The sequence below is a fragment of the Enhydra lutris genome, unplaced genomic scaffold (assembly GCF_002288905.1).
Source record: "Enhydra lutris kenyoni isolate GAN:26980312 unplaced genomic scaffold, ASM228890v2 scaffoldscaffold20, whole genome shotgun sequence".
Lineage (NCBI taxonomy): Eukaryota > Metazoa > Chordata > Mammalia > Carnivora > Mustelidae > Enhydra > Enhydra lutris.
The window spans coordinates 26,421,800-26,493,888 of record NW_019154104.1 but is presented as its reverse complement, the minus strand read 5'-3'; positions in this window follow the sequence as shown (position 1 = coordinate 26,493,888).

Below are 72,089 nucleotides of genomic sequence, written 5' to 3'. Positions count from 1 at the left end.
TTTATAGATGGTTCATATGAGTTCTCTCATTTAATTTGGTCTCCCCATCAGCCCTGTCTGTGCTGGTTATGATTTTACCCACATTTTTCAAATGATCAAAGTGAGGTTCAGAGAGTTGAAGGGACCTGCTCAGGGTGACCCAGCCATCAATGCCCCTTCCTGGGTTGTCGACGTGAACCCCTCTACGGTCATCCTAAAGGGCCCTTCTGCTTCCATGACTCTAAGGACCCCACACTCTTAGACTGAGGGTGACGCCACCATTTCCTCAATTTCTCATCAGGTACAATCTTTGCCCTTAAAAGCCGCTGGCCTGGAAAGGAAAGAGCAGGTACTGAACAGCCAGCTCCAGAGCCTTCCAAGCAGAGCAGCACTGACTGCACAGGCAGCTGTGATTGTGGGGCCGACCTTGGCTCCTGCCAAGTCTTTGTGTTGGAAGCCCACATCTCTCCGTCTCCTGGATGCTCATTCGCATGAAGTCCCAAACACTGGGTGTGGCTCCAGGTCCAGTGTCAAGGGTTTGAGACGTGGGCACCACCCCCCGGTTTTTTGATGGAAGGGGAGCTGCCAAGCCACCGCCTCCTCTCTGGGCACGAGGGCCCCCGCTGGGTTTCCACTCTGAGCAGCCCTTACCTTCTTCGTCCTACGAGCTCACCCCGCCAGCGCCAAGGCAGGGCTGGACTTCGACCTGCAGATGAGAACAACACAGTGGAAGCCCCGCGGCTGCACAGTGGGGACTGGGGTTGACCTGTAGGGTTTTCTTTGGGGCCAGGGGTTTTTAGGAACCCTTTACTATATGACCTGCATTAATTTCCTGGGGCTGTCCTAACAAAGGTCCACAAATCAGGCTCATTTCCAGCTTCCTAACAAATTATATTCACAAAGACCCTACTTCCATAGAAGTCACATTCTAAGGTTCCAGATGAACAGGAATTTGGGGACAATAGTCAAACCACTGCACAATCTCCATAACGGTTCCCCGTGGAAGAGATTTTCAGTGGGCAAGAGCAGCAGCCTTATGACCCCGGGGGACCCTAGGGCCCAGAAAAATCCCCCCACCTAGGCAATTGTCTATACCGCCAAAATGTGTGCTAGGTACCAGCACTAGCTACTGGCCTCCAATGGCCCCTACCCCCACCAGAGGCTGGAGGAACACCCAGCCCCTTGGGGGATCAGAACACCAGCCCATTTCTATGCAAAGAGCACTAGGGAGCCGTTCAACCCTGATTCTTTCAGGTGATTCTGTGCTTGCCAAACGCCACCCGGAATTTTTCCACGGGAGAGATTCCCCAAGATATCAAACAAGATCTGATGGTACACCCATCTCTCTTCTGCACTGAGCGCCTTCCTTACGCAGGGCGTTTGCACGGCGCGATATTATTTCAGATAAATTCTCCAAATTTGCAGCCTCCATCTAGATGGAGGAAAAAAACTCAGCAGGCAGGGAGGAGGGTTGGGTGCTGAAGGGGCCCGATCAGCTAGAGCTCATGGAACTCCAGCGCGCACAGACTGCGAGCCCCAGAGCCGCTCCCCGGGAAGGCGGCCACGTGCGTTTCCACCGGGGCTCCTGCACCCGCCCCCTGCCCCATGTCTAAGAGGCGTGTGGTGTCGCTGCAGCGGTAGAAGCCCAGAGCTCCCCCACTCCCCACACCGGAATTAATGCCTCGAAATAGAAACAAACCACGGAATCGCCCGCCTGTGTCCTCTCTCACAAAGGGGCCCTTTATATGGAAAGATGTAACCCTTGCTGGAAGCTGGGTAGTGCACCCCTGGGTAGAATCGAAATAAAGCCCCTGCCTACTGTCGCTATTAGTTCCGTACGGGGATGAGCCAGGTTATAAATCCAATATTCAGTTCACAAATAAGCTTTGGGGGGAAAAATTGGACATTAATGTCCAATTGACTAAAACTTTGCAGAAGAATATACATAAGTGTGTACACACACACACACAGACATACGAATCAACGCTCACACGTGCGTGTGCGTGTATGTGTGTATACAGTTATATACATATCTATGGGGGGATTCTAAATCCTCCACACCATACACCAATGTCACATTTTAATGTAATATCATGCCCAATGCATATTCATGAAATAGAATCTTGGCAGGGGCACAAGAAAAGTGGGATGAAGTGTGTTTGGCGGAGTGAGTCACGTTTCCAGGCCAGCGGATTTTTTGATTAAAGTCCCTTATCCGTTTTATCATGCATATCCACTCTCTGATTAAAGTGATCTGGGGCTGACACTCACGATGTCAGTATGCACTGAGACCCTTCACACAAAACATGGTTGGAATTTATATCCTTAAAAAAAAAAAAAAAGATCCTGTATACCCAACAACAAAACCAACACAGGGCAGTATTCATTTAACTGTAAGTCTACACAGGCAGGCTGGGAGGGTGGTCTGTTCCCCAGCTCCAAAAGATTTAACCCAGAAAATTCATCAGAGTCCGACTTCAGAGGCGAAATGATTTTCCTTTTTTTTTTTTTCCAAAGTGAAGTTTCTTGTTTCTGATTTGTTGGGCTTTTTATCAAATGTTTTCACTGGAGAAAAACATAACCACAGACTCTCTCGGCAGAATATAAATAATGAATTTCCCCCAGATGCCGGCCTTTCAAACACTGTGGGAGTCAAAATGCCCCATTTTTCCCCAAAGCACCTTCTAAAATGATTTTTCAGAAGGTGCCCCCTCCAACACACTGGGGAGGCAGTGGGGAGGAGAGCACTGGGACCACCAGGACGGCTGCCAACTGGGACCATTCAGGTGGCTGAAGAGAGGGCAGAGCCCCCAGAGAGAAGTCAGGGTCCCTTACAGTCATGGGACACTAGCTGACCCATCTTTCTAAAGCCAGCTGATGTCAGGGAGAGAAAACGGGAAAGGTGACTATGGCGTCCCAAGCGTTTGGGAGGAAGGGTTGGCGGACCAGACCTAAAGTCCGGGGTCCTGTTGCCACCAACCCGCCAGCTGGCCTTGAGCAAGACATCCCCTCTAAGTCCCTAGGTCTCCCTATGTGGTGGAGGTAATGGCACCCACCTTGCGGGCCTGTCCTGCCAGTCATAGGAAATCAACTCTGAGAAGGAACTCCACACCCTGAGAGGGACCTTCTGAATTCAGACCTTCTGTTACTGAGACTCTCCATGAGGCATGACCTCCCCATCCGTTCCGCTGCTCTAAAAAATGCCCCTCGTCCATCTGTTGTTCCAAGAAATCTCACATTCACATTGTCTCTGGGGTTTAAATTCCTGGTCTCCCCAGGAAACTGTCCCCGAGGCTCCTGAGCATCTCCCATTAGGACACAGAAGTCCTCCCCATTGGCTGGGCTGCACCCCTCCAGCACCCACACCCCAGGATGGGTGAGCTGCTCCTCCCCCACTCCAGCTCCCTGTGCTCTGGCGGCACCCCATGGGCCACCCTTCCCCCCCGAAGGCTCCCTCTTCACCCCACCCAGGGAGCAGATCGGCTCTGTGTTTATTGGGATCCCTGCTAGACTGAAAAGCTGAAGGCTGGACTGTTCGTATCTGCACCCTCATGTAGGCACTTGTCCATAGGAAATGGCCCATGGGCTTTGTTAAGTCTGCTGGTGAATGAATGAGTGAATGAGGTCAAGCCAGAGGGTTTGGTCAAGCCCAGAGTCAGGCCCGCTGGCTCTGACTCCAAGGCCTCACAGTGGCCATTCCACATCACCCTCAATGAGTCCAGCTGGAGGCTCTGAGAGGGGCAACCGCTTACACATGGTCACACAGCTTCAAAGGGGCAGAGCAGCAAGGCCTCAGGGACTGCCTGAGCTGTGCCTGATCAGTACCCCCTGGAGGGCACTGGAAGCTTCTAAGTCACAGAACTTCCTTGGGATGATATAGAGAGCAGTAGAGCCCAGATCTGTGGGTGTCCCAAAGCAGGACCTTTTAAAATTAAAGACAGACAGTTAAGGAGATAGATAGATATAGATAGATAGAAAGATAGATAGATAGATAGATAGATAATAGGTAGATGATTGACAGATGGATTAGATAGACAGACAGATAGAAGAATCAACAGAGTTGCCAGCTTTTGGCCAAAACTTTAAAACAAAACCCTAGTACCACCTACGATCTCTCTCCTTTCATAAAATAAAGGAGTTTGTGGACCAAATTCTAAGTCAGGCATGGATTGTCTCAGAATGAAGGCTTGTTCTTTAAAATGAAGACATTTGGCCTCCCGAAAGGAGGTTTTTCAACCTGTTTACTGTCCCTCATGTTGCAGGTGCCCTGAGGAGGCTTCGTCCCTCTTGCCGTGTCCCCAGACTATCCCTGGGGACACACAGATGTGCAGCTCTGGCCAGCCCGACAGAGTGAATCTCCAGCACCTCTTGGCCATTTTCTTGTTCAGGATGTACCCATTCCATGGGTTGGGGTTGAAGGTAGAGGTTTCCCCTCTGAAATCAAAGTAGAGGTGGGGCTGGGTCAGCTGAGCTGCCAGGCTGGCCTCCTAGTTCTGATTGTCCTGCCAACCTGTGTGTCCATCCACTGGTGGTGTGACCTCAGGCACATTATTTGCCCATCTCAGCCCACTAAGATTCCTTATCTGGCACAACAAAGGGAAGGGCCCTTCAGGCTGCTGGGAGATAACGTGCGTGGGGTTCGTCTCTGAACACCCCACCACTGTAGAGAATAGCCCCCACACAAACCCCTCCTGAGGGGCTCGCTGGCCGCCCCACCCCACGGCTGTGCATGCCCCCCAGGCAGCCATCACACACTTCACCCCAAAGCCACATCTGGCCTCTGGTGGAATGAGGCAGCCCAGGAAACCTGGGCTTCGGGAAAAACGAGAAGGTTCTCCACAGGATCTCATCTCTAACTTCCAAGGACCAGGGCCAGTGCAGTCCTGCTCTGTTTTTGGCCAGGAAATCTATGCAAATAACCCTTTGGTGATGAAGTCCTGCCTTCCAGAGCTTTGCAGCTTCATGAGGAGAGGTTCCCATCCAATCACCAGGGAAGCAATTGCGGAAAGTGACTTGGGGATGACATTTAACAACTTTGCAAGGCAGGTTCCATCAGCCCTAGTTTACAGATAACAAATCTGCCTCTAAATGATGAGGTGACTTGCCCAGAAAAGTAGTACCTAGAAGATAGAATTCATCCCCAAGTCTATACGACCTCATTAACTCTATACCAGTAACTGCTTGTCCCTGTTCCTCTTGAGTGCTGACGGATGGACAGACAGACGGATGGATGGATGGACGAATGGACAGACAGATGGACAGATGGGAGGATAGAAAGACAATCTATAGATAGATAGATAGATAGATAGATAGATAGATAATAGATAACAGAGCATTCTTGTTGCCTTTAAGCCAAATCTGGGAGAAATCAGATGCTTGCCGGCTGAGTGCTGGAATTTATACTTGTGTCACAGCCATCCCAAGGCAGCAACAGAAATAAAGCAGGAGATGGGTGATGGTTAGGACAAAACATCCTGTCTTTTGTCCTTTACAGACTCACACTTAGTTTCAGGATTTGGAAAATGTACTGATATTTTAATCCTTTTCTGATTTGACCTCTTCTATTTCCCACAGCCACATAGAACCCCACTGAGATCTGTCTTTTCTATCCTCCAACTTCAGCCTTAGCTTACTCTCTGTCTTTCTGAAATTGGTAAGGGGAGAGAGAGAATTAGAGAAGACAGAGAAAGGAAGCGCAGACAGCAGGGAGGAAGGAAAGACGTCATGACAATTTCTTGGCCACGTGCTACTCAGCAGGGTGTGCCCTCCACCTCCTCTTCTCGGGCACAGCCCCTGGTCCTGTGCACTGTCTACTGAAGACCCCCACATGTGCCTTGCATCTTCTCCTTGGGGCCCCCCCACATGTCATCTGTTTCCCCATCCCTATTAATGACCTTTTCCTTTTCTGCCCATGGAGTCCCCAGCCATTCCCGGCTGAGTTAAACCCCAGCTAGAAGGGGTGTCACTGTCCCATGAACTCCAAGAGCACCTGTCATTTGTCCCAATCCTGCAGCATTGAGCAGGGGCCCCAGGCATGGCAATGCAACAAGTCAGATGTTCAATAAATGTTTGTCGATGCTGCCGCAGATGGTAACAGACAAAGATTTGGGGTTGGAAAATGGGCTAACAGTGCCTGAACTGTCCAAGTGGGAACATTGAACTCTAGCTCATAAATTACAAAGGGAGGAAGAGAAGACTGATTCAAGTTGGGTTCTCCATGACACAGTCATGGTCCTGACCACACACAGCCCCATTTTACATTGTCCCCATTTCACAGATGCAGAAACTGAGGCCCAGTAACTTGATGAACGTTTCGGGACCAGCAGACAACTGAGGAGGACCAGGCACAGAGTTTTGGGAGCCATGGGAGATCTCGGAGCTTCCTTTACATCTGACCCCTTTGTTATCGGCGTGCAGCATTTATTCTTCCTCTCACTCACTCACCATGGATTTATCAAGCATCTGTCTGTGCCAGGTGTCACGCTAGGTGTCCTGCCAGGGATACAAGGGTGGGTAGATTCCGCCCACCGCAAAGGATTCGGTACATGGTTGGATCAATGACCACTACACAAAAAGTTTGAATATAACATGACAGGTGTGGGGAGAGAGGGCTAAACCAGGAAGCCTGGAGGCCACAGAGCCCTAGGTTTGACACCTGTGACCTTGAAGGTTTGGGGCCTCGGACAAATCCATCTCTGTGGGCCTCAGTTTTCCCATGCATAAAATGGGGAAGAGGACTCCCTTTGCAAGGCCTTAGGAGAGCCCCACGAGACAAAGTACAGAAGCTGCAAACACTTGGGAGAGGATCCACGGAGGAGGCCACAATGGCTGGAGGGTGGGGGATGGCTACTCACTAGTCCACCAGCTACCAATTCTGTCCACTCACAGTAATGCATTGCACAAGGGTCAAATATCCGTGAAGAATGGATTCCATAGAGCCAGGTGCAGAAGGGGCTGGGATGGTCCAAGTTAAGGGGGCAGGAGTAGGTGGAGGGCATAATGGAGAATTAACATAATGATAACGGTAAGAACTATCAGACCATAGCTCTCAGCTCTTACACCGACGTTGTGCTGAGTGCTTTCTGTGTATCACATGTTGGACTGACTAACCACCCAGGAGGTAAGTTCTGTTCCAAATCCCATTACACAGATGTGGAAACTGAGACACTGAGAGCTGCAGAGTCAGGAGGCAGCGCATGCATTGGACGCCAGGACAAGGGAGTGACTGGGTTCCACAACTCCTCAGGACCCTCGTGTGCCCACAGGCTTTACTGCTTTAACATCTTAAGACAATCATTTCATCACAGCCCAAAAAAGGGGGTAGGGGGCATTCACATTGCAACGTAAGATTTGTTCTTGATCTCCTGAGCTAGATTATGCACATGGAGTCCTGCCTTCACACCTTTTTGACATTTGTGCTGCTTAATTAAGGAAGAGACTGGCTGCCACAGCAGATTTCTCATTTGTTCTACAGCAGCAGAGGTGGAAGAAAAGGTCCTTGAAAGGCACAGCCATAGTCCCAAGGGCTCAGAGAGGGGTTCAAACCAGGAGCTTCGCTGCTAGAGGCCAGCTCCCCTTCAGTGAACCAAGCACCTGGCTGCAGGGCCCCGTGGCTCACCCAGCCCAGAACCTCCAATCTCAGGGCCGGGGGCAGAGGAAGAGGGCGGTCTCGAGTCTGGGCAACCTGGAGCAAGAGCTGTGAACGGTGCCCACTAGTTAAGAGCTCTTCCCGCGGCACTTGCTGTGCTGAGGAAGCCCTCGGAGGGCATTGTCTCCTGCTGGAAACCGCTCGGCTGCTCTAAGCAGTGGGTACCACTGTTGTTCACCCCACTGAAAGACAGAGAGCCTGCAACTGTGGCTAAGCGGTCATGCCAAGACCCCATAGTTAACAAAGGATAGAGCCAAGCTGCAGACCCAGAGGTCCTTCTCGGAGCCTCTCCCCTTAACCGCTGCTCTGCGCAGGCGTGGCCTCGTCCCAGCTGTGCACCTGTGGGCAGGCCATTCATCTCCTCTCTGCCTCATGGTCTACATCTTGCAAGTGGGGATGATAAGGGACGCCTTTTAAGTTGCTGGGACATGCCAGGACATCTTTGCTATAATGCACTTCTCGTGGTGCCTGGAATGAGGTCAGGTTTCCATCAACCCAAGCTGTGTTTCTGTTGGAAAGGGGCTGTCTGGGGCCGCCATATGAAGCTTCACCGATTGGGGGCGCTCACACAGCCAAAACTTATTCTCAAGGTTCTAGAGCCTGGACCTCAGGGATCAAGGGGAAGCCAAGACTGGTGTCTTCTGAAGCCTTCCTCCTTGGTTTACAGCTGACTGCCTTCTCCTCCTCTCCAAGGACACCGACCAGACAGATTAAGGCCTGCCCCATATGAATCACCCACTAAGGGCCCTGTCTCCAAACACAGTCCCATTCTTGAGGTAATAGGGGCTAGCACCTCAGCATCTGAATTTTGTGGGGACACAATTCAGTCTACAACACTGGGAAAGCTGGACAATCTCTCTTTTAGCAATTGATTCTTTCATTCTCAATTCCTTTGTGTTGGCTTAGATGGGCCCACACCCTCTTTCTAGTCAATAGTGACTATGGAAAGTGAACAGGGATTATGCCATGTGGTACAGGGACAAAGCTGAGTCTCCCTCCGTCCCTGCCTTCGAGGAGCTAGTGGTGTCCCCAGTGACTGAGATGTGTACCCTGACTGGTAGTTCAAAACCTTTGTAACAGTTAACTGTCCCAGTTCTCCTAAAGGGAAAGGTTTCAGCACAGTCCTTGTTCCTCAGCCATAGAGGTCAATACCCAAAAGCTGAGTGACTGGCCCCAGACCACAGTGACCATGTCTTGAATCCCAGAGCTCTGATCACCATTCCAGGGCAGTTCCCAGACTGAGATGTTCATTCTGCAGTCACACATTCCAGTCAACTGGTCAACGAGGGTTTATTGAGCTTCTACTTTGTACCAAGCTTCTATGGATTTTACACAAAAGCAGAGGGCAATGGGATGCAGAGGACAGGACAAACCAAAGAATCAGAAATTGTACAAAGAAACAGGACCATGTGATTAGAGGGAGAATGCCTTGAGACAGCATGACCTGAGCAGGTCTCTCAGAAGAGGTGACCTTTAAGGGAAGACCAAAGGAGGCAAAGAAGACAGTGCAAAGGCCCTGGAATATCTTTGCATGAGCTGGTGCTGACAGGGAGGGGGGACCAACTCTCACATGACCTTGGAAAATACTATTCTAAATATTATAGAAGTAAAAATAAGCGGGACTTGCGCTAAGAGATTGAGAACTCTTTGTTCGGTTGTAATCGGTACTCTTTCTGATGTTCACTTTAATCTGTGGTAGGAAACAGGAGTGGGTTTAAATGGTATTTAAAGCTTAGACTTTCTGAATCCACAGCCTACTTCTTCTTTGCGGGGAGCACGAGGGGAGGCTGCTTGGAACATAAGGGATCCCAGTGGAAGCCTCATTTGGGTCAAACCAAGGACACTCTACTATTCGAGCTGCATCTGTGGGGGACCCAGGGTGACCTTGGCTTCCCAGGACCCCCCCCGGGGGGTGCAGATCAGGTTTTGGACTTCACGGGGAGGCGGCGGTGCCCCCTGGCTGCGGTTGGGGCTGGACGAGGCAGAGCTGAGAGCAGCGGAGGAGCCGGAGCGTGGGAACCCGTGCCCTCCGAGCCAGCGTCTGAGAGAGCTAGAAGGAGAGAAATGGGAGCCGCAGTCCCGTCTCGCGGCGCCTGCTGACAACACGAGGCACATCACGCCACCGTAAAACAGCGGGACTCATTTCTGAGTCCTAATTGACGAACAGCTGTGCTATAATAGACTACACCGCCTAGTTCGCTGGTCTCTCCTCAGGCCACCCCCGAAATGAAGGCTCCCCAGGGAACCAGGAAAAACAAAGTTTGCCTCTGTGCATGTTGCGGGGGTGGAAGTGTAAAATTGTTAATAAATTAATAAACGGTAAGTGAGTGACTCAACCAAATGGGTTTTAAATCACTGTTTTTTTCCCTTATTATTGGCTATCCATGATCGTTGCCACAAAGAACGTCAGCAGGTCCCCTTAAAGAACCCAGAGGTGACAAAAGCTGGAAGCAGTGAGCAGCCAGTGCTGACCCTGTGTCATGATGTGGCCTCGGTGGCGTCACCCCCCACACACCTGAGGGATAGAGAGATCAAGGATTGTAATCTCCATTCCACAGTAGATATTTTGTTTGCTGCATAGATGCTCTGCACAGGAAATGTGCTGGGGATCCTGGTGAGAACCAGATATTCCTGGTTCCTGCCCTCAAGGGCCTCAGAGTCCAGTAGAGGGCTTGGCAAACCATGGCCCACGAACCCCATCTGGGCTCCTGTTACTTGGGTATAGCCTGCAAGCCAAGAATTGTTGCATGTTTTTTAATGGTTGAAAAAAAAAATCAAAAGAACAGGATCTTATGATTCATAAAAATTATATGAAGTTCACATTTCAGTCACCGCCAGAAAGTTTTGTTGATGCATGGCCACGCCCACTTGTCCAGGTCTTGTCATTGGTTGCTTCCACGCTGCGAAGACACAGTTGAACAGTTGGGGTGGAGGCCATAATGGCCCACAAAGCCTACAGTATTTACCCTCCGGCCTTTACAGATGAAGCTGGCCAACACCTACTGTTGGGGAAATTGTGATTCCAGGAGGGAAGTGGGAGGCAGCCTGTGTTTACTGAGTGTGGGGCATCTCACAAGCATGGATCATTGGACTGTCACTGCTGGGCAGTGGGGTTGATGCTTCTTTCCCCACTTTATGAAGGAGGAGACCAATATTCAGAAAAAAAACATATGGGATGGTTAGTTTTACATGTTAATTTTATGGCTTGGCCATGGTACCCAGAGATCTGGCCCACTACCAGTCTAGCTGTTGCTGTGAAGGTACTTTTTTAGATGGGATCAGTACTTGAGTCGGTAGACTTTGAGTGAAGCAGAATTATCCTTCATGACATGGGTGGGCCACATCTAATCAGTTAAGGCCTTAAGAGCTAAAAGACTGAGCTCCCCTGAGCAAGAAGGAATTCTGCTAGCAGATGGCCCTCAGACTTGAACTGCAACATGATTTCTTCCCTGGGCTTGCAGCCTGCTTGCCTACCTGGTATGTATGTTGGTTCGTCCTACTGTTTCTGTTTCTCTGGAGAACCCTGACTAACTTAGATTTTGGTAAATAGGACCTGGGAATTGGAGGCAAGTCCATCAGTGAAGCCACAGCCAGAATAGAGTTTCTTGTTTCCTGGTCCAGAGCGCTTCTGATCCCAGACTGGTCTTAAGCAGGTCTGGCCACGGTTGAGTTCTGCCACCTGTAAGACATGGGGATCATTAAAGCAAAGCCATCATGGTGATGTCGTGAGGATTTAATGAAATGGGTCATATAATGATCCACCAAAAGCCCTCAGTGAATGTCAGTGAGCATGGTCATTAACATCACTAACTCTGGACCCCAGTCTTCCCCAATGGCCAGGGCCAATCAAGTCCACACCTCCAATGGCCCCCGAGCACTCTCCCAGATAGCATCTTGCTTCTGCAAGTCCCAGGATCCAAGTCCCAGGCAACCTCTCATCTGTGTGGGTCTGAGCCTTAAACACACGCATCCTTTGCTCTGAAAACCCATGTTCCACGTATAAAAGTATAAGAAATAGTTAAATGTTTTCTATTGTTGTATCAGTGAACCAGTTCTGAGATTGCCAACTCAATTCAATCAAAATTAGTGACAAGAGAGCAATTTCCCGTTCCGTTCAGCATGGAGAGCTTTCTGTTTTGCTTTGTTTTTATTGGAGGTGATTCACTGTATCTTTCCTGGAGGTAAGCTGAAGAGCCCCGGCTGCTGGGTGTCTCCTTTTGTCTAGATAAGTGTTATCCGGTAAAATGAACACAATAAGACTATGTTTACCTTAATGCTGTTTAAAAATCACATCGCAATAAGAGATCAATAGCTCTCCAACAACAATTTACCAAAGACTGGGCTGGGGAAGAGAAATTCAAATTGTATTGATTTTTTTCCTGAGTGTGTGTGTGCATGCGGCAATAGTAGTCCATGAGCGGGAGTGTTGACAATATGGCGCATGAGCACTGAATCTAAAACACAAGGCAAAGAGAGATAGGAGGAAGAGTGCTGAAGTATTGTGGCTATCACCCATTGTGCTGGGAACCGGTAGAAATTCAAGAAGGACAGGGGTAAGGCATGACGTTTTCACATACTTCCCATTTCTCTCCAGGTCATGGTGTTGGAGCATGTGGGTCTGGAAAAGAATGGAAAGTGGAGACCCATAGCCAGCCATAGGGCTCTTACGGTTGTGTGAATGGCAAAGAAGTTGGGTCTCTGAAAGCAGACACTGCATCTCACTCATTTTGGACCCTAGCACACAATAGGTGCTCAGAAAATGTCTATTGAATAACTAGACTGAAGCACAACAGGAAGAAAGGAAGGAAGGAAGGATGGGAGAGAGGGAAAGAGGAGGGAAGGAAGGGAGGGAGGCAGGAGGGAGGAGGAAGGAGGGAGAGAAGGAAGAAAAGAAGGGAGTGAGGGAAGGAGAGAGGAGGAAGGAGGGACGGAAAAGGTAGGAAGGAAGGAAGGGAAGGAGGGAAGAAGGAAAGAGAGTGAAAAAGAAGAAAAGAAAGGAGGGAGGAAAGGAGGGAATGAGAGAGGGAAAGAGGGAGGAAGAGAGGAAAAGGGAGGGAGGGAGGGAAGAAGGAAGGAAGGAAGGGAGGGAGAAAGAGAGGAAAGATGGAAGAAAGGGAGGGAGGGAGGGAGAAAAGGGAGAGAGGGAGGGGGGAAGGAAGGAAGGAGGACAGACAAAGGCAGGCAGGCAGCTGAGACATCAGATAGATGCAAGCTGGGCTCTGATCCGTGTTCACTCTTGACCTGGGGCACTCTGCTTCACCTCTGTGACCACATCAATACCAGTGTGGCGAGAACCATCACATACACACCTTCTGGTATGTAGGAGATACCCAAGTAATGACAAGACTGAGTTGAGACTAGATCGTACTCTTTCTGCTACAAACACTGGAGTCTAAATTCCCCAGAAGGAATGTGTTCTCGCACTTGGCTAGTGAACAGGGTCCCCCAGGAGCAGCAGGACTGCCCCCCTCTGTGGCCACAGCCAGCAAAACTAGAGGCAGGAGCTGTGTGTTTGCCTCCTGGTAACCCTGCATTCCCACTCCGGCCACTTGGAAATATGATTTGGAAGAAGGAGAATCTTTTAAAAGGGGGGAGGGGAAGGGGAAGGAATGTAAGTGGAGGGATTATTGGAACTGGAGAGGGGTTTTAATGGCAACGTTGGCATCCTGCAATTTCACACATTAAAACATATTTTTAAAGAAACGACTACAGGGCTGATTGTATAAGGGCAAAGCTTTCCACTCTTCAGACTATTAATAAGGGCTTCCCATAGAGAAGACAAATACATGCTTGATGCATTTTTAATCCTTTGCCAATACATTTGACTAAAGCTGTTTGCTGTTTCAATGACAGGATTTAACTTGCCCTTCTGTATTCAACGTTCCTGATTACTAATGACATTTAGGAAACACACAAGCTATAAAGTTACATTCTGGTCGAATTGCAGCATCTCCTCCACACCCTGGAGAAGGGATGCACACGCCTCCAGATGACAGGAGCCCGCTTCTGAAGGAACCTGCACTCTGGACGGGGCCAGGGCACTCCGGGACACCGTGCTGCCCCCACCTCTCAGCAGGGAGCCCGTTCAAGGTCTGCTGAGCAGCTGCTCCGGAGGCTCCCTCTCCCTTGATTACTTTTCCAGGTGCTGTAACCTTGACCATCATTTCCATGAGAACAACCCCACACTGCTTGCCCGGTGATAGGATCTCAGCAACATGAAACCAGATTCACGGAGGGCATTAGATTTCTCAGGAACCCCTCCCGCTCAAATGCCAAATAACGACGTCTTCCGAAAAGAAGCGGCAGCCAGGAACCTGAGTGATTTCAGAATAGGGGGTCAAGGGATCAAGAGAGAGCGCTTGGAACACAAGCAGAGGCAAAAATCCTTACCCAGACACAGCTGATTATTTTGCGCTTTCTTTACTATTATTTTAAAAGAGAAATTAATGCTCAGGTTGAAATGAAATTGCATATGCTGATACCCTCCAGGCCACCGCCTTTACTCAGCTTGTTGAGGGCACGTTAACAAGAGTACTAACCAGGCAAATACACTAGGACATGGTCAAGAACCCATGCAGATGAAAATCGGGGGGCTGCGGGGGACATTTTGCCTTGGTGTTGAACTGTTCCTGTCTTGGGTGGCGGGGACAGGTGGGGTACTCAGGGACTTGGGGGGAGCAGACAGGCCTGCAGGTAACAACCAGAAAGGACCCTTCCTTTCTGAGCTGACTTTATAGACAGAACCCGAAGAGAAACCCCCTTTTCCATCTGCAAAGAGTTATTCACACAAAAGCCTTTCAGCCTCCCTGTATTATATGCTCAGCTGTGACCCCCTATTGTAATGAAAAGCAGATCCCCCTATGAATCACAGAAAATCAATACTGCATTTTACTAAGTTTGCGTTAATTTTACACCTTTCAGCCTCCGGATAGGAATTATTGCCTCAGAGATGAGAAATCGTCTTCTGCCCCACTCCGCAGTTGTCTGAGTTTCGGGTTTGGAAAACCCTATCACTATTTAAAAGGGGGGGGAGAGGCCATGATGAAGAAGAAGAAGAAGAAAGAAGGCGTGTTGAGGGGGTGCCGTTTGAGAGATTTTAATAGCTAATAATAGGAGAGAGCATAAAAGCACAGATCCAATTTAAGCGAAAGAGTCCCTATGTAAGCATTGCTTGTCAGTCTCGGGGTTACTGTATGGGGGCCAGCTCCTGAGCCTGGCAGCCCAGAAATATAAAGTCCAGATTTAATTCTGATACAGAGAAATACAATTTCAAAACCGGACGTCTTATCATCGGCATGTCCCACTGGAGAACTCATTTCCCTAGCAAAAGGCTGTCAATGCCATTATGTTGTACAAGGAAGCAATTTACCACTACAGCTAAACAGGGCTACCAGGACTGTGGGAACTTAAGCATTTGAAGTTATCGCTCCGAAAAAAAAATAGCATTTCAAATGTCAGTGAAATGGGAAGGAATAATTGAAAAGTATCAATCAGAGAAGAACTGGGTTTTGAAGGCTGAGACCGCAGCCTGCCTACCCGGCTTTGCTCCTTCTCCTTTCTTTCTTGCCCTTCCCCTACATGCTTGCCTTGCAGACCAGCCCCTCCCCATTCCCTTCCCTCTCACCCCCCCCAAAAAACATCCATCCATCCTCCTCAACCAAGTTCAAATTCAACTCAGGGCAAGGAAAGATCACTGCTTGGTCTTCGTTCTGTGTCAGACATGAATTGCGACCTGATGACTTCCCCATGCTGACCGGTCATGATGCAAATGTGCTCCCTGACCAGGGTCCTGAACCACCACTAGGCTTAAGGTCTACAGGAGGCATGATCCTCCGGGTCCTGGGAACTCACCCACTATGTCCACAAAGCACGGCTGGCTGGCCTGAGTCCAGTGACTCCTTATGGCGACTGAGAACATTTCAATACGGCACAGGGTCTGAAGACCACGGAATTGGGTTTCTCTCCTGGACCCCGCACTGATTTGTCCTGCTTCACCCTGATGAGGTCATTCCCCCTCTACTCAATTTCCTTGTCAGCACATGAGGATAATGATGTTGCCGGAGGGGTACGACAGCATCCAGAGAGCAGCTAGAATCCCACCCAGCCTGGAGAAACAATCAGTGTCGCTATCCTTATTCCACTGCAAGAATAACATCAGACTTTGTACCTTCTGAAAGGTCCTGTGTAAGCAATGGGTTCACCTCTGGGAGCTCATTGCCACCTGACTCCCTTCTGTTCTTCCAACACTCCGAGCCCTTCCCCACCAAAGGACCTTTTCACTTGCTCTTCTTCCTTCTAGAATGTTCCCCCAGCTGGGTCCTCTTTTTGTTCTCAGCCATGTGTCATTTCCTCAAGAGGCTTTCCCTGACCAACCTTCTTGAGATGGTACCAGCAGCCAGTCATGGCTCTCCTCTCACTAGGCTTTGTTTTCTCTACGGCACTTTGGATGTCTGTCTCCCTGACTAAAATACAATATATGTGAGAGATAGAGGTACATATATGAAACAGAGAGAGAAAGAGAGAGAGATTTATTTGAAGAACTTGGCTCACATTCTGATAAATCCAAACTCCTCAGGCTGGAAATTCAGGTAAGAGTCGATATTAGGTTTGGCAGGGCAGGCCAAAAGATGAGAAACTCAGGTGGGGTTTCTATGTTGCAATCTTGAGGTAGAATTGCTTCTTTTTCAGGAAACCTCAGTCTTTGCTCTTAAGGCCTTCAACTAAGGCCTACCACATTAACATTAACTCAAAGGCCACTGACTGAAGTGTTAATCTCATCTAAAAAACACCTTCACAGCAACATCTAGGTGGGTGTTTGGCTAAACGACTGGTCCCATAACCTAGCCAGACTGACCCAGAAAACGAAACATCACACATAGCTAGGTTAATGAATTAGAAAATACTCTAGAAATCTCTATCCGATACGCAGCTCTGGACATTCTAGGTCTGCAAACCCAACTCCGCATTGTATCCCTTGATGCTGTGTGAGATGTTAAAGCACCTGATTTTGTGTTCTGCACCCTGGGCTTTCCAGAACTCCACTGCACACACTGAACCTTGAGAGGCGTCCCCACTCAGCCCTGTAGCTAGTGAGCTGCTTGTCATGTTCTCCCACCAAACCAACCCAGTTCCACCCTCCCAGTTACATCCCACTCTGGGCTCATCTGTCTCCAGAACCCAGAGACATTCCCCCTCCAATCAGCCTCATCCAATCTGCTTCCACTCACAGCCTCCAGAGCCCAGGAGTAAGGGAGCTGCAGGAGCCCTTCTGCGTTTGAGAGTCAAGGGAATCCAACCTCCTTTCACGTTCAGATGCCATGTTGTCTTCAGAGTCCCTCTTTCACTTTCCTTCACTTGCTCAGAGAATCCTCAGCTGTTCCCTTGAATCTTCCAAGGTCCCTGCAGCAAAGCCCTGAGTTGTCTCTTTGTTACATTTAAAATACTCCTCCCATGAGAGATGTTGACAAAGCCCTACCTAGACATAAGTAGCAGTGAGTGTGGGGATGTTCACCCAGCTCTGAACCTGCTCTGTTTCTCTTGGTGTCTCTCACTTGGCTCGAGGTCCAGATAAACAAACTGTGCTCAGAAACAGGTCTGTCAAGGACACCCCCGGCTCCCAGTCTCTTGACCGACACAGTGGAACATCTTCCCTCATCCTTCAGGCAGAACAAGGGAAACTTGTTGGTTCTTCACTCTGTTGTTGAATAGAGCAGTATTGAACCCAGTTCCCTTGGCCCACAGCTAGTACCGCGCCTGGCTGGGGTGGGGCCGACTTGTTGTATGGCCCCTCTTCTAAAAGGCAAACGGGGAAAAGGATTGTCCTTAGGGTTGAGGTCTTTTGTTCTGGGTGGCCATGGGCAAGCCATTTACCCAATCTGCATCTCATTTCTTCAACCATAAAATGAATGTGATCAGATTTACCTCCTTGCTTCGGATCGTACAGTGGTGAGGATCGAAAGGATGCTTGCGGAGGTAATGTGTACATTGCCATGCAAGTGAAAATTAGAGGGAGCGCACAGCATCTTCAAGAGTTTCAGCAGAATGGTAGAATCAGATGCTTAAATCTCACTACCATGCACCAGACTCTGGTCCAATAGCTTCACACACACTGACTCACCTAATCCTCACAACCATCCTTTATTGTGGGGTACTATTACCCACCCCCCATTCTAGAGGTAAAGAAACAGAGGACAAGGAGGTTAGGAGACATTTCCAGGGAACATTCCCACCAAGACTCAGAGCAGGTGAGGTTAAAATCCAGATAGCCTGGCTCCACAGTCTGGGTTCTCAGCCACGACCCTACACTGCTTCTCCATCATACCTTGCCATGCGCAGTATCTCACATGGGGCTGATAGCCCACAAATATTTGTCAAAGAGAGAAATCCTCAACATTAAAAAAAAAAAAGCCCAAATCCTGAAAAGATATAAAGAATTGTAGCTTTTGCCAGTGCCTTGCTTGTAACAAGCTCTCTGTAAATATTTGTTGTGTGAATGAGTGATCTACTCAGAGAACATTTCCTCAATCTCTTTATTAGTGAAAACTGTGACATATGAAATGTATCGCCATTGGAGTTTCTATGAAGAATTTCAGCAAGCCAGAGGCTTCTCGATAACATGCAAATCGCAGAGAATCAGTCTGCCTGGCCAACTGCTAGCTCTTTTTGATGCTATAGCAAGACCTATGAGTCTCCTTTTTCTCATTATATTATCTCTATCTAAGACATTACAGAGTGGTGAAAAACAAACAAACAAACAAATGAACTCCAGAGAGCTGAGCACCTGGCTCGTGTTTGGGAAGTTGTTCTTGAACTTTAGTATTCTACATCTCAATCTATGTTCACAGTGTGTCTTGTAACTCTTCCTAAATCCCTCAACACGAAGTTAATAAATTGATATAACCACATTTTTCAAAAGAATTTCAAACGGAAACCCCCAACGCCAGAACTGAACGCTTACCCTAGAACCCAGGCTGATGACTCTGGTTCTAATGCCGCTTGACTGGATGGGGAAGGGACTCAAATCCATTCAACATTGGATGAGATGTGCTAGATGTTTTGGACCAACAACAGAGGTCTGAAGCTTTTCTCAGATGGCCCGCACTGGGGCTGTCCGCTGTCTCTGGGAAGGGGCACTTCCTGGCCTGGCTGCCCATGTCATGGTTGACTTCTTTCAAGTGATGCAGTCTTGGGTCTAGGACACCACAATTGTGCTTATCTGTAGCTTCCTCCTTTGACACCTGGAGCCTAAAACGCAAGCTCTGTCTCTGTTCTGCTCCACAGCGTTTGAAGACTTTGGCTCTGACTCTCATGCCCCTCGCCCTACCCCTCCCTCCAAGAGAGCTCATGTCCATTGCTCTTCATATCTCCTCCTAGAAAAGAGTTGAGAGTTTCCTTTATCACCCATTCACACTAGCCTAGAGATGCTTTGTCAACCTCCTTTTTGAGAAGTGTAGGGGCTACCGTGAGTGCCTGCATGGGTCAGTATACAAAGTGGAGAAGGAAGCGTCCACTCTCCTCCTGTTCGGGCTGATACAGAATTATTAATGCCGTTCAACATACCACTAGGAGAACTCACAATGCGGACTCCAAAGGTCAGCCCAAAACCCACTTCCTCTGCATTAATTTGTACATGAAATGCACAATCAAAGACTTAACCCAAATCTGGCTGTAACAGTAGCTAATCTTAATATAAATGGTGAAGATGGGATCTAGCCATGAATGGGTAGCTTTGACTGAATTAGAGGAAGATGCTGACTATATCCATCCGTCCAGAGAATGAAGACACAAGTGCAGAGGAGCAGAGGTCGGCACAATTCTTCCATAAAGGATCTTGGGTTTTGTGAACCTTCGGTCTCAGTTCCCACCACAGTACTCTGCCCCGTAACACAAAAATAGGCACAGGTAATTTGCAAACAAATGGATGCAGTTGTGTGTACATACAACATTTTTTATGGGCACTGAAATTTGAATTCCATGGGATTTCATGTTCCTTTTGATCTCTCTTCCACCATTTAAAAATGCAAAAACTATGCTTAGCTTTCAGGCTGTACAAAAAAAGACGTGACAGGGATAACTTGGCCAGCTCAGTCGGCAGAGGTGGTGACTCTTGATCCCAGGGTTGTGAGTTCAAACCCTGCATTGGATGGTACAGCTCAAAAGGATGGAAGGAAGAAAGGAGGAAGGAAGGAAGGGAGGAGGAAGGAAGGAAGGAAGGGAGGGAGGGAGGGAAAAAAGAGAAGAGGAGAAGAGAAAGAAGAGAAGAGAAGAGAGAAAAAAACAAGTGCAGGTCAGATCTGACCCACAAGCTATAAGTCACAGACCCTCCCATCCCTGTAGGGTCTAAACAGACAGTCTTGGAGAATAATGTTAATGACACGGTTTCTTGTCTCATTTCAGCCTCTGACTCCCTGGAGACCTCAAGTGGGCCACTCTGCCCAGAGCCCTGCCTCTTCAGCAGTAAAGTGGAGGGTTGGAACACCTTGTCCTCACATCACATTTCTCCTCTAGGAAGGCTCTTGGGTTTCCAAGAAGGGAGAAATAATGGATAATAGAAGCTTATCATAAAACCTTAAACTTCACTACTTTGAAGCCTACTCAAAGGAGGGTACGGTGGGGGAGGGAATCACCCTGGAAACATTCCAACACAATGAAAGGTGAGACACGTTTCTGCATGGAGGATGCCAGGGTTCACCAAAAAAAATGTTTAAAAAATAAAAACAAAGGGCACAGACGACACGCTGAAAAACACAGTGTCCCACTTGCCGCTTCCAATAAAGAAACAGAAAACCCACGCTTCTCTTCAGAGGGAACTAAAAACAGCAGGATTAATATTGATGCAGCGATGGGAAAAGCAAACAGACAGGCAGGGACAAGACTGCATCCAGCCTCCAAAACACATGTGAAGTTGGAGCTAAAATGTCATATGCATATGTAATTTATATGCAAAACTCTCCTATAACAGGGCCGCCGACTGCCAAGTCTCCTTTTGCTACTTGCCTGATACCCGCTGAAACTCTCTGGTTTCGTCTTATCAGTCACCTACCAAGGGCACGTCTGTCTGAGGAGAACACTGAAACTTTCTCAAGGCCAGGGTCTTACATTCTTCTTGCACATCGTTGTCCCGGTAGCTCAGCAGGTTTCGGCAGGAAGACCTATTTTTTGCTCCTATGCGGGCTCTGTCCCTGGCAGTGAGTGACTGGAACAGACTGCAGGAGGTTCTGCCAAGAATTTGAGATTCTGATGATGTGAGCCAACCTCAGACTAATAATTTTATATCTCAATATAAGCAAAAGAGTTCCATAAAAATAGACCGTTTTTAACAGGATGGTATTCTGTGTTGAGAGGGCTGAAGAGCGAGGGTGCCATGAGAACATCTTTCTCGTATCTGCCGTACCTAACTTTAGCATCTTCCATATGTCTATTTGTCTGATCGCTGAACTTGGGGAAAGAACGTTGAATGAGATCTGACTCTTCAAACTCCACGCCTGGGATCCTTCGGAGGTGAGATACCTATGAGTGTGTGGATAACACCTCCTTCTTTCGAGTTCCCGGGAAATGGAAAACAAACAAACCCAAGGCTCAAACTATCGGTATTCTTCATCAAATGGATCCGTGCACGAGATCATGCGCACGTGTTTCCGCTTATGAATTAGAAGGACAAATATTGATGCTGTGGAAGGCTGGGTGGGAATGGCCTGGGAACTCGAGTGCATCTTTTTCAACGTCGGAATCTGTGAGGAAATTCACCAGGATCTCTCAGATGGCCAAATCCTAACTGCCCAGGCCAATGCAGGAAGGGGGTTTCTCCCCAACAAATTCTCCCGTGGTGGGGGGGAGGTAGGAGAGGTCCTTGTTGGGATGGAACTCCAAGACGGACTGTCACATGGGGAGAGGTAGAAATGAAGAAGGGTCCATCTCTTCACTGGGTGGGGGAGTAAGCCTGAGAATTGGCATCTGGAGAACAAACTGGCTGAACTTAATAAAGCAGAATTAAAGGCAGGGTACGATGTCTTTCATGACCTTGTAAATCAGTCAGAATTCTGAATTCAGAATTCTGAATTCAGAACAGATATCATATTTATATAAAGAGATTTATTTGAAGGAGTTGACTCATGAGATTGTGGGCACCGGCAAGTCCAAACTCCACAAGGCAGGCTGAAGACTGAAATGAGGGCTGGAGATTGAAATCTGCAGGGCAGGCTGGCAGACCTGAAGCTCAGGCAGGAGTTCCTGCTGCAGCCTGAAGGCAGAATTTCTCCTGCAAGCCTCAGTTTGTGATCTTAGGGTCTTCCAACTGCTTGAAAGAGGCCCACCCCATGCCTGAGGGTAATCTCCTTTGCTCAAAGTCAACCGATGGTGAAGGTTCCCCACATCTACAACAGATCTCCACAGCAACACCTCCATTCCCATTTGTTTGAATAACTGTCCTCTCCAAGTTGATGCATGAAACCCACCATCACACTTCCATGCAGAAATTGAGTTAGGCATGGCTCAGGGAAAAGCTCTGTTCAGCTGGAAGGAAAGGAGAACTCAGCACCCCTGAGGTAGACCTGAGCATGTGGACCCATGAAGCAGATGAGGGCTGAGTCCTCCTTTTCTCAACAAGGGGAAGTTCAAGATGGGGCTTCTAGTCTAAGAGGAAGAAGACAGACGAGGAGACCTACACTGGCGATCACTGGAGAAGACAACGATGGTAATGTCACTAATCATTGTGATTATTGATAACAAGTAATGAGTTCTCCCATTTGCATGATGCTTTATAATTTTTTTTAAGATTTTATTTATTTTTTTGAGAAAGAGAGGGGGTGAGGGAGAGAGAGCATGAGTGGGGCAGGGAGGAAGCTGAGGGAGAAGCAGACTCCCAGCTGAGCAGGGAGCCTGACGTGGAGCTCGATTCTGAGACTTCAGGATCATGACCTGAGCCGAAGGCAGGTGCTTAACTGACTGAGGCACCCAGAAGCCCCATGCTTTACAGTTTTAAAGCAGCTTTGCAGCCACAGTCTCCGGATGCCCACATCCCTGTCACACTGCTCTAGGGTCTGAATATAGTGTTTTGAAGTTTTAAAGCATCTGACTGGAAGCAGTGGAGGTCCTAAGGCTCTATTGTCTTGCAAATTGGCAGAGCAGCCGGTGTAGAGCTAAGGCCAAATGCAAGGATTTCTGGAAGACACAGGCTCCTCATACTTCCACAAGACCCTCCCCAGTTTTTATGTATATGTGTGCAAAGGGAAAGGAACTGTTCTTTGGTCTAGGTAAGCAATAGGAAGGACATATTAGAGGTGACATATTGGAGGTAGGGAGTGATGGTTACTTTTGGGTTCTGGAAAAGTCCTGACAATGACTCTTTCGAGGGACATAAGTCCATACATCAAGGGCACCACTCACATATGAACAAGGCATATGAACATTTGCATGAGACACAAATGCATCGTGTAATAAATTTTCATGGGAGGCTAATCACGATGTTTGAAATGCCTCATACAAACCTAGGAGGCCTATGGATAGAGGTGGACAAGAAAAAAGGGGAAAGAGTAATGGTACTTGAGGCTCATTCTACTTTTTTGCCCCCTGGCCTGAAGGTTGTAATCCCCCCTCAGATTTAATTGTCCCATCAGAAATTGATCCTGCTTTAAAAATGTGTTTTCTGTGAAAATTTTTACCGAGGCTTCAAATTAGGTCCTGTCCCCTCTCCCAAAATACATTAAATAATAGAACAGGAGTTCTATAGAACTAACAGAACAGGGGTGGCCCCACAACTTGATCGTGGGGTAAAGAGAGGAAAACAGGCTTCAGAAGCAAAAGATCTGGGTCACAGGCCCTGTCAGTGATGACCACTATCCCCTGAGCAAGGCACTTGGTGGAGAGGAATGCAGCTGGGTGGGAGGAGGGCATGGTCAGTACTGGAAGCTCTGGAGTTGACCCAACATCCAGTCCCCGCTCTGCGACTTGCCGGCTATCTCACCCCGGGCAGATGGCTTTGACTCTGAAATCAGTTGCTTCTCTGTTAAATGGCGGGGGGAAGGTAGAACCTATGTCTTGAGTCTCTGTGGCGATGGAGGTGGTTCCCATAAAGCTCTGAGCCCCACCCCTGGCTTGGAGTTCATGGCTTTTCTTTCTGCATCTTTAAAGGGAAACAACTGCAACAGGATTTATTGTACCTGTTTCTTAAACTTGTTGAAGAATCAGAATTAGATGATGTGAGGGAAGGCTAAAGAAAATGCAAGGCAGGCACTGTGCAAACAGGTGTATGAGTAACACTAGCATGGTCCTTCCCCGTTGTCTTCTGCCCCTGCTAGAAAGACTGCCGGGAATTTCTCTCCCAGCCGTTTGAAAGCCTAGTGGGCTCCTAAGGAGGAGTGGGTTAGGAAGCTTGGAATCCTGGACCCCACATGACTTCCAATGCCAGTGTCAGGTGCTCTAGAAGAAGATTGCACTGTGTTTTTGGTTTGTTGATTGATTGGTTGATTGATTTTCTGTATATTATGATGTTTTGACATCTTAAAAAGCCTTTCTGGCTGGCAAAACTGCTCCTCCCTGGGCTTACAGTTCTTAGAGGTAACAAAGGACCCTGCCTAGAGCATGCCTTTGATAAGCAAACTAGCCAGAGTGACCTCCTCTCTGGGGTCCTGGAGGCAATGGTTTAATGACTTCATCATCCCAGGGTCCAGGAGCCAGGCAACTAGAGAGCACTCTCATAGCTGAGCCCACCAAAATTGTTCAAACTAGCCAATCCTAAACTGTTCACCCTGCTCCACCTGGTCTTTCCTGCCAGAAACCCCAATAGAAAGCCACAGCCAAAGTGCACCTCCTCCTCCCGTCTTCTGTCTCCTGTCCACCCTGGGGTTTCTCCACGTGGTCCTGCATACCATGCTTCCCATCTCCAGGGACTGTGAGTATAATAAACTGTGTATTTTTTTTGAGCCCCTCCGGTGACTCCTGACTGACCATCACACAGCAGGACACAAAACAAACCACTTCCCCCAACAGAGGCCTCCCCTTTCTCATTTCTGCCGAATGAAGATTTTGCCTAGATACAGGATCTTGACCTTTTCTCTGACAACACACCTGCTGGGGTTGGGAGGCAGGTCCAGAGAACAAAGAAAGGGCTTCAGACAGACAGAACTGGAGTGCCAACCCCAGCACTAGCTAGGAAACTGTTTCCTTATCTGTAAAATAGGGCTAATAATGGACACCTATCTCATAGGATTCTCTGTGTGAAGGTTAATGAGCCATTATGAGCAAAGCCCATAGAATCAGGTCTGGCACATAAGAAATACTTACTAAACGTTAGTTAGCATAACTAATAATATTAAAAGTATTGCATAGTATGTCATTTTGTCTCCTATCAATGAGCTCATTTAATTTTGCAACAACTTTATGAATAGGTTACTATTATTTCATAGATGAATAAACTGAGGAACAGAGAGGTCAAAAGATCTCAACAGCCAAGGTACAGAGACCTTAATAAACCCTCTAGGCATTCAACTAAATCTCCAGAAAGGCCACACTTTAGAAATAGGGCTAAACTAGCCCTTAAGCAAAGTCTGCATGAGACCTACAATAGAAAAGTTTAAGAATTAGCCTTAAAGGGATTCAAACTGATCCACCGATAATTTTACTGACAGCCAAAACAAAACCCAATACTCTTTAAAGGAAGACAATAAAATCCAAACTCTCATCAATGTAACACCCACACTGCCAAGCATATAATCAAAATTGATTAGACATGAGAAGAAATAATAAAATACAACCAATAACCAAGAGAAAAAAGTCAGTTGACACAGACACAGATATGACAGAGATTTTGGAATTAAGAGAAAATAATAAAAACAAATATATTTAAGAATTTAAATGAGAGCTATAATAAGGAAATAGATGGGAAATCTCACTAGAAAAACAGAAACTAGTTTTAAAAGAAGTAAAGAGAAATTCTTGAACTGAAATATAAAATATGTGAATTGAAAATTTTTCTGGATGGTTTTATCAGCAAACTGGACACTGCAGGAGAAAAAAAGCAAATAAAAAAAAGCAATATAAACTATTCAAACTGATACACAGTGAGACAAGGAGTGGGTATAAATGAAAAGAGTGTGAGTGACCTGTGAAACCATATCAATTGATCTAACATAAGTATAGTTGGAGTAGTTGGAGTTCCCAAAAGAGATGAGAGATTGGAGTAGAAAAAAATTGAAAATAAGATGGCACAGATTGTCCAAATTTCATAAAAAATATCAACCCATTCACCAAGAATTAATAACAAAATGGTACGCTTAAACCCAACCACAATAACTGCATTAAATGTAAATGGACTAAGTACTCCAATTAAAAGGCAGAGATTTTCAAACTAGCCTAAACCACATTAAGAACCAACTAGATCCTTTTTACAAGAGATGCAACTGAAATAGAAAGGAAGAGTATGCCCTAAGGTTTGGGAGAATGCACGGAACCATCCAAACACAGCCAACCTAGAATATGAAACCTTAATGCAGAGTTAACAGAAGATGAGACATAGTTCTCAAGGACAGCTGATTCTCTGCAAGATCCCAACAAGTGCTTGAGTGGGGAGGACATAGGTCAAAATGAGTGGGATCCAAGACCTGGGGGAAAATATTTAACAAAACTTTGTCATTGTGACAAGCTGTGCCCTGACTGGATTAATGATAGCTCCCTAAACCGAAACAGACTGAGCAAAAAGATGAGGCGAGGTAACTGCACAGACAATAGAATGGGAATCTGAAGAGGGTTCCTGGATCAGGACTATGAGTCATGGTGGATTAAACTGGGGTGTGACTTGGACCCTTCCTGGCACCCAACATTCACCTCTACCCTACCCAATTCTTAACATGGCTGGAAACCCAAGTTTTTATTTATTCCTTTCCCATACTATTTCACAATGAATTTAGAGCACTGTATAAAAATACATTCAACACTAAAGAAGAAAATATGTTCTTGAGGAAATTGGGCAGAGGGAGAAAAAGAAAGCAAAAAATCATAAAGCCTGGGTTCTGCTTACTGAATAGACGCACAGAAGTTTTAGAAATGAGCCAAAAAATTGCTTCTGAGATTCCACAGAGCCAAGGCAAGCAAAGAGACACAGCAGGACTCTCTGGGTGGCAGGTTGGGGACATAGCTGGACCAGCTCCCAAGTCAAACAGGATGAAAATGGTAGATGGGGCTCATCTACTAATGCATCTGTAAGAAGCTTCCCCCAGACAGGAGCAGAGAGAAAGAGCAGGGGCTGATACTTTGCAAACTGCATGTATTCCTTTGAGAAGTTGTTGTGGAATAGAGTCTAGATGTCAGGCCAGGCACTAGGCTAGATGCAAGGGGAACCATGGTGAGCAAAACAAGAGATCCTTACCTTCACAAACATTAGTCTATCAGTGAGGCACATATTTGTTTATTCTTGTCATGCATTAAAATACTATTCTAAATGCTGAATTATAACAGTGAACAAATAATCAAAAAACAAATGTGCTAAGCATCATGAGGGAGCAATGTAGATAAATCTGGAAGTGACTTGGAATCAGGGACCTGACCAGGCCTTGAGGAAGCAGCCCTGGAGATCAGGGTAGGCAAGGAGAAACACTTGAACTGTGCTTCAAGGGATCTAGGGAATTAGCCAGGTAGAAGATGAGGGACTGTGCTCCAGACAGGGGCAAGTATGCATGTGAAGGACATGGACCAGCAGGGCACATGGTGTATCTGAAGAACAGAAGGGGCCACTGGGGCTAGGCCACAGGCTGTGAGTGTGGAGATGGTGACACTGGAAACGAGGATAGGGGACAGACCAGGAAGGGAAGCCGTTGAAGGGTTTTAAATTGGCGAACGGTGCTATAATCAGATCTCTATTTCTATAGGACCACCCTGGTCACTGTGTGGGGGATGGGTTGGAGGGAAGCAAGAGTGGAAGCAGGGAGAACAAATGGAAGGTTCTTTGAGTAATCCAGGAGAGATATGGGCAGCCTGAACCAGGGTGGGAGTGCCAGAGTGGAGACAAATGGATAAATCTGAAAGCTTTTCAGGAACCAGAGCAAGGGGCTTCAATTACGCATTTCCAAACCTCCCCTAAGGAAGGTTCAAATATCCTCACATTGAACTAGATGGATTCCACAGCACCAAAGGGATCCCTGGGATGGTGGAAGCAGGTGCGTGCAGTGGTTAAGACCATAGGCTCTCGGTCAAGTCCTCAACCTCACCTGAACCTTGGTCTTCTCTGCAATGCTACTTTACAGTAGGTTTCTGAAGAGTACATACGCCTGTGTCACCTCCTTCCTGTTCTCCAGACATAAGTAGCACATGCTTACCTCTGGCCCTTTGCACCTGCCATCCCATCCACTCTTCCCCAGAACCCACAGATTTCTCTCTCTGACCTCTTTAAATGCTCACTTCCTCACCTGCTTTGATAAGCAAGCTATGCCTGACCACTCCTCCAGGTTACCCTGGCCTCCTCTCTCACTTCTTTGCCTATAACACCCATCACGTTCTGTAAAACCTACTTATTCATATAACCTTCACCAAAATGAAAGCAGGAATTTTTGCCTGTTTTGTTCACGCACAGCTTATGGTGCCTAGTAGACATTCAGAACACAGTTCTCCAACAAATCGCCATATCATTTTTTAAAATCATGTAGCCCATATGCATTGCTCAAGAAATAAAAGCCATGAGTCTTTTGACAACCCAAGAGCACTAATTTAAAATGTATCCTGTAAGTCCCCCCCACCACTCCAGTGTTGTGCTGGCACTAATTCTTTCATCACAACCATTCATGCTAGCATTGGTGAGGACAGATCTTTCTTGGTGGCCTGTGTACTTTAATGGAAATCAGACTTGACTTTTCCAGGTGAAAAAGCAGAACCCAGGCATTCCTGGCTGGCGTAGTCAGTAGAACATGTGACTCTTGATCTTGGGATGGTGAGTTTGATCCCCACGTTGGGCGTAGAGCTCACCCAAAAAAAGAGAAAAAAGAAAAAAAGCAGAACCCACAGCATTGTAGATTTACAAAGGGCCATAGGCTTTGACTTGATGTGTTCCCCTCTCTCAGGAAGTCAGGCTCCCAGAGGTCCACGCTTTTGGTCAAACTTCCCCAAAGCCCGCCTCTGGGTTTATCTGAGGGCAAATCCTCTGTGTGGCATCTCCACTGCTCACCAAAGTGTTGTGTATTTATATGTGCCACCATTATGTGGAAGGAGCTGGAATTGGAAAGAAGGTAAATAGGACATCTTGATACCGAGTTACATTTTCCTGTAGAGCAATTGAGACACCATTCATGCCATCCTTACTGCATTGATCGGTAATGTTCATTTTCTAATTTCAAATAAAACCTCTTGCCGCAGTCTGAGCGAGACGCTCCTGGATGTGACTTCACAGTTCATTTTAGCTTCATAGCTTAAAGATGTTCTGTTACCATCAGTCTTAAGTGGTAATTCCACTTTTCCAATTAGATTGTGGGAACGAACCAGATAAATGGACTCTTATCCCCAAGCCATAATCTCAGCCTAACCATCAAGGCTGGGACAAATGAACAACCCAGAAGCTCTTCCCTGTCATTTTGCTCCAGAGCCAAAGCCCCCTACCCCAGAACCCTTTCTAAATGAGCCATGCTTTGGGTGCAGTTGCATTTTGGAAAGTTGGTTCAAGTAATTTCAACTCTTTTCAAAGAGTGCAACCACCCACCATGGAAAGGTCTAGACCAAGTATGCCGGGTGTGTTTTCAGCACCACCTAAAAGCTAGTCTTCTCTATCCTGCTTGACCCCCTTCATCAATATACCCCCACCTCATCAAAGCCAAAGGGGAATAGGGAGTCAATGATGTCACAGTAGAAAGAAGAGCGGATTTTGTATCAGTAGGCGTGAATTTGAAACCCAGTTCCACTGCAAAGCCCTGAATACATCGTCTCCCCTTTGGTGTGTCTGTTTTCTGTACCTGCAAAATGGGCAGACATAAGGCATATTGAGCATGCAGAGCCACGGGCAGAGTGGCTTGAGGTCAGACCACCCTGGATGTGACCCCGGGCTCTACCGCTGACAGTGTGCGCGACCTTGGGCTGCTTGCCTCACCTCTGGGGCACCAGCCCCCCTCCACGTGGGAATCACACCAGCCTCAGAGGGTTCTAGTGACGAACCAATACCGTAACGCCTGTGAGGTGTCTCGCAGGAAGCATCGAATACTAATTTCCTTCTTACCACTCTTCCTTGAAGTATGGGAGGATAATTCCAGGAGAGCAGAGGTTGAGAGCAAACCCATCATGGAAGAGGCAATAGCCTATAAGGGAGAGATGGAATGTACTGAAAATGAGCTTCAAGCCTTTGGAAGCACGCCTCCGGGTCAGAGACCCACAGGAAGCTCAGACCTCCTGCCTTTGAATTTGCCTTACTTAGTTCAGCCAGATCCCATGACCCTCTCTGTCTGGGTTTCCCTGACCTTGAGAAGGGGCCGTGACTCCCATCTCACGTCTGTGCTATAATGACCCAGTGAGGTCAGATGCTCTTCACTTTTGAATCCGCACTCCGGACAGGTGCACACAGTGGCAGTGTCGAGAGGTCTGTGAGAATTCTACTTATCTCGTCTTCTCATTTGAATGATCGTACAAAATATTACCATTTAGAGAGTCAGAGTCTCCACCACAGTAATGATCCATAACCTTCAAACATCTTCCGAGAGTTAGACTGTAATTCCTTACGGTTCTCATTGCTTCTTGGAGTCCTTGAAATTTTTTTATTGTGACCACACAGAAGCTTCGATGTTGGACTCGAGTTTGAGGAACACCGTAGAGAGATACAGAGGCCAGCGCGCCAAGGAACTCAGTCTGAGGGTGGTTCTTCCCCCAGTGCCCTGTGCCTGCGCCCACGACAGGGTCCCCCTGGGAGGCCACAAGGGCTGATGGCCACAGGCCGTCTGCCTTAGGCACATGCGATCTCACTGTTCCGTGTCTCCACCTTGACAGTGCACTCTGGAATCAATCTTTCCGAGGAAACTTTCTGGAGAAAGAAGTGTTTAAAAGGGCAAGGGGCTCCAAACTGCGGAAGGAGAGATCTGGGGGCCGGTGGGGAGTGGGCAGCAAAAGAAAGAGAGAAAACCTGCCGCTCTTGCAGGATGCTGACCGCTTCTCGGGAAGTACGTCCCCTTCTGTGGGAGCCAAGATAGAAAGGGTTTCTGCCTCCACTGGTTTCAAGGTGCAGCCCAATGGGAGCTGGCCCTGGGGGAAACCATAGCAGGGGGCACACATCTCAGCATGGACACGAGCTAAAATGCAAACCAGGGTGTCGGATGGACCCTGCAAGGGCCGCCATCCACCGAGTCCTTCCCATTAGCCCAGGGTAAGTGGCCCTCCGTAGAGATGACGGTCAGCCTCCTGGAGAAGCCTCAGGCACAGAGAGGGGTCCGTGCCGCAGAGGTGATGTGAAGCCCACCAGCAGGGTCTCCTTCCTTCACCCTCCTCCCCCGTCCCAGTGCAGGGCGTGCCCAGTGGGCCCAGTTAAGATGCACAGCGAGGAGCCTTGAGCCCACTGTGCTGTCTGGGAGGCAGGGTCCGGGAGGAACTTGGCCTTCCGTCCAGCCTCTGAAATTTGGCAAGAGTGGCAGATACGGACGGAGCAGCAGGCCCAGGCTGGAGCTAACCCATGAGGCAGGTGCCGGGGAGAGCCGCCACCTCCTCCCCCACATTAACGGTGTGATTCCAAAGCAACACGCACTGGGTCACACCATGGGGACCGAGGACACTAACGGGTGCCCACTACGGCATGCACCCTTGATCACCAGCTGCTGTGCCAAGCCCCGGGGAGACCGAGAACCTCTGCCCAAGAGGGAGCCGAATGCCTCCAGCCAACAGGGAGCGGCTGACTTTGGGGTAGGGGTGAGTCCCACCCAATGGGGGGCCAGCACCTCCTCATCCTTCATCAGAAAGGAAAGGGGTGACTCACAGGAGCAGGCCAGACTCCAAGGCCAGGCACCAGCAACCGGTCTGGGCTCCGGGCTCGTCGCTGGCGCTCAGAGCAAGATTCTAAGGGGACGAGGCCTAGATTCACACATTCGGGGCTGCCGGCGACCCCCCTCCCACAGTGGCCCAAAAGTCAGGGAGCTATTCACACAGCAACATGGTGGCCAGATGTGGCCCTTGTGAGACAACAGGACCCACGGCCGGCTTGGCGAACAGTTACGGAGCTGGCATTGGCTGAGGGCAGGCTCCCAGCTGGTCACCCGTGGGGACAGTCACCCTCAGACCCCCACTATCCAAGGGCCACAGCCTGTTCTCAACGTCCTGACCTCAACATCCCATATTCTTGGAGAATCTTGCAGCTTCTCAGATGAATCAGATCACCATGGATAAGTTTCCTGGCTTTCGGAGTACGCCTCTGAGATGAAATTCTCATTACGTAAAATCCATCATTTCAACCCTTTCGAAGTGTACAATCCAGCAGCTCCTCACACCTTCACCTTGTCGGGCTACCATCTCCACTGCCTAGTTCCAGGACATTGTTATCACCCCCAAAATAACCCCCTAGGTGCTAGCAGTCTCTCCCCGCCCCTGGCCCATCCCTGCCCCAGCCCCAGCCCCAGCCCCCAGGAACCATCACCTGCCTTCTGTTTCTCTGTCTTCCTCCCGGCCCATTTCCCATCCTTGGACCTACGCATGATCCTACGATTGATCTGCTGCTTGCTCGGAGCACAAGGTTGTCAAGGTTTGTCCATGCTGGAGCATGCACGGGGGTCATCCTGTGTGTGTGTGTGTGTGTGTGTGTGTGGCTGCATAGCAGTCCAGCATGTGGATATCTGCCTTTCTGCTTATCCTTGCATCTGCGCGCGGACATTTGATTGTTTTCACTGCGTGGCCGTCCCGAGCGGTGATGTGAATGTCAGTGTGCAAGGATGTGTTTGAACGCCCGTTTTCGGTTCTGCGGACACACCGAGGTGTGGAATTACCAGGTCACCCAGTGACTCTGTTAACTTACGGAAGAACTGCCAAACTGTTCAGACAGCGGCTGAGAACTTACCTCTTAAATAATACTCGCCATAGTGTGTGACCGCACATCTAAGGTAATCTTTGGTCATGCCAAAGGGTGGGTGTCAGGATGGACATCAGCAAATACCCGTGGAAGGCAGGGAAGGAGGGGAAGAGGAGGGAGGGAAAGAGGTGGGGGAGAGAAGGAGTATTATTTGCCAAAATAATCCCTGTCCTCTGTCTACTCCATTGTGCACCTGACTTTGCCCCTCCTCCAAACAGGAGGTGACATCTGTCTCCCCATATTTGAATCCGGGCTGGCCTCGTGACTAGCTTTAACCTCTAGAATGAGCTGGAGGTGACAGCGTGTGTGTTCTAAGCTTAGGTTTCAAGAGGCGGAGGCCCAGGTGTTTCTATCCTTGGCCCATGACGAACGATGGTTCTGAGGGACAGACGAAGAATGGGGGAGGGAGGAGAGAGTCTTCCTGTCTCACTTCACACCTGTCAGAAATATCCTGTCCTCCCCATCCGCAGCCTCACCCCAGGAGTCTTGGGAAGCAGGAGTCTACAAGGGATGGGACAGAGTCAGCGGCCTCTGAGACCACAGTGACAAAGACACTCACCTAGACGTGAGGTCTATTATCCCCTTTTAGCACAGAGGAAGCGAGGCTTAGGGAAAGCTGAGAGGTGCCCCCCACCCCCGGGAGCCAGGCGCATCTGTCTCCTCTTCTCTAAGGCCATTAAAATCGTCACTGCCCCTTTGGTGTCCCAGCACTTGCACCCTGTCTGGCCACAGGCTAGCTCTCACTCGGTCCTGGCTGGACTCGCTCGTTGTGTACCTACCAAGGGTTTGTTAATACCTGTCTCTATGGAGAGAGAGGTCCAAGGTCCAAACACAGGCGCGACCTGCTGTCTGACTCCGTCATCCCCTTCAGCTGGCCATAGAGGTCAGAGGTCCCCAAAGTAACGGGGACAAGCAGAGACACCCAGCGGCAGCGGGAGCTGCCGCAGCAGGAAGGCATCACGAGCCAGCGGCAGAAGTAGCTTCCCGAGCTCTGTCTTCAGATGGGGTTTCTCGGTCCCCTCTCATTCCTGCCCGAGCCAAGCCCTCGACAGGGAGCCGGGGGTGAGGTTCAAGACTGGCTCTCGCCAGGGACACCCAGGCAACTGGCAGCCCGGGCTGCCCACCCCCGCCCTGGTGAGCCAAGTGCTCCCTGGCTCTGGGATGAGGCCCACACCATGTCTGTGTCCAATGTTCTTGGCCCTTTATTCACCGGGTTTCAAGGTTAAACTCAAATCCATCAACAGAGACAAAAGCCCTAACTGATCAACACCCTCTTTCTGTCCCTTTCATTGAGGTTACAGGTGTGTGGCCCTCCCCTGCACAAAAGCCGTTGCTATAGGAACCACATAGGATGCCAACTTGACAAGTGACATTCAAACCAAGAGGGACATTGACCTTACCCCCTACACTCTCTCTCTCTCTCACACACACACACACACACGCACACACGCGCGTGCGCACACACACACGCACACACAATTGCCAGGGGAGAAACCACAAAAAAGTGTCCTTTCCTTTACCTAAAGCACTGGCCTATTCATATTCATTAAATAAGAGTGACAAAGATACAATTTTCATTACAAATTTTTACCAGAGGCAAAGGGAAAAAATCCACCAAGACGGGGTGTCATTGTTCTGAGCCTCCTAAAAGTTAAGACAGTGTGATCATCCCCCTCGTTAGCGCTGGGCGGGCACAGGGACGGCTCTCGCAAAATGAGGCAGCCTCCAGTCCATGGAGGAAACGTCCAACGGTTCTCTCTCAGAGGATGGGTCTAGAAATTTTTTTTCTTGTTACTCAGTCTAACTTCACAGGGGTTTTGCCCAGGAAACGCACGTGGCCGAGGGCAGGGGTCCGCACTCTGTTTCCATAGGGCTTCTGAGCAAAGAATAATTTGCACACAGGTGAAAAAGAAATCAAAAGACTCTTTTGTGACGCCTGAAAATGATAGGAAATGTCTCTTCCAGCGTGCATCCATGAGGGGTAGCGGGACACAGCATGCTCCTTCATTCCTGCACAACCCATGCCGGCTCGGGAGTCCGGGCAGAAGTCACTGGCTGGGACAGAGACCCAGGCGCCTCCACGACGCCCAGCAGGGGCAGCACCTGGGGGCCCCCCGGTCACTTTCAGGGGCCACAGAAACGTTTTAATCTTTCTTTACTTTAACAACAGAAGAAAGATATGAATATAAGACTAAGGACTCCAGCCTGGGATCGGTCCGTTTTTATATCCACACAGTTATAAAATGTCATTTTTATGACTTTCCCGCGGAGGAGGAGACCCGAGGAGGCAGAAGTGCCTGCAAAGCCGGATGATGCCTGCTCTCCGGTTGTGTGGCAGGCAAAGCCGGATGGCAGGCAAAGCCGGATGATGCCTGCTCTCCGGTTGTGTGCGGAAAAGGTCCGCAGACCCCTGGCCCAGCAGAGGGAAGTCCCGGCCGCCTCTTCCGAAGCCAGGATGCCGGCCCATCTCTGACCTGCCGGCTGACTTGGAACAGTGGGCCATCCTCTCTGGGCTTGGGAGCTTCTCTCCCTGCTCCAGCAATGCCCTGGCCGTGTGAACTTCCACGCGTGATTGGATCTCTGGGTATTCTGGAAAGCAGGGAGGATGACCCCCAGCGCTCAGCCAGGACCTGGAGCGCCGAGAGCAGTTCATTTACAGTCCCCAGGAGGCACCCAAGCCTCCACCGCGTGCGGCCTCCTGCGCCCAGCTTCTTCTCCGTTTGGAAAACCAGTCTTGCAAAGGGCTGGGGCTGGGAAGTTTTCCCACTGTACCGAGAGGCCCGGGACGTCCCACCATAGCTCCACAGGTTCCAGGGGACCCCCAGCGGGGGCAGGGAACGCCTACCCCAGCCCAGCCCCATGGCACAGCCGCCCTCCGCCCGCAGACTCCTGGGGGGGGGGGGGGTCTCTCGCATCTGGCGCCGCTCGCCCCTAATCTCTTTGTAACCTTTGCGAGGCGTCTGCATACTTCCTCTTCCAGGCTAGCACTCCCGGGTTTTTTTTTGTCATTCCAATTTCATTTCCTGGGCTGTGTGGACTGCGGGCTCAGCAGTCGCTCCGGTCTGAAGTGACTCCTGGGACCTCCTCACTGTTCTATATGCAAATGGCCTTGCACCTGGGCAGCCGAGCGGGCTCGCAGACAGTTTAGTTATGCAAATCTGATTGATCGAGACCATATTGCAGGAGCGCGAGCGAGCGCGGGCCTGGGACTCTGGCAGCTATATTTCACTGGCTAAATTCCCGAAGAAGGGGGGAGAAAAATTAAATGCCAGGCATTTTGATGCATATTCCCTTTCAACCCCTGTAGTGCAATGGTGTTTATTTCTGAATGTGTTCCACACTCGGGTTAGACGTTGCTAATACAATTTTTGCGTGTGGGGTGTGTTATTGCTGAATTAACAGAAGGCTTGTCTTCGGTGTAAAAAGCCAGTTGCTGTGATGTCACAAGCACAATAGGTCTGTCGGTTGATTTGAAATAATTCCCCAGGCAAATACAGTAAAGGCAGTGTTAAAAAATAATTAGGTCCTTCGTCCTCAAAATGCTCACCCAGGTGGAGGGAGTAGTAAAAGTTACTCCGACTTTATTCTCTTCTGCAACAAAAGGTAGAATAAACCACAGGGATGCTGATTGCCTATCGTCCTTCCGATGTGGAAAGCGTTTGTCTATTTCCCAAACAAGGGGTTTGAAGAGGAGAGACGAAGCAGTGGCAGCAGCCCTGGAGGAAAGAAAAAAAAAATTTTTTTAACCTCAAATCTACTTTGAATCTGCTTGAAATAATAAATTCTGCACCCGAAACGTTGCATTCACGCATGTTGAAGTGTGTAACTCCAGAGGCTTGGGAAGCCTGGCTTATCTTGCTTTTCTGCATTTTCCTTATTGATTTATAATCACTGATAAATAAGATACACCTTCATGGCCGACCACTGCGGCAGAAGGGAAAAAGAAAGGCTTTTCTACCCAAGTCGTTCCCTGCCATCCCACCAGCACCCAGGAGTCAAAATTAAACATGAATCACTGTTATGTGAGGGAGGGGAACAGGTAGGGGAAGTAGAGAGAAAGAGTGAATTTCACCTGCCCGTGTGTCTCCATCACTAGAAACAGGGATACGGGAAGCAGGTGCTGGGAGCTGCAAGCCCCCAAGAGAAGGGGCTACAGAGTGTGTGACTTGATGCAGGGGTTGAAAACCGCTGTGGGTTCCTACATTCACGTCCGCCGGAGCAAATGCAAGGGGCCACTCGCTTATCCCCTCATGTCGATTACACGGGCCTGCGCAGACCGCCTCGGTAGGCTTGTGCCTGCGTCTCCCGCCACGAAACTGCCCCCCTCTACTCATGGGCACACACCCCATGCAGAGGGACAGTCCTACACATGATGTCGGGGCTTGGCTGCAGAGAAGAGGAAGGAGAGATAGAAAGGCATACCTTCAGCCAGGTTCTGTCGCTGGTGCAAAGCAGCAGCCCGAGTCCATTGTTTGCCCCCAGGCCCTGTTTTCCGACTGCCTGGCATTCACACACACACACACACACACACACACACACACACACCACATACACACGTGCATGGCCCGTGCTCACAGACACACACGCACACGCCGGCAACCACGCACACGCACACATGCACGTGCCCACATACGCACGTGTGCACACACACATGTGTGTTTTACAAAACAGGCATCTGACAGGCAAAGCCCAGCCAGAGGGTCAAAAACGAAGAGCCTGGGAAAGGTCAAGTTTAATCTCTCCCCTCGAAGGCCTGGCGCACCCCTCCCACTGCTGACTAACAAAAGGGCTTCCGGCACCGTGACTGACAGAATTCTTAATTGTATCCACTCATTCATGACAATTTGATTAAAATATTACGCCAAAGTCTCACCCCCTGTTTGCTTCGATCCTCCAAATCTAATTTTGAATTTTCAGAAAGGAGATTACCTCCACAAGCATGACTGGGATGCTATTAACTTCTACCTAATCTTTATTACTGATGTGAATTTAACATATGTACGGCTTCGCTCTGCCCCTGTTGTTTTCCTCTCCAAAGTAACATCTAGGCAGTATACAAGCGGCGGGCATTAATTTTCACTTTGCCATCCTGTCGGCGGCCGGCTCCCACACGTCTGGGCGGGAGAGGGGGCCGTCTCCATGGCAGGCCCTGCTCAGGACACGAACCTCCACTGCCTCCCCTTCCCAAGGCCCGCCTCTCGGCTCACAGCGGCTGCCCAGACTGGCCCTGCTTCAGAACGCCAGGCTCCAGATTTGGAGGTGTGAGGTCTCCCCCCCCACATCGTGGCAATTAGCAGTCTCAGGAGCATCGGAGGTGCTTGTGCAGAAGAGGCCAGGGGCCTAGAACCCCCATACAGTGGCTTCCACTGTCCAGCCCCGTGCTTGGGAGCCGCCTGGGACAAGGCACACCCTTGGTCTCACCGGCCGCAAAAAGGAAAGCAAATCCACAGAGAAACAAAGTAAGGACAAGAACACTGACGTCGAGGGTCTGTGTTTTAAAGGTTGTCTCATTTTTTCAAGTTTTTGGGTGTATTTTTTCTGTATTTTGTTTCTCATGAGATATGGGTAAGTGTGGGTATATAAGCAAGCTTTGGGGCAACAGAAAAGCCTGGCATCCCGGCCCGCAAGGCACAAATAACAATTGTTTCACACTATGGTTGCAAAGAGGGGGACAACAAAGCTCCTTCAGGGATGTTTCTATCTGTTATGGATAAAACCATGTCCCTTATAAACTCGTAGGGTGACGTCCTAAACCCCAGCGCCTCAGAAAGTGACCTTATTTGGAAAGAGGGTTGTTCAAGATGTAATGAGTTCAGGTAGGATGAGTCATACCAGAGTGGGGAGGGCCCTCATCCAAGGTGACTGGTGTCCTTATAAAAGGGGACATTTGTCCTTATAAGAGACATATGCACCCAGGGAGAACACCGCTGAGGATCAGGGTCACACTGTCATAAGCCAAGAAACAACCAGAAGCTGGGAGGGGGGCCTGGAACAATCCTTCCCTAGAGCCCGCGGAGGGAGTGCACTCTGCCAGCACCTTGGTCCCAGGCTGGTGGCCTCCAGAACCGCGGGACGACACGTTTCCGTTGTGCGAGCCAGACAATCGGTGGTACTTTCTTAGGCTGCCCTAGAAACCTAAGACGCTACCCGTCCCCATCCTGTCTGAACCCGGTATCACAGCATTGCTCTTGGAATCTTTAAAAAATAAGTATACATTTTTTGATTCCCATAAATTACAAACCTGTCTTAGTGTGTATTGTAGTTAAATCAAGAGGCCTCTGCTGGGAGCTGATACACAAAAAAACACAGCTTTTGTTCCAGGGGCCTGAATTCACTCCTCTGGTCTGCCTCTTAGCAAGCCGGGGAAAGGCGGGTCTTCCCTTGAACTCTGCTCCCTCCTGAAATCACGGATCAAAGCCTTGCCCTGCCTCCCTCGGGCAGCTGCGGCGAGCGTCATGGGATTAATATTTCATTCCTTGACTCCACGAATCTCCACTGAGCACTTGAAGACACCAGGCCCTGCAGGCACCGAGCTCCAAGAAATGCCCAGTGGGCCTCCTGCCCTTCGGAGTCACTTTGGGGTCAAAGAAAGCTGTAAATGGCTCAGCATGCAAGAGAGAACAGAGGCTCCCGCGAGCCCTCCATGGGGAGACAGGGACCCTTCCAGCAGGAGAGTCAGGTGGCTTGTGGACAAAGAGAGGGATTTTCAGTGGAGAGTGGGGGTATAACCAGCCAAAGGTGGGACCTTGCAGGGATGAGGGGAGGCAAGACAGTGTAGCACCTGAAAACAGAGGTGTGCGGTTGGGGCTGGGTCCCGGGACCCCAGAACGCAGAGACCTTGCCCAGCTCAGCCACTGTTTGATCTTCGATCCTCGAACAATGACAGGCACGTTGTCAGATTCCCTAAACACTTGCTGAGTACGGGAATGTTGGGAGAGGACTGCCTGTTGACTTGAAAGCTGGACCTGGACAATCAGGGGCTCCTCACCCCCTCCCCTGGTCCTTGGAACACATGTCCTACATGCCTCCCCACTCCCAGAAGCTGCTCCAAGGACAGAGCCTCAAGATGGAAAGGTGGTATTGAGACCTTCTGGATGGTCTATGCGAGGGAACCCAGCGACCGGCTCCACACAGCTTTGAAGATTTGGCGGGCGGGTGCAGAGACGTTCTCGTCTGGAGGCTGCGTGGGACCCAAGACACCTGGGAGCCGGCTGGAGTGGCGGGCTCTTTCTTTGCATCGTTCCCTGACCTCCGCATAAGGGGGCCAGTTTCAATTAGTTTCAGGAAGCTCCTGAAGAGGAAGGAAGGAAGGGAGAAAGGGAGTGGAGGTGAGCTGTAGACGCAGGACAGCAAGGAGTAGAGCTGGAGGGACAGGCAGGGGTGAAGTCACCGCCCCTCTCCCCCAGGCTTGGAGACTCTGCAAGGAACTACCCTTTGTCCTGAGCCTCTGGAAGTGTTTGGTATCTTCACTGGTCATGGCAGGAAACAGATAAATACCTAAAAATCAATGAACTTGAAGAGAACTTGAGCAACAGACTCCTTAGAAGGGTGTCAGCAGAGAAGCCAACAGGATAGGACGACACAGGAGCAAATTCCTGAAGGGGCGATGGAGGATGGGTTTCCAGAAACTGGGGCGGAGAGAACTCCAAAGAGACCACCGTAAGCTGTGACCTTCGGAGGGCACGGCAAGCCCGCCACACCCGGGAGGCAGCCAGAGAAACAAAGCCCACCCCTCCTCCGGTCTCCTCCAGGGCTCCCACTGACCAGACCCAGCCAGGACCAGAGGACAGGGCAGCCCTTGTTGAAGTTCACAAAGGCATTCACTCGGGTTGTCTCCTGGGGCTCTGAGCAGGGGTGAAGGGGAGATCGGGTCCTGACGGGGCAAAGGGAAGTCAGAGAATTTAAACTTGGAAGCGACAGGGTCCGTTTGTCCACTTAGAAAATCCACCGCGGCACTTAAGGGAAAAACAGGTCATTGTGTTAGGGGACCCTGAGTTGAGCAATGGGACGGACTGTAGACAGAGGTATTTATGATCCAATCAGAAAGAAGGTGAGGAGAAGACAGGCTCTACCCTACCTTGAAAAGGGGCATATTAGCATCTGGCTAATGTGGGCTCTGGGTTGCTGGCACACCTAAGTATCCATTAAGCATCTATTGATTAAAAATATTTGTGCAGGGACACCTGGGTGCCTCAGTCAGTTAAGCGTCTGCCTTCGGCTTAGGTCATGGTCCTGGGGTCCTGGGATTGAGCCCCGCATCGCATCGAGATCGCATCGAGATCCCAGCTCTGCAGGACCCTGCTTCTCCCTCTCCCTCTGCCCCTCCTCCCTGCTTGTGCTCTCTCTAGCTCTCTCTTGCTCTCTCTCTCTCTCTCTCTCTCTCAAATAAATAAATAAAATCTTTGAAAAAAACTATTTGTTCATTCCAGTGCATATATGGTTCCAGCTGTAGCCCTGCCTGACCACATCACAGATCCTATAAGTTAATAGAAAGCTTCTCCCCAGTCCTCAAATACACTGAGGCTGATCTGTCCCTCGATGTCACTCTCCCTACCTTCACAGGTGGACACATGGCTTTCATTAGAAAGACCACGTTAGCCGGCTTTCCCTGCAGCTGAGAGGGGGCCATGTGACTAAGTCCAGGACAAACAGGGTTGGAAATAACCCATGTGACCCCATGCCCTGCCTTAGGAAGAAGGGAGTGTGTGTCCAGCCCCTCCCTGCTGGCTGTCATGTAGACGTCGGAGTGAGCCAAGAGAGGGTAGGACATCCAGACAGAAGGAGCTTTAGTCCCTGCATCACATAGCTACCCTACCAACTCTAGACTGACTTTTTTCGACCTGGGTGAGAGAAATATATCTCTGTATCATTCCTCTACTAACAGAAAAAGAGCTGATCTCCTGAAACAGGGGTTCTCCTCGCCTTGCCCCTGTGCCTTTGCTTGTCCCATTCCCAAAACCTGGTAGAACCATTTTCCGTCCTTCAAGGCCTGGTCCAGGCACTACCTCCAAGGTCAAGACTTCTCTCGAGGTCACCCCAAGCTAAAGAGGTCCCGAATCTCGGCATCTTACAGCAGCAGAGGCTCAGTCCGGCCTATGCTGGAGCGAGAGCCGCCAGCCAGGATGGGGGACCGTAGCAGGTGGAAAAGAACCCTAGCCCTTACAGCCTCTCCCCAGCACAAGATACTACCATTCTCCCTGCCACTGGCCAAAGCAGGTGACATCAACGGGAAGTGTAATCCTATCACAAGAATAAGGACACAACTCCACCACAACCACCCCGACAGCTTCTGTGTGTCTGTCCATACCCATCCCTACGCCCGCAGTGGGCCCACCTGTGTGCAAGGCAAAGGGTACTTATCATCCTATACTTCCTACCCCAGGGAAGCCGTTGGCATTCAGTCATCTGGGGGATGGAGCGCACATCTGGAATAAATTAAAGATTTGGTTCCCCACGTCCAGCATAGCCCAGATGCTTCCGTGAACCTAAGTTAGACATCTCTGGATGGTGTTAGACATCTCTGGATTCCCACAGACCACACAGAGCCTAGAACCACACAGATGCTCACCAAACACCTATTGGATAAAGAGGTGGCTAAAGGGTGGGAATTCATTCATTCATTCATTCATTCATTCATTCATCAAACCCATGTGGAACCCCCACTGTGTGCCAGGCCCTGTGCTGGTCACCCAGAATAATCAGGGTCCAGGAGGGAGTGGGACATTTCTGGAAGGAGAAACTGAAGATGCTGTTCCCAGGACCAGCAAGCAAGCAACGAGTTCAGCACGACCCCATCAACGCTCCTGATAGCAACAACCAAAAGATAAAAAAGGAGGCATTTGTTTGATTTTTAAAAAGTATTTCTTGGAGCGTCTGGGGGGGCTCAGTCGCTAAGGATCTGACTCTTGATTTCAGCTCAGTTCATGATCTTGGGGTCCTGAGATTGACCCCCATGTCAGGCTCTGTGCTCAACTTGGAGTCTGCTCGAGGACGCACTCTCGTCCTCTCCCTCTGCCCCTCCCCCTGCTCACACAGTCTCTCCCCCTAGAGTAAATAAATAAATTTTTTTTAAGTATTTCGTAATTTGTACACCTGTGATTTGTGGGAAACACTGCCGCTGAGGGCTTTTTTATAGACTTTCTAAAAAATCTGTTTACAACATTTGCCTTAAAATTAGGAGATCAAAAAACCTTCCATTCTTTCCTCCTTCATAATCTTCTTCTGCTTGGCAAATATTTGACTCATTTTGGTCCTGGTTTGTTTTGTTTTGTTTTGTTTTTGTTTTACTGTGTTATGTTAGTCACCATACAGTACATCATTAGTTTTTGGTGTAGTGTTCCAAGATCCATTGTTTAAGTATAATACCCAGTGCTCCATGCAATATGTGCCCTCCTTAATACCCATCACTGGGCTCACCCATCACCCCACCCCCTTCCCTCTAAAACACTCAGTTTGTTTCTCAGAGTCCATAGTCTCTCATGGTTCACCTCCCCCTCTAATTCTCCCCACTTCACTTTTCCCTTCCTTCCCCTAATGTCCTCCATGCTATTCCTTATGTTCCACAAATAAGTGAAACCATATGAAAATTGTCTTTCTCTGCTTGACTTATTTCACTCAGCATAATCTCCAGTCCCACCCATGTCGATGCAAAAGTTGAGTGTTCATCCTTTCTGATGGCTGCGTAATATTCCATTGTGTATAGGGACCACATCTTCTTTATCCATTCGTCCGTTGGTCCTTTTTTCAAGGAGCCTGAAACTCAGAGTCAGCTTCCCGAAGTGGCAGACCATGCATCCTTTGGCTCTGGGAGGAGGAGAAGAGCAGCTTGGGGCCATGGTACAGCCACCCCTCTGTGGGCTGGGTGAGAGCGGGTTCTGTCTGCTTTGGGCTGGGTGGGAAAAGCGGGGAAGGGAACATCTGCAAAAGATGCCTTGACCCAGAGGCAATAACCCAAACTCCAAAATATTTAGTCATGGGCAGAGCAGCACAGGGACCAAGACAAGGAAGCCCTGCCAGTGATTCTACAGCTGGTTCCCAATCTCACGCCCAACCCCCTCACCCCTTAGTCAGGCATTAGCCCCTGAGTTGGTGAGTCAGGGACACCCAGAGTGGGGTTTGGGGGCAGCGGGAGCAGCAAGGACAGTGACTACAGAACCTATTTTCTGAACAGTAGCAAAGAATTGCAGCATCAGAGAACCTATATGTTGTACCGGGGCCTCCCACTGCCTTCCCCCCAGGGAAGTCACCAACAGCTGAGACCGAGAGATGGGAACCATGGTCGTGTGTTAAAAAGCCAGAAGGTCTGTGTGGGCTTGGGCATGAGTATCCCCAGATTTTCCATTAGTAAAATGGTGGTAACGACGTTAGCCAGCCTCACAGCATCCAGCCACGTGTAGAGCACGGAAAGAGCCTGTCTCAGAGTAGACGTACTTAGGACAGCTCAGCTATTCTTATTATCAGATGGAAAAAAATTTTAAGATTCCATTTTCACCTCTGCTCTCCCAGAGATCGTAGGATGGGAAGAGAGAGCATCTGTGCACCTGTAAGCCCTCACCAAGCCCATTAGGCTTCTTGCGAAGCAGATTGAGGGCTCTAGGGGTCTCTTCTGAGACAAGACACAGACGCTTGGTGCTGTCTATGCAGGCTACTTCCCCTTCCGCTGGCGCTCTAGAGGGGCACAAAGAGGCCTAGAAGATGGAGAACACATGGGCCTTTGGGCTGCTAATAGCTGGTTAAGTGGAGTATTCGAGGTTCGGGGCGTTGGAAGGTCCACATACCAGCTCCGTGATCCCCAGCAAGAGCTCCCACCCTCCTGAGCCTCAGTGCTTTCATCAGGAAAGTGGGTATACAGTGACAGGGCTGCCCCGAATAAGCCGTTGGTCAACTGTAGTTCTCATGAGCCTTTTATTATGATCACTGCCCTGTGGGCACCTGAAGAAATGGGCAGCATTTCATGTGTCTCCCTTTGTGTAAACCAAGCCCACGCCCAGGACTTCTTTCAATGTCGTGCATGTTCTGACTTGGTCGCCTGCCTTCCTTGGCCTCCCATCTCCATCCACTCCTCATCTGGGAGACCCTCTGCAGACACTACCCCAGCACCTTGCAGCTTACAGATGCACGGCCCGCCCTTCGTCCTGTTCGTTCTCCTCCAAAGCCTGGGGGGGGAGGCAGGGGACCGTGTCTCAGCCCCCTTTTGCAGTTGGGAACACCGAGAAGCAATGAGAGAGGCGGAAAGATGCCTGAAATCCCACAGCCCGCAAGCGGCCAGGACTGGAACAGATTCCGGGGGTCCCAGCAGAGCCCTGGCTGAGCTCACAGGAGGAGAGGAGCACAAACCCCGAGTGGAGGCATCAGGGGTGCGATGGAGACGCGGGCCCCGCAGCCCGTGGGATTCAGAAGCCTCACGGGTCAGGACGTGCGGGACGCCCGCTAGCACAGCTCTCGGGATGGAGCCCCGTGGTGGGGTGCGCCCAAGCACGGGGCTTATTCTTAAGTCTTCTCTAACGATATATTTTTTAAAAGGTCATTTTAGACCTTGATACATTATTAAGTGGGAAAATGCAAGTTCCAGAAGAGTAAGCATGGAATTACGATATTTGTTTTAAATGATAAGTATGTACATGGCCGTGCGAGGGTCTGTGACGGGGCATACACGCCAACAGTGGTGTGACCCACTGGGGGAAACGGCTGCGAGGGAGCAGAGAAGGGGTTGGAGGAAAATTCTTATTTTTTACTCCATGTACTTCTGAACCAGGGCTGAGGCAGGGAGGTCCCCACATGGAGATGAGGTGTCCCCAGACCAAACGCCTGGTCACCATCGGTGATACTGAGAAGGAACCACAAGCACCAAGCCCAGCCAGTGACGGACTGAGGACCGTGACAAATTCCTTGTCATTCCTGACACGGACAAGCGGGTTCTATGGCCACTGCCCTTGACTCAGAGCAGGCTCTCTGACAGCTGAGCTGGCATCCCGGCCCGGGCCTAGGAGACCAGCAGCTTCCATATCTTTTCTCCTGGACCCAGAGCTGCTATGTGACAAGTCCAAGACCACATGAAGAGGGACCGACCAGGGTCTATCTGAGTCCAGGTTCCAGCCACCCCCCACCTTGGGTCCAGGGGCTTAGGCCCTCTGAACCAGCCTACTCATCAGCTGGGTCCCACTGGGTGACCCCGTTGAACACTCCACCAACCCGAACAATTGCCCAGCTGAGCCCTAACCACCTTCCTGACCCACAGAATCATGAGAAAAAATAAAGCATTCATAGGCCTCAGTCGGTTAAGCATCCGACTCTTGATTTCAGCTCAGGTCATGATCTCAGGGTCATGGGTTCGAGCCCTGAGTCAGGTCCTGTGCTCAGCAGGGAGTCTGCTTGAGATTCTCTCTCTCCCTGTCCCATTGTCCCTCCCCCGGCAAATAAATAAATCTTTAAAAAAAAAAAAAAAAAAGCAGTTGTTTAGTTGTTTTAAGCACTATTGGGGGATACTTAAGAGGGTCTCATCCATGAATCCGTGGCAGCAGGAAGAAGGGTGATTTGATCTCTGTCCCTGCCTTCAAGGAGCTTACACATTTAATTGGGAAGAATGGTCATTGCGGAGCACAGCCTTGTTGGCTGAATTGCAGCCCCCTCTCGGATGGAGATCACATCTATCTTGTTCACTGAGTCTGTGCGCCACATGGTAAACACCCAGAGCTCGTCAGTGAAACCCCTGGAGCCCAGCCCCTGGCTCGGTTGTCCCCAGGGCCCAGCTGCCCTCCCACGCCCTCCCATACCTCCCTCTGCTGGGATATCGAACCTGAGGACAAGTCTAATTCTGAAATATTTCCGCCTATGCAGGCACTTAGGAAAGACAACCTTTTCTCCTATAATGGCTTCTTTAACCATAGCTTTATTGAGATATAATTTACATACCGCCAAATTCACCTGTTTTAAGTATACTCTTCAACAATTCTTAGTATATTTGGTTCTATTTTAAACAATGTAATGGTAGGACATTTAAAGACCTCCCATGGGGGGGGGTGGCTCAGTGGGTTAAGCCTCTGCCTTCGGCTCAGGTCATGATCCCAGGGTCCTGGGATCGAGCCCCGCATCAGGCTCTCTGCTCAGCGGGGAGCCTGCTTCCCCTCCTCTCTCTGTCTGCCTCTTTGCCTACTTGTGATCTCTGTCAAATAAATAAAATTTTTTAAAAATTAAAAAAATAAAAGTGAAGACCTCCCATGTTGGTAGAATGTAGCAGACACAGCTGTCAAGGTCAAGGTCAAGGTCAGTTCAGAATGCCCTTTGGGAAGGGAGTTTGGCAGTATGTGTCAAAGCTCCCTTCTTTCTCTAAGAAAACGAAAACTCTCCAAAATGAAAAGTTCTACAGAGATAAAAAGTTACATGTGTCAGGTTGTCCATTTTACAACGTGCTAAGAATTGAGAAGATTCTAAAGCCTGCCCAATCCAAAAATATTTGCCTGGGTCACTTCCTCATACAATATTGTGTTGTCACTAATAATAACAGTTATGTTACCAAGATCTACGTAAAGATTTCTAGAATGTAAGGTTGGAGAAAGGTCCTACGATATAATAATGCTAAAAGGAAAACAGGATACCCCAGGTCGACGGGAGTGACTAGAAGACCACATTCAAAAGTGAGAATTGTCAGGGGAGGGTGTGGGAGGCTGTGTATGTAGCTCGTCCTCGACTTTCATTCATCCGTTCCGTGGGCTGTTAGTCAACACCTGCCACGTGCCACCCACAGACAGCCACGGCAGCCCCTTTAGCCCCCCCAAGGGTGACAGGCCCCCCCACCACCACATCCTGACCCCTCACCTCTCCTTCCTGGTTAATTTAAGGTTCCCATGACTATGTCCATATTTGGCTGAACAACTGGCCGGGAAACTGAAGAAAATAAAAGGTGTCTAACAAAGACTAGGGAGCAGGCACACACCCCCGCCCCTGCCACGTCTGGCGCTCGCTCCCAGACGCCGGGCCGATGCCAGCCGTAACACTCAGCCTCCCACGCCAGGTATGTCTGATGGTTGGTAGTTTCTTTAAACAGCGGCAATTTGGGGGGCCCGTTCATGCATTCCTTCTATTGTCAATCAAGTGACAAGCCAATGTAGATTTCAAGCCGCAGGGGTCCACCTGCACTGTCTCGGGCCTGGACAGGCGTGTGCAGGCATGGCCACCTGTGGTGCTCTGAGGAGAAAGCAGCCCGCCCCGCCCCGCCCCGCCGATGAAATGTCCCTCGGCCCATCTCAGCCCTGGTCCCCAGACGGGCCCGCCTGTGCCACGACCATTGTGAACTCCGCCAAACGTGGGTACGACAGTCAGGAGCCCCCAACGACACAAAGACCAGGGAAAGCCCCAGCCACGCTGTGCGAACGAGCCCCCGAGAAGGGACAGCTTCCAGCCGGCCCCACAGCCTTCTCAGCAGCGCACAACCTCTTCAACACAATTCCCAAGGAGCTGCTTTCCGCCCAGCCTTGGAGAGGGAAGGGGACAACGTGGAAAGGAAGTCCCCTGTGTTGAAGGCCAGAGGGAGCCACGATGAGAACGAGGGCCCGGCTGCGCCTGAGTTTCCCAGGACTCATTTGCTTTTTCGGAAAGTATATATGGAGACCTGACGTGTTGTGAAGCCTCCTGCTAGGTTTCAGGAAGCAGGACACACGCCCTCGCTGCATTCCTCTTGTCATGGTCCCAGCCGCGGCTCTCCCTCCCACTCGGTCACCCTCCGCGCGGACATCTCCTGAGCTTCTGTTCCGCATGCGGCCCGCGCCAGCTGCTGGGGACACGGAGGTGAGTAAGACACCATCTGTGGGTGCGAACAGAGCCCAAAGCAGGACTTCCGGGGACCGGGAAGGCTCAGGGGTGCCACAGGCATCCGATGCCTGCGGAGGAGACCGGAGAAGAAGAGGTCAGGGGCTGGTCCTGGGGTGAGCAGCCCCTCCCACGGCGTGTCAGGCAAAGTCTCCGATTATTTCAAACTCATACCAAGCAGATTTGCAAACCGCGACTTGGGTAGCAACTGTAACTTCTCGTCCATCCCTATTGGGCTGAGGCTCCTTCTGGGCAGAAAATAGGTGCTCAGTAAAAGCTATAATGGTTCGCTGAGCGTGGGATTCATGCTGGCACTGGACACATGTCCCAGAGAGATGTTCTTATTTTATGAGAGCAGGGAGTGTGTGCAAGAGTTTGGCTTCGGGACCACGTGGCAAGGCCAGTCCTCATTAAAATGCACAACTTCTTAAAAAGGAGCTTGGGTTCCTTTCACTGGCGAATCCTCCAGTTCTGGGCCCTCAGCCTGGTTGCCCTCCCAATCCCTTAGCTCATTCCCATGAAACTTCAAATGGAATGTCATCTCCTGTCTTTCTTTCCCCTAAAGCAGCATTTGGTGTGCTCGGCCTAGGCAGGGCTGGGTGTGCCCAGGAAGGAAAACAAAAAACAAGAAACAAAAAACACCCCTTCCAGGACCATATCTGGGGATTTCATCTGTGGGGGCTTTGTCCTGATTCTGAGGGAGCCATGCTGGGAAAGGATTTAAGGGATCAATCTGAGAACCAAAGAAACACAGGAAAGGAGGCTAGAATGTTCCATCATTGTTGCGTGGATCAAACCACATTAAAGTCCTAATAGGTCAAGTCAAGGCTCAAAACGGAGAAGAACTCTGTAACTTTTAGAACCATTTGTGAAGGAAACAAGATACTCTATGTGGGATGGGATTTCCCAAGAAAGGAAAGAAAGCTGTAGGCAGAACCTGGATCACTCTTGATCACCACGCAGACTCTTTCTGTAGTCACGACCATGCGCTGTACCGTGCCGTGTACTCTTCCTGATCAAACAATAGAAATCTCGACCTTAGTAAACCTTACGTGTCAGTGGGGGAGACCGTCCACCTATCAATAAATGGAGAAGTGTTACAAAAGAATTCACATTCAGATCTGTAGATAGCTTTTTATCATCTATCTATTGATCGATCGATCTCTATAGTCCGAGCCACCTTGTTCAGAAGCGTAGGAAGAGCCCTGTACTATTAGGAACCAACCTGTTCGTACAGGTATAATTGGCCCCCCATGGCCAATGACTCAGTCTTTCTGGTTCCTGCCCTTCTCTTACTCCTCTCCTCCAAATCACACCTGGGAACAGATACCTTGGCGGATACCCCAAGGATGTTCTGTTCCATCTGATTTAATCCCTAGGCATTTTGCTGGCTCTTACTGTTCACATCTGGGGCTGACAGACCGTGGTCTTTCTTGGTTGGGTCAGAAGCTAGTGTCCCTACTGTCTGCCTCAGCAGCCCCAGCTTCCTTCTAGAGCTACCAGAACCTTCCATATGGTCCTGCGCATGCCACAGCCGACTCAAGGCTCACCCATTGACGTCCATCACCTCCCTGCCCCGTGTATGGCTGTGCTTCTCAGAATCTAGCCTCATTCTAGTCAACACATGCCTCCTGGGGGCTTACCTGTTCCACTGGCCATCTATCCGATAATGCCTTCCAAACTGAAACCTGAATACAAAGACCCTCCCCTGACCTAAAATTCAGGTGCCAAATGCCTCTGGGACTCACAGACCTAACAGGCACCTCAGACACGTGCAGCCCTTTCTCTGCACGCCTGCTCGCCTGCCCGCCCTGCCATCTGCGGGGCGAATGGTGCCTTCACCCCACTGTCCAAGGTCCCACGTTCGGGTGCCCCCCTCCACATCCCACACGTGCCAGCAGTCATGAAGCCCTGCAAACCTGCCTCCTTGATTTCTCCTGACTCTCATCTCAGACACTTCCTTTCCCAGGCGGCTTTCCTCCCCTGCTCTACCCCCGGGATGGGACCTCCAGGTCTGGCGGCATTTCTGCGCTCCCGCACGGGGCTATCCTTGACTCAGTGTGAGCTGGGACTGAGGCTGTTCACAGGCTCAGCCCCGGGCCCACCACCCACACCTGGGCCGGGGAGAGTCTCAAGGGCACCTGTCGAGTGCATGTAGGACATGGAAAAACAGGTACTCTCGGGCGCTGGACTCCCTACTCAAACTCGATCATAAGTCAGAAACGTGTGGGTGCTGCTAGGGGTCTGCTTGCGCCAAAAGTCCTACCAAAGCTCTCCCTTCTCCAGGAACAGCTGGTTTTGTTTCCCCGTGGACAAGGTACTCTGTGACAGGAGAAAGTGAGGCGGGAGTGCGGAGAGGGTGTGCGGGTGCCCCGTGCTTCCTGTTCTACTTGCAAAACGTAAACTGCTCCAACGATGAGGTCGACGCATGTGTATAAACATTACTGGGAGTTAAGGACAATGAACCAGACTCTAAGCCGTCCACTCCCTCGGTGTACAGCCCCTCGCTGAAACACACACACGCGCACACACATACACGCCAACACACGCACACGTGTGCACGCTCAGGCACACACACAAAGGAATCCCTTTTCACTGGACACCTTCCCCTCATGAAGGAAAATCCGCCTTGTGGATTTGACTCTGTTCTCTTGCGGTCGCAGTGCTCCATGTACAGATCAAATCAGGGCCAGGCCTGGGGCCAGGGCCAGAGGACACAAGCCTTGCCATGCTGAAGGCTTTGGACGTGCGGACGCCACTGCAGGGCAGAGCGGAGCAGCACCTCCCCAAACCTCCTTCCTCCCAGAAAGATGCTGCAGGACTCAGGACTCTGGACCAGCTGTTCTTGCACACAGAGCCCTCCATCCCTGGGTCCTGGCCCGATGTGCTCTGTACTCCCACAATTCCTGAGCAGCAATCCTGGGAGCCTCCTTCATGGCCATGACGCTCAGAGATGACCGGGACAGAAGCGGGTCACGCTCCACCCCTGCTCTGGCCCATGTCAGGTGGGCAGTCAGGTGCACAGGATGACACAAAGCCCGCAGGGTGAGAGGGGTCCGCTCTGCCTGGGCGGGGCGCAAAGGTACAATGGTGCCCCACACCCCCGGCACAGCTACCATGTTTGAGCACTGCAGCAAGGAAGCAGACCCATTTTCCATGGGATCCCTTGGTCCCAAGCACATCCTGTCCGTCAGATCCGGGGCAGCCCTGCCAGCCTCGCTCCTTGCCCAGATGCATGAGGTTGGAGGAGAGTTACTTCAGCTGCTGTTGCCCATCTGCAAAATGATGGACCGATATGGAGGTGACAGAAGGCTACAGGTAACCCTCTCAAGACTTCACTCCTGTGCTTTTCACACTCGGTGACGTCAAACCCCTAATAACTCCTGGGGGGACGCAAGAGAATGTCAGAGATTGTATGTGGGTCCCAAACATTTTCTACAAGTTTTGAGTACAGATAAACCCCTTTCTTCCATTTCTGGGTATTTGGCCCAAAATTGCTGACCCATCCGGCATTGACGCACATAGGGTCCTCTTTCCCTCGACCCGAGGCTGGCTTCACTCTGCGGAAATGGGAACATTTCCCATTACTGCGTGCACTGTGATCCCTCGGGGGTGGGGCTCTTGCATGTCCTGTTCCAGAATGGGGCTCCCCCAGGGGCAGACGAAGTAGGCACCGGGGTACCAGCTAAGCAGGAGCACCCAAAAAGTGAGGATAAAATTGTTGAGGAAGAATGTTAGACTCGCTATTTGCCTCCGATGTGATCAAAGGATGCCTCTGAGGATAAATCAGGATGTCCTGACATCTCTTACCCTTACTTTATGTGTTTATTTTTTGTTTTTAATTACATATGGGAAGGTGGTGAGGAGCCATCATCATCTTTTGATCCTTAAGGCCTCTAAAGTTTTTCTCTGATCCTCCAAGCATCATGTCTTACAGAAAAGGCAAAGAAGCCTTTGAAAGATTCAGGACGTTGGGGTGGGGAGGGAGGCATGAGATGAGCAGAGGGAAGAGAAGGGCAGTGGGAGGGGAGGCACAGGGGTGGGGGGAGCAGGGCTGAGGCAGCCCCACACTAGCTGTGGAAGCAGGGTAGCCAGTGGTGAAGCTTGCAGACACTGGGTTCGAATCCTAGCTCTGTCTCTGTCTAGGTGGGTGGCCTTGGGCGCATCATACCTTATCTCTCCAAGACCTGCTGGGGTCTTGCTTCTGCCCTTGGAGAGCTATTCGGTCCACAGTTGCCTTGTGGGTGTGGAACCTGGTCACTCACCTTCCCTTCTCTACCTGCTGCTCCCCCTGCTGCTCCACAACCCCTCCCCTACTCCGTGCTTTGGAGGCTCACCCCCGTGACTACTGCCTTGCCCACCAGCTTCAGGTGGGGCTTGGACAGCAGACATCCTTTGGCTGCGGTCTGCAGTGACTTTACGCCCTACCAACAACCCGGAGGACCAGCTTTCCCCACCAGGTCTGGTCATCACCCCTACTTGCACCTTCAGGCTGGTGAGAGGGAGGGACTCCCAGCTGCCGTCCCCAGCAATGCGTCTCCACCCATGCTTCCCTTTGCTTTTGTAAACCATCGTTTATCGGACTCTCCTTGCTGACCCCACCTGATGGCAGCATCTTGTCCTGCCAGAACACCTTCACCCCCAACACATCCTCCTAGCTACTCAACAGGACCCCACCAGGGATCCAAGAGGCAAGGTTGCTCAAAGGGGCATGGTAAAAGCTCAAGGGAAAGAAACAATGGCCACGTCCACCCCCCCACCCCCGTCAAGTCCAGGCCAGCCACAGCTCTGCAGGAGAAAGGACTTGGCCACTGGACCCAGAGGGGATGCGAGGAGAGAGAACAGCTTCTCCCGAGGCTGCTCTGGGTCTGGGGGCTGCCGTGATATGAGCTACAGGCACCACGAAGGAACCTGGGCTGGGAGAGGGACTCCCAGGCTTGTAGGGAATCTGAGGGACAGGCATCTGGGGGGTGCGGGGTTGAAGTGGCCAAGTTTAAGGGAAAGCTGTCTCTTAGAATGAGAAGTAAAAGTTGATCTCTGGGGTCCAGACTTCGGGTGGTACTCCTAAGCCTGGGGAACTCGCCACCAGAAGGGGACAAATGTCCTCCTCGGGGCAGGGCAGGCACTGGATAAATGACTGGGCCGTTCTTCAAAGTTCACAGGGAGATATCTTGCTGGGGAGGGTGTCCTAGAGAAAGAAAGGGTGACCATAACTCAAAGTCGAGCTGCTGCTTCCCCATAAGCTCCATCCCTGGGCCATTGTGGGGTCACTTCACTGTCCCAACACAACCCAGGGTGGAACCGTCTTTGCCCTTTGCACAAACCATTCTCCTGGTTCTCCTTGTCCCGTCTGCCCGGCCTCCTGCCACCTCGCTGGTGGCCACTCCTCCCATTTCCACTCACGTTGTCCTTCCTTCCGTGGGAACTGTATTCCCAGCCGCGGTGGCCGTGACCTCGCTCCCTGCCAAGTCTCACCCCCACCCCACCCACACAGCTGACCCAGGGCTCCTCCCCTCCAGAGCCCCCACCCACTAGGCTGACCCCAGACACCTGAACAAAAAGCCAGACAAACCGGGCCCATCCCCTTTGTAAATTCCACTCCCAAAGAGCTGAGTGATGGGTTAAAAGCTGCAGCGTGCTAAGCTTCCCCCGAAGAATGACTCATTTGCTTCCATGTCCCGGGAAAGATCAGCCCATTATATTTAATGGACTTTGATACTTCTTATTGTAGTACATAAAGGCTATTATTAAAATGAAAGATTGTTACAGTTAAGTATCCCATCCTTGGTACTTCTTGGTATCAGGACTCCTCATAAGTTTCTCTATTGATGTTGTCACATAGGAGTTGTTTTAAAAGATTTTATTGACCTCATTTATTCCCTGGGCTGAGAAGGTGCATGAGGCCAGGGGGTCTTAGCTCCAGGCAGGGTGGGGGGGGGAATGGCTGACGGGGGCCCCCTGCCCTGCGATTGGAGTATCCTTATAAGCATATTTATGAAATAAGGGCACGGACTGAAAGCCGGAGGCTTGGAATCTAACACGGCGCCTTGTGTCTACCTTATTTGCAGGATTAGAAGCCATTAATTCCTAGAATTGTTCTCCGGAGCAAAAGTGACAACAGCTATACCTATCTGCTCGCTGTCTTTCCACATGGGCTCCCCGGTCCAAGGGATGCATGAACACACACGGTCAAATGGGGCATTGCTGATTCCATGTGAGCTGGAGCCAAGACAGCCTGCCACACCGACAGACAGACAGTCCCTCAGCTGTCACCTGGATGCTCAAGAAAGTGGGCCCCATCCTGCTTGGCACGGCACCCTGGCCAGGTTCTCAGGCAGGCGGGGATGGGCGGAGAGAGACCTCCCATCGTTCTGATGGAGCAGAGTCCCACTCCTTATGGCCCCCAGCATCACTCAGCCCCAGTGTCCTTCCCCACCAAACCAGGGCTGCTCTGACCCTCTCCAGAGGTCCCACAGGTCCTGAGAGCACACAGCAAACTCACAAACAAAAATCTCCTCCATCGGCAGGACCAAGTTTTGCCAGAACTCAGAGTGCCAAGTTGTCAGAAAACACTTACAAATTTCTATTAAAAGAGTCATGCCAAATGACTATGATGTTTAAATAACACTGACTAGGTAATTGATTAGAGAGATTTAAAGAATGGAACAAAAATGGCTTACCCTCCTACCATCCAGATAACCTTTGTTAGATGTAGATACAGCCGTGGAATGATGGATGGGAAATCAGGTGCACATATTTTAAAATTTCCAAATAATACAGACAGGAATTAGGTGAAATGCAAAAGCTCTCTCTCCATCCCTCCCCCAACCTAACTCTTCATCTCCCCCTAAATCTATACTGTGCTAACAGTTCCATGTGTATCTCACCAGGAAAACAAAATTTCCTACACTGATAGCAACATCTATTCTAACATATGCTTACTCAAAAGGGAAACATAATATATTTGGCTTTCTGCAAAATTTTTTAAACATACAGAAAATAATATAACAGACATCCATGTATGTACCATCCAGATTTAAGATATGTTTGCCTTATTTTATTTGCTTCAGATCCAAAAAAGAAAGAAGAAAGGAAATAAGGAGGGGGAGGGAAGAGAAAGAGGGAGGCAGGGAGAGAGGAAGGAAAAGAGACCATCAGAGATATAGGTAGTTGCCCTAAGTCCCATCCTGTCCCCTCCACAGTAGGAGCCCTACCCTGCTGTTTGTTGTATACAGTTCTCATGCACATTTTCGTGATTTTCCTACATAGTTTAATATCCATAAATGATATATTGTGGTTTTATGTGTATTTATTTAATATTGCACGAACAGAATCATACTGCATATATCTTCTTAGAATTTGTTTTTTTCTCAGCCAACATATTTATAATCACTTATAATCATCCCTCTTCCATGTTGGTGCAGATAAATTGGGGGTATTCATTTCCGTTGCCTCATGGTGTTCATTGGATTTCCAAACCACAGTTAGTTAGGTCATCCACTTTTCCACCGAAACTGATAGACATTTATGATGTTTCTCACTTTATTTTTGTCTTTGATTTTTTTTATTACTAACAAAATAATCATTGTTTGAGCTCTTTCCATAGTATCCCCGCATCATACTCATTCTGTGATCATCTGGACAGAATTACACTGAATGGATATACCACAATTCATGTAACCAATCCCCTTACGATGTGCATTGAGGTTGTTTTAAAAATTTTTGTTCTTACAGATAATGCACCCAAAGAACAGATTTGTATCCATTTCTAGGTGTCCTTCCAAGATTTTATTTTTAGGGAAAATTTCTAACAAAAGAAGAGCTAAGTCAATGAATATGTCCATTCAAAATCTTGATAGAGCTAACAAAACTGTCCTTTAAAAAGTCTGCAGCAGGGGCACCGGGGTGGCTCAGTGGGTTAAAGCCTCCACCTTCGGCTCAGGTCATGATCTCAGGGTCCTGGGATGGAGCCCCTCATTGGGCTCCTGCTCAGCAGGGAGCCTGCTTCCCCTCTCTCTCTCTGCCTGCCTCTCTGCCTACTTGTGGTCTCTGTCTGTCAAATAAATAAATAAAATCTTTAAAGAAAAAAAAAAAGTCTGCAGCAAACCGTATCCCCACCACCAGTATAAGGGAGACACAACCACAACCTCACCAACACTCCATAACTTGACAGCCTGATAGGTGAAAATGGCACCCAAATGACTTCCAAATCACATCTGATTTCTTATTTTCATCCCTCGTTCATAAGCGGGAGACATGTCACAGTAGAATGTTGTTTCTTCAGACAACTGTGGGCTCTGGTGACTGAAGATCCTATATTTAAAGACACCTTCAAGTTAAACAAGAGTCTAAACTGGCAGTGGGAGTCTCTGAGCCCACCCAAAACACATCTGTCAGAAACCAAGGACCCCAGAAGGGGTTGACTCCAGCAGTCACCATGCTGCCAAGGATATGGGTGCATGGAGGGTGGATGGATGAGAAGGGACGGGTAGTTGTATGAGGAAACCTGGTTTCTCCAGGCTAACAAGGTCAGCTATGCAACCCCAAAGACCACTCCCTTGGGTTTTGTTCAAGACTTTTTTCAGGAAGGTCTTACCCTGCCACAAAGTGAGCCCCTCCACATTCTCAACTCATGCCATGCACAGGTTTCTTCTAGAAGATCTCTTCAGTACCCCCAGTCTCCAAACTTTGCAGTGGCCAGGGCACACTGAGCTACGTGTGGGTTCCCTATGAACTAAGATGGTGAGGCCCAGTGGCATGCGATTCGGGGAGGCGGTGGCTGAAAGTCAGAGCGCGGACCAAGCCCTGCGAGAGTGGCAATCTGGCAGCGGATACAAAGAGAACTTGGCCAACTGCACTTCCAAATCTGAACTGAAATTGTAAAATGTTGTTTTTGTCAACTGTGTTTATAGAGAAAGGTTCCATTTCCCTATATTTTCTGGTTTTTTTTCGAAGAGAGCTCATCCTGATGGCTCCTCCCCAGCTGGACCCCTGACGGGACACCTTTCCAGTGCAGACGCCATCCTGGCTGGGACCTAATGGGAAAACCACAAGAACGCTAGCATTCTCACCTCTCCACCAGAGAAGAACGCACCTCAGCAAAATCAAACCTGCAAAATCTCGCCACAGAGGCTGCAGAGTGCCGCCATCACACTCGCTTACAAGATTTGGCTGTATTTAAACTTCTAGGTGACAGACCACTGGAAGAGCCCTAAAATAGAACACTTCCTCCTCTTATATGACTTAGACCCGTTTCGGTAGCAAGTGACAGAATCTCAACTCAGCTCAGCTTCAGGAAAAAGAAACCAGTGATTCACATGATGAAAGGGCCTAGACCTGTTTGGATCTTGAAACATGGCCCTGGGTCTTCCCACTTGCTCTGTTCTCTTCTGTGCCTCGCTCCTCAAGCTGGTCTTATTCTTCCTTCCTGGAAAGACAGCTGCTGGCCGTCCTAACAGCATTAGAGATTATGTCCCATGGGGAAGAAAGAATGGTTTCCCAGTAGACTCAACAGAAAAGCCCTGTGAAGGGCTCTAATTGTGCAGGCATATCCCTAAATCAGTCATTGTCTATGTAGACAAGAGGCCTTGGTTAGCCCCATGAGGATCAGGTTCTATATTTGTAGAAAGAGGAGGATGGGGGCCTAGGGTGGTCAGGTCCAGGAAGTCTACACAGAGTTGGGATATAAAGGAACAGAAAGGAGGGTGGGAGGATGTACTGGGCTGGCCAGAAGGAAAACAATAGCACCTGCCCCCAGCAGGTCCTACACCAGTGATGACCTGGTGGCGTTGGAGAAGTGAGAAGTCGATCGCAGAGGGGAGAGGGACTTTATCATTGGCAGTGTTCAGAAATGCAAGGCACGGGGTGCCCGGGTGGCTCAGTTGATTGAGTGTCTGACTCTTGATTTCAGCTCAGGTCATGATCTCAGAGTCATGAGATCAAGCCCCACAACAGGCTCTGTGCTCCATGAGAGTCTGTTTGAGATTCTCTTTCTCCCTCTCCCTCTGCCCCCTCCGCCCCTCTCTCTCTAGCTCTCTAAAATAAATAAATAAACTATATCTTTGAAAGAAAGAGGGAGAGAGAAAGAGAGGAAGGAAGAGATGGAAGGGAGGAAGGAAGGAAGGAAGATGAAGGGCATGATGATGGGTTTGAGCTGGTCTTCTTGGCTCTTCTCCATTCTTCACAGAGAATGCATCCCTTGTTGGTACACCAGGTGGCCCTTCCCACCTCATCATGATTGCAACTGCTCTCCCCACAGTGTGATCTAATGGTCCGTCCTCAGAGTCCATGGTCAGTTTCTGTGTGACTCTGTGACAGCCCCTGAAGCCATGGCCTCTGCCTCTAGGAAGCTCACGTTTCTCACAAGGGGGACACTGACACACATGCTATCACAGGTTGGGGAGAACTTGGCTTCTCTTTGGAGGAAGGGTCATGGCCCATTCAAAAGACTTTGCATTCAAAGACTTCTCTTTGAGCCAGACCCATGGGTGAAATAGACATTTTCCAGGATGGACAGAAGAAGAAGAAATTTTGGACCAAAAGAAGGCCTCACACAAACGTTCAAAGACGAGACTGCATTGCTGCGAGTCTTGCCACCCTCTCTGGCTCATCGTGGTCCAGCTGTGACAGTCTCCTTTCTATTCCTTGAACTGTCATGCAGGATGCTGCCTCAAGGCCTCCACGTTTGCTGTTCCCACACCCCGGATATTCTTTTCATAGCAGACTTCCTCCCATCACGGAGATCTTGGCCCAAGGTCATCTTTCAAAGACATTTTCAAAGACCCTACCTGAGGGCTCTTTGCATCCACAGTCACTTCCACATGGTCCCAATTTGTTTTGCTTGCCTGAAATCAGCTGCTGTGTGCAAGTCCTGGACTCCCTTAACATTACTAACTGAGCACCTGCTAAGTGTCAGGTCCTATTCTGATGTTGTGGGTATGACAATGAGCCTGACAAAGTCACGGCCCTCAAAGAGCTTGCATTCCACTGGTGAACACAGATGAGAAAACATGAACAATATAATATCCAGCAGCGCTAAAGTGCTGTGAAGAACTAATTCAGAGCAATGAGATCAGGGCTGATGGAGACTGCCCTTTTATTTCGATGAGTCAGAGAAAGTGCCTCCCAGTGGAGACTTTACAGCCAAGATGTGGGTGAGCCAAGGAAGCAAACAGGGCAAGTATCTGGAGAAGAGCATTCTAGGCAGAGGTCATAGCCAGTGCAAAGGCCCTGAGGCAGGTGGGTTCAGAGAATAGCAAGTGCCAGGAAGGTCCGATGAGTAAGAGGAAGAATGGAAGGGGATGGGTGGGGGTCTCACAGCCCATGGTAAGGACCTTAGATTGTATCGTGTGTGTGATAAGAAGCCTTCAGAGGGTTCCTTCAGGAGCCTTTGCTCCACCGGAATGCAAGTTCCATGAGAGTAGAGTCTTGACTGCCCCTGGAGCCCCAGTACAACACACTGTCCGGCCCATAATAAACATCACACAGGTCTCTGTGGGATGAATCCATTCATGAATGCAGCATCCCTCCTCTACCCCCCAACCTCATACTAGTTGAGCACTGACATCACAATACAAGCATTCAAACTGCATTTTAACCTGTCAGACAAAATCCTTTCATTGCGGCCTATTCCACGGACATTCAAGATGCCAGAGTCCACAAGACGGTAGCAAGCTGCAAGGGCCGGGACACCTTTGCTCATTTTCACCAGATCAGATTCCTCATGCAAAGCCGGGGGGCAGGGAGGGGGTTTGTGCATGCGCTTCTCCCCAAAGAGTTCAGGGCAAAATCAAGTCTTACAACACAGCTCTGGCACTGGGCATCTCTGCTTGGCAGTCCTCAAAAACTCACTTCCATTCATTTGGTGCAGAAAGAACTAGCATTATTTATTGTTACCAGGACCTCTTAGTTCCTTAAAGATGCTTGCCCCCCTCCAGAAGGCCTCCAGCCAGGAATGGGAAAGCTGGATTATCTGAAGGTTTCTGACTATTAGATCCCATAAATGTCATACCTACTGTTGGCACCTAAATGCCACTGAGTTCTTAGTAAACATGATAGGAAATGGTCTTTGCTCCATAAGCCTTGCATCACCACCAGCATTGTAAATGGAGCACTTAACTGGGTATTTTTAAAAGAGGAGTAGGAAAAAAAAAGAAAACAAGGCAACACAACAGCATCTTTCCAACCAATCAAAATCAAATTATACCTGAGCAACATAATTGGAGTTTAATGAGTAGTTTTATGTTTTGCTAATCAAATCACCATATTGATGGGGTTTATCAGCAGAAATACAATGTTAATTACTAAGGACTGATAAAAAATTAATGCAACTCCAAATGCAACATCCCACATCACATACAGAAAGGCCCGGGTGGACGGTCGGGAAGCTGGTCATTTTTCCTTTTAATGAGTCCGGTAGCTGCCAGGCATGGGAGCTCTGGCTGGGCAATGTTTATTTGCCATTTTCAATTAAACATGGTTCAAGGGCTGGATGTCATCGGTGGGTGCTAATGGGAAGCATTCAGAAGTGAACAGACTCCATCCCTAGGCTTTCATGTGAGGGAATAAAGCTGTATGTTTTTAAAAACATCGCCAAATCCCTTCCCTTCGCAGCTCAGGGTGGTAGAGAGCCTGTCAACAGAAAGCAAGATCAAATCCAAATCCAAAAAGTAAATAAAATAAATGCGGATTTTAAAAGTCAACGACATTGACGCTCCTCCAGCCAAAGCAGGTCTGTGGTTCAAAAGATTCGTGCAATCAGGGGTGACTAACGGGGGCCCTGCTGTCGTTCAGCTGTTTAAAGAAAGGGCTTGCGTCCCGCATTTCACAGGACAGACTAAGAGAGTAGCCACGTGGTCATCTCGCCCTCCTCCTTTCGGGCCAGCCTGAGGCGCTCTCCCTGACCTGGAAACATCCTGTTTGGGATTTGGGGCTCAGGGAGAACGGGCTTCTTCTTCTGAAGCTTGCCTAAGGGAACTTCATCATCAAGGATGAGAAGAAAAGTTGGTTAAATAAAGAAATAAAACAAAATGAATTTAATTGGGCCTTCTCAGACTTCTCCCCCCTCCCTCTAAATACATAGGCATGTTCTCTCATTCTCTGCAAGATACTTAAGGTGTCAAAAAGATGTGTGACCCAACGTCGGAAGGTAGTCAGGAAGCCCAGCTCCGTCACCCATGCTCGGCCCTACCGACCACCTGCGCTCGCCTCCCCTCCCCCCTACTCTCTGCACAAGGGACTTCAGGGCCTTCCTGCAGTCCACCCTTCCATCCCAATAACCAGGAGCTGTCCTCCCAAGTAACTGCACATTTGCACTGGGCTTCAGGATGACAAGGACAGGCTCACATGCTCCGGTTCATTTAAATCTCATACCAGCCCCATGGGGGGAGGGCGGGTATCATTGTCCCCATTTTACGATGGAGGAAACTGAGTCTCAACAGGTCAGGTGTCTCACTTAAGGTGACACAGCTGGTGGACAACAGAGGCAGAACGTCCACCGCAACCACCAGCTCCAGTGGGGAGAAAGGATTTGGAGTGGCATCTACTGGCTTCCCAAATAAAGCCCATACTCAGACCCACATTGGAGACGCTGCACCACATGCCTGACAGACCTCCATGCCTCTGCTCACCCACCCCAACACATCCCCTGCTCCCATCCGCAAGTTTCCTCAACAGACATCGAATGGGCTGTTAGCTCTTTATCACCCCCACAACCCCCTCCCCCTCAGGGCTCTGTGTCCACTGCTCCCTCTTCTGGAAACACCTTGTCTAGTGTCCCTAAACCACACCCTATCCATTCTTCCTGGACCAGATCATGCTACCTCCTCCAAGAAGGCCACCTGGATTCCCCCAGGGCAGAAATCAGATTTCTGCCCTCTGTATTCTCAAGACTGCCCAATTGTAATTCATGCATTCGTTGTATAATTATTTGTTTAATGAATGCTCCTCTTCCATGACTGCACATTCTGGGAAGCCAGGGAGCTAACAGAAAATCTGAGGAGGTGCTGGAAAACATTGAGTGCAATGAGCGAGTGAATGAATGGATGAATGAATGAATCACTTGTTGAACCTCTTCTGTGAGCCAAACACGTTACATACATAGTATATACTTCAGAAGGCTGTGATAGGATGAAATGAAATAAAGCCAATGAACACAGCACATCCAAAGCCTGACATATAATAGATGCCTAATAATTTGTACCTATTATGATTACCACCGTCATTTTTATTATTATCATCATCATATTGTCTCAATTAAATAGTTACAACAACCCTTTCTTGCCTCAAATTTTATCTCCATTTAACAGATAAGGAAATGGGTGTTCAGAGAGGTTAAGCAACTTTCCTAAATTCACACAGCTGAGAAGGGGTGGAGCTGGGATCCGAGCAGACATTCAAACCCAGGTTCAGCTAACAACAGCAAAGCCACCCCCTTTGACGTCACACTGTTCCACTCCCCACCACTGCCATGAGCTCCGAGTCACATTGTGAAGGTGGCTTTGGGGCGCAGGACCACGCCACATTGCTCACCCATCCCATGTCCCCACCAGCTCCAGACGAAGGTCTGAATAAGTCATGCTCATGTCAGTAGTCCTTAGGATGGAGAAGTGTCCTTTACAGGGACAGTCTGGGGCAGAAGTAGATTCTGTAACCAGAAACTGTTTTGCCCTTTGACCTTGCCCACCCACTCTTGTCCTGCTGAGCTCACAGGTGCCCACCTTTCCAAAAGCTGGAAACTGGGGACCAAAAGAGCTAGCAAAGGAGCCAGGGGTCAGGCTCAGTCTCCTGCCTTATAGCCTGGTCTTTTTTCTACCACACCTATAAAAGGAATCTTCCCAAAAGATACCGCTCCTCATTTTTTGCCACTAAAACATAGCTCCTGGGAGGCAACCACTAAAATATGGTCTGGTCCAAAGTTGATATTTTCTCCCTGTCTGTCCCTCTAAACTCTGCCCAGTGGAGTCCACATGAGGCATCCGGCACCTCAGGACAGACCCCAGAAGGGATATGGCCCAGTACTACTCAGCCACTGAGAGTCTGAGCTAACAAAAATCATTGGGTTTCTCGGTTTTTTCTTGACCACGAACCCACTTCTCTCAAGCAAAACATTAGGAAGTACAACTTGTAAGCCGGAGGATGAGCATCCAGGTCCTGCCGGCAGCCACCTCCCCCTCCAGCCCCAGGTAAGTCTTATGACTGGGCTCCAGGAGCACAACTGGGAAAGCTGTGATCCTGTCCACCCCATCTGTCCCCCCAGGGAATGTTAGCCACCACAGCAAGTCATGCCTGCATCACGTCAAATGTTTATATGTTATTGACATCACAGCCCAATGCACAGGGCCTCTGCTCCACACAGTCATTCAGAAACCCAAGACCCTTCAATCAGTGGGTGCCACCATCCCCCGCATCCCTCCACAGAATCCCTACACCCCTGCAGCACAGAGAGAGTGTGTGTGAAGGGTTGCACATTATGTTAATGCCACCTCTACCCACACAGCATAAGCCAGAAATCAGTCCCACACCCCCTTCCCTACAAGGGCAAGGGAGGCTGGAAATTGTACTCTGAGCACCCAAGAAGAAAAGCAAATGGGCCGTGGGGAACACATAGCACTCTCTGTCACTCCATCACTTTATACATAAGAACTCGGAGGGCCAGAGAGGTGCAGTGATTATCCTCAGGCCACACAGTTTTCCAGAACCCAGATCTATTGACTTCCCACCCACAGCTCTCATCCACAAAGTACAGTCTGCATCCATGGTAGGCGGGCCACATGGTAAAATGATAAAGGGCAAAAGTACCCCTTTACAGAGAACATAGGTTCAAATCTCAAATCTACAGCCAACCTGCTGATCCAGGCTGAACAAGTCTCTGGCTCTCTCTGAATCTCAGTTTTCTCATCTGGAAAATGGAAGTAGCAATGCCAACTTCAACAGAAATTAGGAGGATTCAGTGGGCATTGAACCTTGGTTCAGGAACAGAGATTCATGAACAAAAGAGAGTTTATAACAGTGGGCTTTTGTTGCCCACCTCCAGACATTCCCCACACTCCTTTCCTGCTCTAATTTTTCTCCTTAGCATTTATGACCTTCTACCTGAGTTTATAATTTACTAAATCGTTATTTTTATAATTCGTATCTGTCCTTCTCCCTGGAATGTCAGCTCCACAGGGGGTGGGGGGAGGATTTGAAAGGATTTTATTAGTGGAAAATATCTAGAACTGTTCCTGTAACAAAGGGGGCACCCAGGAAGCATTCGATTAATCCAGAAGTTTTTCATTCACTCGCTCAGTCCCAGGGTGATTCTTTATTGTCACTATGGTCATCAGTTAGCCTATGACCTGCCCTATTAGGGCATCCGCCCACAGAGGTCCCCTCTCCTCTTGCCATATGCCAGATAGAAAGAGTGGAATGTGGAAGCATACCTCGTTTTCATGAGGGATCCACTGGAGAACAGACACTGAATGGGCCATTCACCTCCATGGGGGTATTTGGAAACATTTGGAATCACAGCTCATGTCACCACCCAAACTAGAGAAAGGTGGATAAAAATACTCTGGATTCTCCTGTTCTCTCACCTTCCAATCTTCTCATCGCCTCCCATTAGCCAAATCCATCTGGAAACCCTTGGACAAGCAATCCCTGGAAACGTAGTCTCACAGTGCAGGGCAGGGCAGGGAACAGCAGAGAATGCTTTCAAGAACAAAATGGCACATGAATGTTTTTCTTTCCATCTCCCATATCCAGATGTACCCAGTACATAGGAGGTTAGTCTTAAGTGTATCAGTTGGATACATTTATGTGTTAAATATCTCCATTGATGCTAGAAATGATATGTCTTATCTATTTTTTGTCTTGCAAACTTTCTGCGATTGAAATCTTACATAATCCATCTGTAACTGACCCCAGTAGTCCTCACCTGCTGGTGTTCACCCGCTTGGCAAGTTCCCAGAACTTGAGTGTGGATGAAATCTGAAACTTTCTTCCTCCCAATAAACCATGGCAAAGTGATGAGATGTCATCCCTGTGGTTACATTAAATTACTTAAGAGTCTAGCAGACTGGTGGTAGCTTGATGAAGTAAGCAGCCATATGACAAAGTGCACATGTCAAGGGACTGCAGGAAGTTTCTAGAAGCTCCAGGTGGCCTCTTGGAACTAGGGAAATCTCCAGAAAGTTGCTAGGGCTCTCAGTCCCACAGAGGTAAGGACATGAATTCTGCCAACAGCCTGAGCAAGCCGGGAGGGTGGTCCTTCCCCAGTCGAGCCTCCATATGAGAATGCAGCCCAGCAAACACGTGACTCTGGCAGGGGACCCAGGACTCCTGATTCCTGGACTCCTGGGACTCCTGACCTGTAGAAAGTGTGCAATCATAACTGTGTCCCTCTGACTCATTGCATGAAAGGCTGCCCAACTTAAGACTTTACCTGAGTCAGACACAGCCTTCCACTGTGTTAAGCCACTAGGATTTTAAAGTTTATCCATTGCAGCTACCACTGTCCTTCTAAAAGTACAAACAGGAAGGTAAATAATCTTTTTTGAGCCCTCACTCTGCACCAGGCACTTTGCTAGACACTGTGTGTATATTATCTCATGCAATCACTTGGTCAACCTTATAAGGTAGGTTTTGTTCCTCCATCTTAATGGTTTGAGAAATTGGAGTTTTGAAATCTGGTCCTCTAAGGACTAATGAGTAGTGGAGGCAGAATGAGAGGCAAGACTGTCTGATTCCAAAGCCAATAGGAATTTCTAAAAAAAAAAAAAAAAAAGAACATAATATGTGCCAAGTAAGAACCAGAGAAAAGGTGCTTTGGGACATCAAAGTAAAAACAACTCACATTTGATCAAAAAGATCAGTAAGTGATCCAGGAGGAGGGGGGCTTTGAGATAGTCTTTGAAGGATGGGCAGAATGGAAATCAATTAAACTAAGCAACACATTTTCAGGGGGAGGAGAGAGCCTGAGCACTCGGATAGAGTTTGGAAACTGCAGGACCCAGATGGAGGAGGGAAATGGGAGCCCAGCGGGTCCAGAACGTGGGGTGGGATAGGAGATCAGAAGGGGCAAGGCTTGAGACAGAGTCAGAGTTTCCATCATGGAGGGTTCTGGATGACAAAAGAAACACATACACAAATGAAGGCATCTGGTACTTTCCATATTAAAGGTTTTGAGTACAAAAGTGGTATAATTTTCGCTGTACACAAGAAGCCTGACTTAGCATCGTCTCATGTAGGCACAAAGACTCTCTTCTAATTCTTATATTGGTGGAAGTGATAACACTTAACCTATAGTTAGAGAGATTTCCTGGAAGTGGTTTCAGGAAGAATTAACGGAACCCTCTGGAAAGCACACAGAGCTGTGTCACTGCACAATAAGGCAAAGCCGCATTGCCCCCTGACTGCTGGTAGCCGAGCCATATCTGTGAGCACAGGTGTGTGCATACACAACGTGGGCAGAAATGCAGGCAGCCTTCATCGACAGGATGCTTTGCCTTCAGCGAGCATGGCCACCAGCGTACACAGGACAGATGCAGACCTCAAAAGCCTCCTGAAAAGCTGGTGTCTCTTTTTCATTTTACGTAAGGAGCAATATCTCCTTCACATCTCAAGCCCCTGTCATCCCTTCAGACACGCAGAAGATTTCCTTTTCATAAACAGAAGACCTGCTGGCCCAGCCATGACCACAACAGCCCAGCCACAACCACAACCAACCCACAATTTCCAGGCCTGAGAAGGAATGAGACCACAACCAAGAAAAGATGTAAGGGGAACATCAGAAGGGCTACTGGCCGAGTTCCATCCCATCTGCAGAATAATCCAGGCCCTGAAGTGACTCCTAGACCTCTATGTCCCAGCCTCTCAGTCCCCTTCCCAGCTCCACCTGGTTTGGCCCCGAGCAGGGAGAAGGCACAGCAGCTACGCTCAGAAGGCGTATGTCTGGGTTCAAATCCTAGTCCAGCTGCTCCAAAGCTCTCTTGACTTTGAGTAGGTGATTTGTTCCCTTTAAACACTAGAGAATTCCAGGAGAATTAAAGGTGACTCATCATTTATAGAATGCCTGGCCCCTAAAATGGACTCAGTAAATAATGGCTATTATTAGAGCTCCTTTTGTCACTGGAAATTATGTACTTAGTTGGTATTGCTGTGATATTTGGAATTGGGGACGGGCGTTTTGAGGAGTAGGGAACTTTGAATCAGTGTGCAATCCGTCTTGATAATGTGGACCCAAGATGAAGCATCAAGATCATTTCAAGTCTGGAACCGGCAGCCGGTGCATGGACATCTCCTCCCCACTTTGTACCAGCTGCAGATGTGATAAAGAACCTTCTACACCCTCGTCTGAGTTGCCAAGGAGAATGATCATCAGGACTGAGACTGGGACAGAGCCTCAGGCAGAACCCAGAACACAGGACCTCCCTGTGTGCTGCCATCAGTCTGATCACTAATACCTTTCACACAGTTGTTGAGTTAAACAGCAACCCTACCGTCCACCCCACCGTTGCCCCCATAGCTTCATCCTGTCTGCCCGGGTATCCCAAGAGAAACTGGAACCTTGGAGACCTCCACATGGAACTTGCCTCTGGCATGCCCCATCGAACCAGGCCATCAGGGTCCAAAAGAAGACAGCTTTTGCTCAACAGGGGTCCACGCAGCATCGTAATTACAGGCCATGCTTGGAACTACTTGATAGACATTCGCATCTTTACTCCACCATTTTCCAGGTGGTCTGACCTTGGGAATATTACTGAAGCTTTCTGAGCCCCAGTTTCCTCTTAAGAAAAATAGGATCAAACCCAACACTTAATAAGATACAGCATGACTCCGGCCGAGCCCCAGGTCCAACCCTTGCCAGATAGGAGCCTCTTTGTTCCACACACTAGAGTCTCTGGCCAAGAACTTGGAAGGGAGGGGAGGCGGTGGACAATACCCTTGTCCTTCGAAGCCAGGTGCACTGGCTTGTTTGCTCCCATACACCTCAGAAGAGGGGTGAAAAGGTACCAATCCTAGAGCTTTCTCAACAAATCACTTACCAAATCACCTATGCTTTTTGGCAAAGGACACCTGCTTCTTCCCTATTCCCTTTAGGACGACATCTGCCAAAGGACATCAGGATGTTCCATGTTAGTGTATCCAAGACCTGGGATGATACTGGCCAGGACCAGAGAGTCCTGCCTTCTCCTTAGGGGCTTCTTTCTGAATTAACAAAGGGGTGTCAGGGCTTCATTTAAATATTCCAGCCATTAATCCTGGGCACTCGCTGCAGGGCTGTTGCAGCCCTTTGGGTGTTTTGAATACATTTTAAGGATCATTGCAAATTTGATTGCCATCAATAAAATCGCAAACAATATAATTATATTTGTTTGCTTATGTCTAAATAGGTGCACACATGTGAAATGTGAGTATGCTAATATAGGCAAATATGCATGCATATACATATTTGTGATTTCGGGATATATAGAGATTCATACCTACCCAGCACACAAATGCACTTATATAACTTGCAAAAATAATCTACTTCTTTTTTCTGTGCTATACCGGGAAAAAAAAAATCAAATCTAAGCACGGAGAAACTGAAAAAAAACTACATGTATCATTCACCTGATTTCAATTGTGCCTCCCTTTGAACCTCAGCCAAATCATTTTGTACATTAAAAATTGGTCAGGGATGATAAGATTCCATTTTCATGGTTGGTAATGCAGAACCAGGGAAAGAATACAATTACAGACCCCTGAGTAAACTCTGCGAATGTCAACTTGATGTAAATGATCAAGTGTCGACAAAGGGGCCGGGGAGGGAGGGCTCGGAGAGGGAAGGAGAGCTGATCTCTAACAGAGAGCAAGAGACAGACGGACGGAAGGAGAGAGAGAGAAGCGATCATCCTCGTCAGACCTTCTTGGAGCGGAAACGCGGAGCTCCTGGGGCCAGGCAGTTTCTCAAACACTCGAGCTCTCGGCCAGTCTTGAGAGTGCCAAGGTGTGGCAGCTAAATGCATTTATCTCACTCCCCAAACATTTCCTAGGCACCCACTTGGGCCAGTAAATGGCAAACAAAAGAAGTAAACTAAGATTGACTTTAGGCGGCCTGGCTCGGCCGTGGAGGGTTTCCTGCTGCGATGGGAATAGACGCCCAAACAGACGCTCCTCCAGCACCCGAGGGGTGGACACACAGACAAAGGTCCTGCCTGGAGAGAATAAACAATCAGCTCAGCCTGCCTCTCCTACCGCCAGCTGGGTCACAGGAACAGCGGTGCTAAGTTCGAGAAATAGAGGCCAACCCTACCCTGCTTGGAGGCCGCCCTTAGTGGGACATCATGCCTCTGAGCAAACGGGAGAGAGCCAGGAGATGAAGTCTCAAGGCCACATCACACAGAAGACTATGGAAAGAACTTTCTCTTGGGAAGCAAAGCCTCAGGGGGATAAGATCTAGTATCAAAAAGCTGCTGGGAACTGGGGCAGAGCAACCAAAGCACCTGGAGGGTTTTGGACACCAGACTCCAGTCCAGTAAATAGAAATGGTCAGAACAGATTTCTGTGCGGTCACAAAGAGAGGGGTATCCAACATTAAAGCGTCTTTGTGTGATAATGAGCTCCCTGTCACTGTAAGTATGACAGAAGGTTGGTCCACCACTTGTTTTAGAACATTGAAGGGAACATTTCTGCACTGGAATGGGAAAGGTGTTGACTGAAGTGTACTGAGAGGAGCTTAAAAGGAGAGATGGTTAATTAGAATCCAGGTGAGTATCAGCTTTGAAGGAGGAGCGAGTTTAAAGTCAGAATTTGCCCTCCATGTCCCTTCCATTTGTCCTCCGTCTATGATATCTCATGCCCTGTGACACACGACCCCACAGCAATGCCTCTTATCTTAGACTGTTTCTCCAACACTTGGCATGTGCATTCCTTCTCTGATTCAACAATGCTAGGTACCCAAATTGTAGGCACCCATCCAGGCTCTGAAGATACAATGGGGCGTGAGACACTTGAACTCTCTGGTATTTGTCTGATCTGTTGCTGGTCTGGTAGTGGTCATGTATGAACCTAAGTGTTCGCCACGAGGCTAAGATGGCAGGTGTACTTTCATCCACCTGGAAACTCATCAGACCTCATGAGGGATATTACATGGCAAGTGGTATTTGGAGCACAGCCAAAGAGAAGTTTCGCTAAACTAAAGGCAAAAGTCATACCTTTAGGGCTTCCCTCCACCTCTCCTGTTGCGGCGGGGGTGGGGGCAGTGCTGGCTGCTATGGTGATGGGAGGAGGAGTAGAATGAAGGAGGGAGGAACTGGCAAGGCAATTGACTGATGAGGTTCAATCTAGGAAAGGCATTGTCCACACAGATTCTTTAGAGCCAGACTTGGGAAGTCCCCGTGCTGCTTGTATGGGGCTAGATTGTCATTTCAAGACCCCAGCCTTCTGGGTGCCATATTGGTTCTGCTTTCTCCATGACCATGGGAATTCAGGGAATTGGAGGTAGTTATCCATGTTACAGCCTATGTCTCCAGCTGTGCCTTGGATTTCCTTTTCCTACTTCTGGCATCTTCATGAGAGAGCCAGCCATTTCTCCTTTGACTCCAGAAATGCAGGGAATACCACATAGGCTGCTTGCCAACTGCATCTCTGAGGTTGGTCCATCAGGTCAAATAGAATTAGCTTGTGGTTCTATGGATGGACACCCAGGCTGTCTCTCACCAACAGGAGGTTCCTGTGAGTGCTCCTTGTTCCCCTTACCTTCCATGGCCTCTCCAGCTTGGTTGGAAGGACTGTTTGCACTAGATAGGAAAACCTGGGGGATGGGCAGGAAACTGGAAAAAGGACTCTAGATTAAGACATCAGGGGACCTTCAGGGTCTGGTTTAGTCATTTTTGAGGTCCTGTCTTCCTAAGGGGACCCCAAACCATATCCACCACCACACATGACTATTTTTCTACCTCCCCAACATCTCCTATGGCACCTGGGAGCTAACTTGCTGGATTAGTGTATTTGCTGATCATACTGAAGTATGACTCTATGTCTTTCCCACTATTCCATCAGGACCATCTCAGTACTGACATGGGAGTTGGGGGCAATCTGAAAAATAGGGACTTGCAAACCTATGCTCCCCGCCCAACCAAGAGCCTGTCCACCTCATCCCACAGGGACCCTGAGTAGTTCTGTGAGAAGCCAGGTGGGCGTGGCTGGCCTGGGAGCTCCAGACCCGCACAGTGAGAGGACAGTGAAGACAGGAGGACAGACACTGAGCAGGGATGACCCCCATCCAGGGCCAAGGACTGCGTCCTTGGGGGACCCAAAAAGAGCAAACGTTTTCCAGGAGAAAGAACACACATCTCCCTACCATCCCATCATCATTCAAAAGCTGAGAGCAAGACTGATTTTTCCAATTTATTTTAGAATTATCAACCGAACTGATTAAAGCAGCTATCAACTTGGGTTGTTCTTTATGTGTCGTCCTCGTTTCACATTTCCAATGTTTTTTCGCGCGCAGGCTGCATAAATTATTGAAACATTATTTTATTTATCCATCCCCCTGTGACAGAAATAGGTTTTCTGAAAGCAGATCTTTCCCTAATCAGTTTTGTTTTTCTTGGTTTTGCTTCCAAATAGCTCCATGAATTTCAGGCTGACAGATGTGTAGCACTGGTTTACTTCTTTAGTGTGAAACAA